Raw genomic sequence first — 71,754 nt, 5'->3', positions numbered from 1 at the left:
CACTCAGCTGCTTCTAGCTCCTCTTGCTCTACTCATACTCACTCACATACTATTGTGTACTTGCCTAATAAACTACTTGATGAGACAAAGTATCCTACCTGGATATTTCGAATGAAATCCTTTCTTAGAGGGCAAAATCTATTTGGATATGTGGATGAAACATTTGTGTGTCCTCCGCAGTTTGTTCTTACCACTGATGGAGTGACTAGTTCTGTATCACTTGACTACATCAACTGGAAGACTCAAGATCAAAGTATCATTAACATGATCGTGCAAACATTGAGCCCTGTGGCAATGACATGTGCTGTGGGAAGCAAATCTGCTAAACAGCTTTGGGAAAACCTAAGAGAGAAGTTTGCTACATCAAACAAGCAAAACATCCTGCAGCTCAAGTCTAACCTTCAAAATCTGAAAAAAGGACATTATGATATTGAAGCTTTTGTTGACAAGATCAAAGTTGCCAGAGATGCTCTTGAAACTGTAGGTGTGATTGTTGATGATGAGGATGTTGTAGTCACTATTCTTAGAGGGCTACCAGCAGAATATGCTGCCATCAAAACTGTAATCAGAGCTCAATATTGCAATGCTTCTCTGGCCACACTTAAAAACTTTGCTTAAGGCTGCTGAGGTTGACATTGACTTGGAGTCTCAGAGTATTTTGCCACTTACTGCCATGATTGCTAAGAACAATTCATCCATTTCCACTAATACTATTGCAACTGCTTCCACTATGCAAGCTAACTTGACTCAGCCTCTTGCAATGTGAACTCCACTTCATCAGACCATATCACCTACACCATCCACATCCATGATCTCTCAGCCTCAGTCCCAAATGCACACTGTTCTGCCAGCTCCTATCACACCACCTGGTTTTAATACTTTGCCAATGTCTACTCAGACTACCTACTCATCCATACTTGCAATCCCATATGGCTTCTCACCATTAAATGCCTACACTATGACTGAACCAATGCTTCCAATCACTGGATTTTATGCTGGCAGAGGTAATGCAAGGTTTAATAATGGTCCAGGAGGAAGAGTGAACAATTTTGGAGCTAGAAATGGAGGTTTTGGCTTTAATAACAATGTCAACTCAGGTTTTAACAGTGGTAACAATGGTGGATTTGACTTCAACAATAATACTACCAATTTAGGCTTCAACAATGGTGGTGGCATGAATAATCCAATCTCTTGTCAACTTTGTGGAAGAAATGGCGATGGTGCAAGAACTTGCAAAACACTATCCTGGCATCAACAATGGTCAGAATTTCAACAACAATGGAGGATGTCAATTCTGTGGCAGGATGAATCATACTGCAGAAAAATGCTATTACATAATTGGTTTCCCAAATCAACAGCAACAACAAAATGAAGATAAAAAAGCCACTGCTACGATTGCTGCAACAACCAATGCACCTCAATTTTGGCTTGCTAACACTAGAGCTACAAATCATATGACAAGCAATGCTCACATGCTCAACAATCTTGTGCCCTATCCTGGGTCTGATTCTGTTCAGATTGGTAATGGTTCTCAGCTCAAAATATCTCACTTTAGTGACACAATGTTGGGATCACTTAAGCTAAACAATGTGCTATTAATTCCTAAACTTGCTGCACATTTACTATCCATCTATCAACTATGAAAACAAAATAATTGCCTAATGTGGTTTGATGAGTTTATGTGTGTGATTCGGGACAAGGTGTTGGGCAAAGTACTTTACAAAGGACTGAGTAAGCAAGGGTTGTACCCCATACCTTTTGATCTGCCACTTCAAATTTCTGCTTCTTCAACACCAGTGACAAGTAAGGTGAAGTCATCTGCATCTACTTTAGAGAATTTACCTGTTAAGCAAACTGCATATGTTGGGAAGCTTGTGAAGCACTCCTTGTGGCATCAGAGGTTTGGACACCCTTCAAATGATTTTGTTAGGCATATGCTCAATAAGTGTAATTTGTTTACTACAATAGGTTCTGAATCCACAGTTTGTGAGCCATGTCTTCTAGGCAAGTTTCAGAAATTACCATTTTCTAGTTCACAGTCTAGATGCTCAGTTCCTTTTGAGCTTATACATTCTGATGTTTGGGGTCCCTCTCCCTATGTGTCAATTGATGGATTCAGATACTTTGTTTTGTTCATAGATAATTGTACTAGATTTACATGGTTGTTTCCCATGAGAAATAAAAATGAAGTGTTCAATTACTTCAAAGCTCTTTGTGCACTTGTTTCTACTCAATTTACTACAAAAATTAAATGCCTTAGAAGTGATGGAGGAGGAGAGTATATGAGCACTCAATTCAGAGATTACTTGTCACACAATGAGATCATTCATCAAGTTTCTTGTCCTTACACTCTAGAACAAAATGGTGTTTTAGAAAGGAAAAATAGACATGTAAGGGAAACTGTTGTGACTTTACTTCATACTGCCTCTCTCCCAGCACATTTTTGGGATCATGCATGTGCTATCTCTACATATTTGATAAATAGGATGCCTACTGCTATTCTCAATTTTGATTCGCCTTTTGAAAAGTTATATAAATCACAGCCTGCGCTGGAGCTACTAAGAGTATTTGGTTGTGCTTGTTATCCTTTACTGACCTCCTATAAGACAAATAAACTCCAACCAAAGACAATGAGATGTATTTTTCTTGGTTTTGCTGCTGGATTCAAGGGGTATGTTTGTTACAGTCTTGTTACTAAGAGATATATTATCTCAAGACATGTGTTCTTTGATGAAACATGCTTTCCATATAGCCCTGTGCATAGCAAGATTACTCAACAGGTGTCCTCTACTTCATTATCTCAACAGCAACCAGCTACCAGTTCATGTCTTTCTCAGTCCAATGTTTAGTGCTCCTTGCTTCCACTTCACACACACAACTCAAGTCAGGTATTTCTCCCTTCTTCTCATGTTATTGATGATACTTCTGATAACTCTAAATTGCCTGATGCTACAAATAATAGCTGCTCTAGCTTGCCTTTTTCTTTTTCTTCTGAAGACAATCAGGAGGGCCATTTTATTGATAATGAACCAGCCATTCACACTACTGAGTCTGCTACTGAGCTTTATCCTGCTTTTAGTCCTCATGCTATCACAGAAATACACTTTGAAGAAACTGATGGTCAACTAAGTGTTAATTCACAAGCTGGAAATGGATTCATATATGTTGTGCTAGAATGCTCTCCTTCTAGAACTCATTGTTAGGTTTCTGATGCAAACATTCTTCATCCTGTGACTGGTCTTACCACCATTGACAATGTACATCCAATGTTAACAAGGAGTAAGAGAGGTGTTTTCAAGAAGAAATGTTTCCTATCCATTATGTATGTCATCAAACAGCACTGAGCCAGTAGCATTTGAACCATGTTCCTACAAAGAAGCCTTGAACATTCCAGTATGGCAACAAGCCATGTAGGAGGAATATGATGCATTGATGAAGCAATAGACTTGGACTCTTGTTCCTCTTTCTCCAGGTAAAAATCTTGTTTCATGTAAATGGCTATTTAATCAAAAGAAATGCATATGGATCTACTGCTAGACATAATGCAGATGGATCTACTGCTAGAGTATGGCATATATTATGAAGAGACTTTCTCTCCAGTAGTTAGGCACACGACGGTTAGGCTTATCCTTGCCTATATATGCTACTCATTTTGGTTGGCAACTTCATCAGATGGATGTGAAGAATGCTTTCCTGCATGGCACACTAAGTGAAGTAGTGTACATGTCTCAACCTGGTGGCTTTGAGACCTCTGTTGCATCCTCACATGTCTGAAAATGAATAAATCATTTTATGGGTTAAAACAGGCACCAAGGGCTTGGAATGAGAGATTCACCAACTATCTTCCATCTATTGGTTTCTCATCTTCATGTGCTGATCCTAGCCTCTTTGTGAAAATCACTGGTACTTCAAAGGTATATCTTCTCCTCTATGTTGACGATATTATAATCACTGGAAATAGTGAACTTCTCATTGCAGATCAAAGTCAAGGAGGCTCTCCAACTTGAGTTTGACATGACAGACCTTGGCAAACTACATTTCTTCCCTAGTCTGGAAGTTAAGTATTTGAAGAATGGTGGTCTCTTTGTGTCACAGCACAAGTATGCAACTGATCTTGTGCACAAGGCTGGCCTTGATAATTGTCACACTCATCTCACACCTTGTCATTCTAGTATAAAGCTCCTCAAGAACAGTGGAAAACCACTTGAGGAAAATATGAATTTTTATTAGGAAAATATGACTTTAGGGGTGGCGCAAAGGTTGACTTTTTATTCGTTGGGATTCTCTAAAAACTTCATTCACGAAAGTTGTAGAGAGCGTCGATATGAGTTCGTGGACATATGGAATGTATCAATCGGAGTTTGTATGAGGAAGTTATGGTCATTTGAAGAAGTTTCCATTTTAGTATAAATAGGGAACTTTCGGAAAATCTTTTATAATTCCATTTTTCTTTTATGGAAACTTTCCTTCTCTCTCTCTCTTCTCTTTCGATTGCACCTTCAGTATCTGAGTTTTTCGACTGACCTGACCCGAACCCGGCTTTTCTGGCAATCTCTGGCGGTCTCTAGTGACGAAACTTTCCAGATCAGTTCGTCGTTGCCATCCGCTCCTCCCTTTGGTGTCCTCTAACGGCGATTCTCGGTGGTGGCGGCAAAGTTTGGTGTATTCGGATCCGATCGGTTCTCCTATCTCCGACGTCAGAGAGGCTTCAAGTCTTCTTAGTTGAGCTCAGAGCAGCCTCCTTGATTGATCCTTAGTGGTTGTTTAGTTCGATTCACGTAAAACTTGGTTCAACTCAGATTGAACAGTAATCCACAGGTTGTGAGGTAGTTTTCGACCCTTTATGCTTTTTTTCTGACTTCGAGCTAGTTATGAAAATTCACAAGCATGCTTAGATGAATAGCTTTGATGTTGGAAGTTTTGTGAAATATTGATTTTTGGCCGGCGGCGGTGCGCCACCGCCTATGGCGGCGTTCCGGTGGTGTTTTGGCCATCTAGGGGACTGTTTCTGGTACTATATATGTTCTACTCGTTGATACGAGCGTTTCAATATATAGAATGCAAATTTTGGAGTTCGTATGAATATGTTATGATTTTTACCGTTTCATATCGGTGAAATTATTCGATCCGTGAGGATCTGAGGGTCCGATTGACTTGTGGTTTGGACACATCGATCATGGAAGTGTTCCAGAGACTTTGGGAGGTCTCGGAAGTGGATTTGCCTCAATTTGGCATCACTTTGGGAATTTTGGTTCGATTTAGAGTTTCGAACGTTATTCCTTGTATTTCATTTACTGAATCAAGACTTTCCTTAGGTACTTGACGAAGTATTCTTGGACGGGTAGTTGGTGGTTAGGCTGTTTTGTTTTGTACTGAAGACGCAGCGGGAATTCGAGGTGAGTAATCTCACAAGGTTCATTTACGAACGGAATTACCTTTATCGTTTTGAGAGTTATTGATTTAACTGCAAACTATAGTTGATATTAGTAGGCATTCCTGAGCGGATGACTATGTATATATATATATTTAAGTGAAATATATATGTTTTGGTGGTTTGTGGATTTATGAAAACAATAGGCATGAATGATGCGTTTTATTGTTTTGGGTTGTGGCTTTTGGAAAACAAATTATTGTGGAAATGTTGATTTCGATTTGTTTTGAAAAGCGTTGAGATTTGGGAAAGCGTTGAGATTTGTGTATGAAAACAATATGCATGGAATGATACTTTTTATTGTTTTGTGTTTTGGCTTTTCGGAAAACAATGATTATGGAAATGTTGATTTCGATTGTTTTCAAAAGCGTTGCGATTTGTGTAACATTTTGGGTCAAGTGTGACTCCTTTAATGTTTTGCTCCAAGGGATTGTGCGGCCTGAGGAACGAAGGTCTATGACCTTGGAAAAAGCGTTGAGATTTGGATATGAAAACAATATGCATGAATTGATGCTCTTTATTGTTTTGTGTTATGGCATTTCGGAAAACAATGATTATGGAAATGTTGATTTCGATTGTTTTCAAAAGCGTTGCGATTTGTGTAATGTTTTTGAGTCCTGTGCGACTGCTTTAATGATTTGCTCCAAGGGACTGTGCGGCCCGAGGAACGAAGGTCTATGACCTTGGGCAGAATATCAGGTAATCACGTCTTTGGCCGAACGAGTGGTTACGTTTCAGTTAGAGCTCTAATCTGTGTGCCAATAGGTAATCATGGGGTAACGGGAACTGGTTATTGATAACTCATGACATTACGTGGTTTTTAAGATAACAAGGTGCAAGTTGTTTTCCTTATTAACGATTTGATAGAAATCAAGGTGTGAGTTGCTTTCTATCGTACGATTATGGTACATTTGATAGAATTCAAGGTGTGAGTTGTTTTCTATGTTTTATTGATAGAAATCAAGGTGTGAGTTGCTTTCTATGGTACAATTATGGTACATTTGATAGAATTCAAGATGTGAGTTGTTTTCTATGTTTTATTGATATAAATCATGGTGTGAGTTGCTTTCTATGGTACGATTTGGGTACATTTGATAGAAATCAAGGAGTGAGTTGCTTTCTATGTTTTATTGATAGAATTCAAGTGTGAGTTGTTTTCTATGTTTTGTTTTAAAAGAAATCAAGGTGTGAGTTGCTTTCTTTTATTTCGATTTGAAACGAAATTAAAGTGTGAGTTGTTCTCCTTTATTTCGTGTTTTTAAGGATCAAAGCGTGATTTGGCTTCTTGATTGAAACGTGCAGGGTTTATCCCGTGATTTTTGTGTGAGTTGTTTTGAGTTACTTATACGGGCTAGGGGTAGTCAATAGGCAGGGCAGGGCCGGGCCAAAACATATTTTTTTTATTTTTCATGCCGGGCAGGGCCGGGCTTCTCTTAAAAATCAAGGCCTAGGGCCTTACAGGCTTTTTATGGCCGGGCCGGGCAAGGCTTTTTTGGGTGGGCAGGGCCGAGCCCATTATATTTATATGTCATATTATTTTGTGAAAAAATTACAAAACCTATGAAAAAATGATGACATGTTAATTATTGAACAAAATAAAATACAAAATTAAAAAAAAACATATGGCCTAATGCAATAATTAGTTCAATATAACTACATAGAAATATATTAATACAAAAATTGAATGGGTTTTCGGGCGGGCTTATAAGGTCGGGCCGGGCGGGCTTTAATGGGCATATAACTGGCCGGGCCTGGGCTTTGAACCCTCCGCCCTAGCCCTGCCTCGTGCCCAATGGGCAGGGCCGAGATGGGCTTTTCTGCGGGCCGGGCTGGGCTTTTGCCCACTGGGCCTGGCGGGCGCCCATGGGCTTTTAGGCCCGCGGGCCAAATGATGACCCCTAATACGAGCTTGCAAAAGCTTACCGGGTTTGTTGTGTAGCAGCCCGGTGCACCATTCCAACGGTGTAGTTAAACTCTGAGAAGCATTTACGTTTTATCTTGTTGTTGACAATTTAATTCGTAAGCTTATGTAATATATGACTCTGTGGAGTGGGTCAATATTGATATAGTAGGTTCAGGGCATCAATATGTGTGTAGTTTAAAGGGAAAAAGTTTCCATGTATTTGTTATTGATGACTGAATGTTCACGCATGTATAATTATGGGATTATATATCGATTTTTATTTGTTTAAAAATCAGGGGCGTGATAGATGCAGACTGGACTAGTGATCCAAACGATCGAAAGTCTACAGATTTGTAATCCTACTTAATTCTGCTCCTACCTCCTGGTGTAGCAAGAAATAAGTTGCTGTGTCTAGATCTTCTACTGAAGCTGAATATCAAAGCATGGCTGATAGTACTTTAGAAATTCAGTGGCTGCTACATTTGATCAAGGACCTACACATTGAACTTGAAGAAGTTCCCACCTTACATTGTGACAACATTTCTTCACTTGCCTTGGCTACAAACCCTGTATATCATTCAAAACTTAAGCACATTGAGGTTGATGTTCATTTCACTAGAGTTCAGGTCAAAGCTGAAACTATCAAGTTACAGTTTGTTACTTCAAAAGAGCAGCTTGCAGATCTCTTTACTAAAGGACTTTGCTCTCTACATCATCAAGGCTTCTGTGCCAGCTTAATGCTTGTATCCAAGCATGAAGCTGAAGGGGTGTTAAGTTGACATGTCATGCAGCTCCATGTTACTTTCTCTCAAGTCACAAACTGTTATAATTAGTCTCGTTATGTTATAATTAGTTAGCTAATTAGGGTTAGTTTGTTAATTAGCATGGTTAGTTACTCAGTGCCCTACAGCTGTAATCCACATGTCTAGTTTCTGTTGATTGTAACCAGTACTATAAATACCTCATCGTCACCTGTAATGACCAAGTCGGTTCTCATTTTTCACAAATACTATTTCAGTTCTAGAGCTTTCTCTCTATTTCTTTAGCTTTCTTTCACCCACCTCCCAAAAAGAAAAAGTAGCTACTTTTTTTTAACCCTTTCATTACTATTGTAACTATTAGTTTGTTTCCTAATAGTGTTTTGCAGCTAGCACTTTGATGAAATCTTGTTCCACAAATCAAAAACAAAAAAGTTCAGGACGAGGATCATATGCATGTGATCGATATTGTACTTCCTCTAAACGTACACCTCCCTCTCCCATAAACTTAAATAAGAATTAACAAGAGTTTCAAATTGTAAGAATAAGTATTCAAATCCAAAAACAAACGAACATTTTTTTTTTTTGGCGAAAACGAAATTACTTGTGCACTTATAACAGTTGTTTACAATTTTCATTGCCAAACTAGACGTATGCAATAATGTACATCATATCCATTACTGCACTCGCTAGATCTTACATTACCATGGTCAAAATTCGCAAATCACAACTTCAAATATTCTAGTCCGGAGACTCCAGCAATCATACCTTTATTATAGTGGTATCCAACATACTCTTTCACACTGGTTGCCCGGTACTTGGCAGGATTTTCTTCTGACGTCAACTCCTTAATTGGCTCATACAGTCTTGGCAAACTTTCGAGTGACATGTGCCTGAGAAAACATGCTACTGAAATTCTTGGACCTACGGTTTTCGTCACTGCTCTGTGATTAACACTTACAAACTTGTCGTTTGAGATTAGCTGTGCCATGAGACAGATTAGACAAAATCATTCAAATGTCATAATACATTTATAAGTTTTTTTTTTTGATATAGAATACATTTATAAGTTGCATGAAGGAATATAACAAAAAAAAACTATATATTCTTGGAGAATTTTGGTGATGTATATGGTTTAAAGGGCTTGCCTGCAAAAGATCTCCAATGTTGACTATTAGAGATCCATCCACGGGAGCAACATCTATCCATTGATTTTCATGCAAAATTTGGAGTCCACCAATATTGTCTTGAAGTAGGATAGTGAGAAAATTAGCATCCGAGTGTTTGTCCGTTCCAATGGTCAATTCTGGTTTAGGACATGGTGGATAGTAATGACCAAGAATAATATATCCGCTCGCACAATCCAAACCTAGAAGGTGGTCTGATTTGAGTCCAAGAGCCTCAGATAACAGCTCAAACAGAGTAAGTCCCAATTTATAAATTTTGTTAGAGTATTCAACAGTTATATCTCTGCAAATCAGAAAAATAAACATAATATTATATTCATTAAATATCAAATTTCAAGAAAATGAATAGAAACTAAACAACGATCTAGACTTAAAACCTACAATACACGGATATGCGAAAATGAGAGCGAATCCCATACCGTCGATACCGATAAAGGATACGGGTGCGATACGCGTTAGTTACACCTGGGTACGCATCTCCAACGAACCCAAGTTTGGATATGCTACGTATCAAACTTGGATAAGTTTCTTTTGTAATTAAATTGAATACGTGGAGGTATATTGGACTTTTTCACCCTTAAAAATATAATTTGTATAAAATAAAAAAGGATAAACCTAATCTCCCTAATCCCATCGTGATTCTCTAGACTTCTTTGATGTCTTTTTTTCTCCTTCTCTTTCCAGTTCTCCCCAATAGAGTGGTTACTTCATCATTGCGCAAATCTCTGTTTCATTTATTTTTATGTTTGTTTTTTTTTCATCTTATGATTATGCTATTTTTGTTTAATCTTTGATTTTTTTTTCTATTTATATAGAAATAATTAAAAAATATATTTATTTGCCATATCCTTCCCGCACCCAAATTCTAAAACATTTGAGATTTGTTATTGTCACGTATCTCACCGTACCATATCCTCATACCCGTATCTGCATCGGTGCTTCTTAGCTTATAACCATATAAACTTTGCCCAAGTACGTTAAAAGTCTAGGAATACTAATCAAGTAAACATGAAAGCTAGTTGTTTAATAAGATATACATATGTCAAGGAACGGGCAATATCCACCGTTACCATGATAACTTGGTTTCTATAGGACTATACCTGCAAAAGCCAAAAGTCAAAAGCTGATAAGAAGCCATACCTGCAAATCGCGGGCAATTCCAGAGGATCAAGAGGCTCGGGAGCCATGTCACACAACAGACTGTCCCTCCAATTAGCAGACCTTGACTCGTACAGATGAAAGCTGCTAACGAACCTGACTTTCCTCATCGGGTCCCTAGTGTAGTAATCAGCCTTCATCTCACTCGGAAGCTCGTGGAACGCGCGTGTTGCCTCCAGCATCTCCTCCAAAATTCTCTTTGGTATCCCATGGTTCACCACCTGGAAGAACCCTACGCTCTCTGCGGCCCGCCGTACTCCGTCGACAACTTCAGCGCGCTTGTGCTCAGTGCCAGTTAGGTCAACAACTGGGATCCTGAACTGGGTTTGATCTGGTTGACTGGAACTGAAACTTGTGTGGTCGTCACCCGAGTGTAAGAAAATCGATGGGATTTTGGTGACTCCGGCGTCGACGATCCCTTTGACGCCAGCTTTGGATTGGTCAAAAGCCTTCAGCTGTTGAAGACGCTCTTCGTTGGTGCTAGAATTCTCGGAGACCATTTTCTTGTGCTTGTTTTTAGTCTCCAAACCTGGAAAGCTTTTGTCTGCGCGCTGCAGGAGCTGTGTTTAGATAATGCCCTTTTATCATGCTTCCCATGATTTCACATATTTAATCATTATTTACATCGATGTCAATCTACAAATATATTTTCATATTTATTTTGAGCTGGACAACTGTACGCTGTTTACCGCTTAACAAAAAAAATGCATTGGATAATTGTTCGGCCACCACCCTCATTTGATTATTCTTAGATCTTCTGCTCACAGCTTGAAAGAGGGCTGCTCACGGGGGCGGTCAACTCATTGGGTGTGGTGTAAGAGCAAGTACAGCGGTTGTGTATTGACCGGGCACCACCTCAGTAATCCTATTTGTTAACTGGGCAAGTGCCCATTTTCCCCTCCACCGGGTCAGTTTTAACCGGGCAAACATTGGCTTTCTTTGACCAAGGGCAAGAAAAATTCTAAGCCCATACCTTTTGTCTTGCCCAGGCTTGGCCGGCTGCCAGCTCGGCCCGCAGCAGAACGTGGCTGATGTCACAGGGGGCCGCGCAGAAGGAGACGCGAAAGAGAAAGGGCGTGAAGAGCACGGACGAATGGGGGAGCGCCACCTGTTGAAGGAACATCTGATTCGGTTTTTTGTCGCGCAGCGACAATTAATGATGATAGTGGGTGCACATGGCTGAGAGCCGTTGGCTGCTTTGGGAATTTGAACCTAACGGTCAACAAATCTGGGCCGACCAAGCCAACAGTAAAAATGGATCTGATGGCTAGGAATTAATATGAATGTAATATAGGTAACGGTAAGAAAACGGGCAGAAAAAAAATATGTAAAAAATTCTAAAAATCATACAAAAAATTTCTCTATAAATACCTACAATTTTTTCTAACATCTCACACCCAAAATACTAGAGTTCATAGTTACACCTTCCTCATCTTCATATAGCTCTCATCATCCATATTTTTCATTATCCACTATGGCCGAACAAAGGGGAAACACACGTCCAGTGGCCGGACAAGAGGGAGATCAAAGTGAAGATACCCAAGATAAAAGGAGATGGACGGATGAGGAAGATGTTCAATTGTGCAAGTCTTTGAAAGTTGTAAGCCAATGTCCGGCTGTGGGCACAAATCAGAAAAAAAAAAACTCGAATTATGGTTGCGCGTGAAGCGACACTTTGACACAAATTGGCCCAAGAGCCGATCAGCCCAATCTTTGCAGGGAAGGTGGAAAATTTTGAAGATTGAACTCTTTGAGTGGCATTGTGCATTAAGGCAAGCGAAAAATTGGTACAAGAGCGGTTCAAATGCGGTTGATGAGGTATGTATTTGTTGATAAATCATTTAATTTGTTGATACATTATAGTAAAATATTACATGATAAATAATGTAGTAATTATAATATCGTTTTAATTGTAATAATTGTTTTTCGTTATAATTAAAATAATTAGTTGATAAATAATGATGTAATTACCCCTCTATTTATATTTGTACTTATTGAGTTTTATTGTAAAACGGTGAGATACATTCTTACTAAAATTATGAACTTTATATTTTTTGATAAATCATTTAATTTGTTGATACATTATAGTAAAATATGTCTTGATAAATAATGTAGTAATTATAATATCGTTTTAATTGTAATAATTTCTTTTCGTTATAATTAAAATAATTAGTTGATAAATAATGATGTAATTACAACGATATTTATATTTGTACTTACTGATTTTTAACTCAAAACGGTGAGATAATTAAATCATTTAAAATTATGACCTGTTGGTAAATTATAATTCCAACATTGTAAAGGTTATGAGTTCGATTCTCACTGACATATGTAAGGGTGGGGTGGGATAAGGGTTTAAAAAAAAAAAAAAAAAGATGACCCTTCATAATAGCGTTTATATTTGTACTAATTGAATTTTTTATTGTTTTTTTTTAATTACGTAGCAAGATGAATCACATAAATTGTGGCATGCCGAGATGGAGAGAAAAACTGGGAAGGCCAAAAGACACAATTTTCAGAGCTTTGATAGTTACGCTGTTGTGGAGGGCTTTGCATAATTTAAAGACATTCCTAGCCATACATCCGGAGGAACATCAAATGTAGGAAGTCAACATACGCACACACAACCAATTGCTGAAAATTCCCCCATCAACTTGGACATGGATGTAGATGAGGTAATTGCACGTAAAACTGCAGATCCTAATGTGAGGCCTCAAGGAAGGAAGGCTGCGAAAGAAACAATACGGAAAGGAAAGAAGGCAGCGAAAGATCAAAGTCCTTTGTCAAGTAGTCTCGAGAGTATAGCGAACAACCAAATAGAGGCAACCAAGGGCAAGAAAAAACTCGATGACAAATTCGCTCTAAGTCTCCAAGAGGAAGAGAAAAGAGCATGTATCCTCTTGCAAATCGAAATACGAAAAGAGTAACTCCTATTTCAAGAAAGGCAAGATCGAATTAAAGAGAGGGAAGAGCGAAATAAAGAGAGGGAAGAGCGTATTATGGAGATTGATACAAGTAAAATGACGCCAAATAAAAAGCGTTATTGGTCAAGAAAACAAAAAAGATAGCGGAGAAAGAAGATCTTGACGAGCAGCCGGCACCTTCTATGGGTGGATACTATCCACAACCGAATTTTGGTGGTGCATTCCCACAACCAAATTTTGGTGGTACATACCCACAACCTCCTTACCCCGGTGCATACCCACAACCACCTTACCCCGATGCATTCCCACAACCTCCCTTAACCGGTGGATTCCCACCACCTCCCTTCACCGGTGGATTCCCACAACCCCCTTACCCCGGTGGATACTATCCGCAACCACCTTACCCCGGGGGATATCCTACACAACCACAATTTTCACCTTTCCCTACGGGTGATTCCACCAACCCTAACCCTAATGATGAGCCTTCAAACACAAATTGAATTTCTAGAGAGGATGAGAATTATGATTTGAATAATTAGGTTATTATGCATGTTTGTAATTGTATTGTACTTATTCCTAGTTTTTCATTTATGTAAACGACAATTTAAGGAAATAAAAGTTGTATTTGGAAATTCCCCTTATTAATGCACACACCTTATATTCAAAATCATAGCACATAATAAACATAATACAACCCAAATTACATTGACATAAAAAACATAGACATTAGGCAAATTAAAAGCACACCAACTTTCCAAAACATAATACAAGCCAAATTCAAAGCACACAAACATAACAAAACATAGATATTAGCCAATTATTCCAAAAAAATTTCATTTATGATCTAGATCTCCATGTTGCCTTGAACGTTCCAGAAATGCTCTATCAGATCTTCTTGAAGGTTTGAGTGATTGTTTGAACTTCTAATGACATCGTATCGATCCATGAATCCATTGAAGTAATAACCATCTCTACCAACAGGATCGAAGTCATCACCAGTCGGTCCTTCCTAAACCTGGGCCAACCTGGGCCTCATATTGTTATCCTCTTCTTCATCGGACTCCAAATCCTCATCGCTGTCATCTGGTCTTTCATCCTCGATTATCATGTTGTGTAATATAATACAAGTCAGCATGATGTATCGAAGGTCTTCTCTTTCCCAGCCACGAGCCGCTCTTCAAACAATACTAAAGCGCGTCTGTAAAATACCGAAACATCTCTCCACATCCTTCCTGTACCCCTCTTGAGCCTGGGAAAACTTCAGATCCTTGGGTCGTGTAGGCCTTGGAATTGATTTCACGAAAGTCTCCCATTGCGGATAGATACCATCATCGAGATAGTACCCTAAATTGTGAATCCTGTTATTCGCTTGAAATTGGATCCGAGGGGCTCGACCAGCAGTGAGCTCATCAAACAATGGGGACTTAGCAAGGACGTTGAGGTCGTTGCATGATCCAGGCATTCCAAAGAAGGCATGATATATCCATGTGTCATAAGAAGCGACTGCTTCGAGGATGATAGCGGGCACACGTTTTCGACCACTGTATTCTCTAGCCCAACTTGTTGGGCAATGCTTCCATTGCCAGTGCATGCAATCGATGCTTCCAATCATCCCAGGAAAGCCCCTTCTCTCAGCTTTGGTGAGAAGTTTTCTGAGGTCGGCTGGATTAGGAGCCCGGAGGTATTCTGCCGAGTACAGATTAACGATTCCTCTTGTAAATAGTTTCAGAGCCTCAATGGAGGTAGATTTCGCCATCCGAGAATACTCAGCACATTGATCTGCCCGGGCACCATAAGCAAGCATTCTTAAGGAACATGTCAGCTTCTGCTAGGGAAGTAGTCCGACTTTGCCTACAGCATTTGATTTCTGGACAAAATACGGGTCATAGCGACAAAGGTCACTGGAGATGCGGTTGAACACATTGTGACTCATCCTGTACCTTGTCTGGAATACCTCTTCGCTGAAAACTAGACGCTCCACAAAGTAATCTTCCGTCAAGTTTTTCCCTTTTTATTCCCTAAATCGCTCCTCATTTGGTGCACGCCCCGGTTGAGAACCCTGTTGTCGTGATCGGGAGAAAGCTTCAGCTTCAGCCACTGCTGCTACCACAAGAGTATTAGTCGTACACAGCTCTTCAAGATCTTCATCTCGAGATTGTCGATACTTAGCCCACAATCTCTTCATTGAAATGAGGGAATGAGAGGAAATGTGTTGGATCTGGAGAATATGAAAATGAATGAGATTTGTGAATATCAGCTTGTGAGGAATGCTGTGTTGCCTCTTGCTCAATTTATTTACAATTTTCACATAAAACGTGATCATATTGCGAGGACACGTGTCCACTCCTGGTTCGACGTAATCTGATCCGAAATTTTAGATAAGATTACATCAACAATAACCGTTAGATTGAACAGTATGCAAATGATCTAGTCCGTTCAAAAATTGTCGGTTGTGTCTTCACTCATTTCAAGGAAATTTTTCCGTTGTGCCTTCACTCATTTCAAGATAAATTGTCGGTGGTTCATAATTTGTCCGTTGTGCTTTCACTCATTTCAAGATAAATTGTCGGTGACTCATAATTTGTCCACCGAAAAATATTTTTGAAAAAAGTAAATTGCATAATTATGACATTAATTATCCATAAATATTCATTATTATCATTAAATATATTTTATCTTTTAGGAAAAAAAAATTTTTAACTTCGATGAACAATAAAAATAAAAAATAAAAAGAACAGTAAATTTAAACAGTGAAATCCACTGGTGAACAGTAAAAAGTGAACAGTGTTGACCGGGCAAGAAAAACAACGGGTGTAAACCCATGTCCAGTGGCAGTGAATAATAACTTGACTGGTCGAATTCTTGACTTCTCGACTTTGCCTTTTCTTGACTACGGGTGAACTTGCTCTAAGGAGGGTTTTGGCTTTTACACAGTAAACAGAGTCAGTTATGGCTATGTGATCATCGATCTATTTTTTTTTTTTGGCAAATATCAACGATCTATTCTATTATGTAAAATATTATTTAGGCTTAATATTATCTACATTAAGTAAATAACAAACTGATTAAACTTATTACAATAAATGAGAAATATATGAATTATCTTCTTAGACACTTAATGGGCTTTGGTATCTCACTCATATGGTTAGGAATCCATTTTGATAAAGATAAATATCTAATTAGTTGATATGATAATTATAGCATCTTTCATAAACAACTCATTGGCTAGAATCAAGGATTCTTTTATGGAAAGACCTATCTAGTTTGTATATATAGGTGCTTGAAGTCCCTATTCACTATGTGACAAAACATTCAGTCCTGCCCCATAGAGAGGAGTTAAACACATAGTTGAGTAGAAGATTTCTTGCGTGTGGCTGCTTGAAGTTTTGGAGCTTGGATTATTTGTGTTGAATAGCTGTGTTGCTGCTACTGCTTTTGAAGGAATGGCTATTGTGTATGAAGCAGGTGATGCATCTTCTCTTGCTGTATTCTAGTTCATATTGTATTGATCATTTGGTTGTGTTTATGCATTTTGTGAAACGATCTTGGTTTGCTCATTAAGTTAACATATTAGAGCAAATGCACCCCAAGAGTCAATAAGTAAAGGCAAAAAGTAAGGTTTTGCCTCCCATTGTGCACTATTCACTAATATTACTTTTGCCTCCTAATTTTGTCATGCACCCCAAATAGGCAAGGTCAATGCCTCTCAATCATTCACTATTTTATCTAATCCAATGGTTCTTATTTTTTTTAGATGTAATCCAATGGTTGGAACAAGAGCAACTGATTCAAATACATATGATCCCACCATGTTTAACTACAAGACAAAAATTATCAACAGCCATATCTTACGTCAGCTTCCATGTGAAGCCCATGTGCCATATTGGTCGACCAAGTCAAAGTCCAAGACTTGCCATTGGGTTTGGTCAGGAAGGCCTCTAGTCATCCAACAAGTTTGGGGTGCATGCAGTTTTATTTTTATTTTTTTTGCCATTTTGCTGGTCTTGGACGTCCAAGACCATTGGGGTGCATTTGCTCTTATAGACCATTTATTCTGATTATTTTCATGAATACAGGATACAGACTAATCAAAAGAGAAGTACGAGTAAATTCGGGTCCATTTTAAGCCATGAACTATGGCCTTTGTCTTGCTAGTTTTTATTGGATTAGAGTCCATCATTCATTACCTTTCATTCCTTCTTGTTCTTTTTTTCTTTTTCCCTTCTCATATTATTAGACTTTTTTTTTATGGGTAAAACAGTTCAATAAATAAATGTAATCAGTCACAAGGTTGGAATAATACTTACACCAATACAAGACATAGGTCTACCACCTACATTGGTATACAAAATTTTCCAAAAAACATTAAAGCACGGGAGCCTAAAAACTAACAAAAGAACTTCTCTTCAAAGAAAAATATAGGCAGTCACTTAACCTATGCCGAGTACACAATTATGGCATACATGTTGAGCAACACTTATAAGAAAACTCATAGAAGATCTTCAGCTAGGCTAGACTAGACCAAGACCAAACCCTAAGAAAGCATACTCTCCTCTCCCTTAGGGTTGGAGTTGTTTCTGTTAAATTAGATGGGTATGGGCTAGTCCAACAGAATCACAGGGTGTCTTGTCACTATCGCTCTCGGTCTAATTTATCTGTAAAATAAACAAAGGTCAAAGGGAAGACCGGGTGTGCCGCCTTCAATGCTCCGATGCCTAAGTCAGTATCATTATAAGATAAAGATAATGGAAAGCGATAGTAAACAGTTACCTCTTTAAGGTGTTGGAGATGACCCATTTGTAAGGGATTTGGGGGAATGCAGTCCCTTTGTTTCCAGTGTGGGACGTTTAGGTTCCCGATATTGCCCTAAGGGATATCGCGACCCTTATCTTTGATATATTTCTATCATCCTTTTGTGGCTAGATGAGCCTTGTGCTTCTGTTATTTGTGCTTGGAAGGTATATATACCAACAGGAGCTCCCAGTCTTACCTACAGGGTTGGAATTCTCATTGGAACCTTCCACAGCAGCAAAGAAGCACCATAGCACTAGACCTAACAACTACCAAGGGCCCAAATCTAAAGCCCAAGCCCTAATAGTAACCAGGGCCTGCAGACTAGCCCATAACATTGTGAGCCTAATCCCAATAGGCCTCCCTGCAAATTTGGGGCACCTGGCATGCTTGGGCCTCTTATAAATGATTGGTTATCCAATTACTCAAGGTACCCAAACTCGTGGCTCCCCAGAACCAGCGCGGACGTCCAAGATAGCGCTGCCACCCTTCTCAGCCAACATATATATATGCGGCCATATTACGATATCCTCGGCCCACCCCAAATGTAGACCCTGTCATGCTCCAAGAATAATTGAAGTTAATTGGCATCCTTCTTGATCTCTATGGGTGTATCAAGTTGAATACCGATGAGGCATGAAAAAGTAGTTCGCAAAAAGCTGGTTATGGTGGGGTCTTTCAGAAAAGGTATGTTCTTTTTGTTCTAACTTGGACATTCCAACCCCCATTGTAGCTGAAGTTATGGTCGTGATCTAAGCTATTAAATTAGCTTGGGTAAGAGAGTTGAAGAATACTTGGTTGAAAATGGATTTGGAGCTAGTTCTTAATTTCATTCACTCTCCTACTTTATTGCTTTGGCAACTAATTGTAGAGTGCAGTAATTGTTTATACCTGATTTCTCACATATATATAGTTTCACACTTCTCATATTTTCCTTGAAGGCAACTGAGTAGCAGATGTACATTTTGGAAAATCAAGAGATAAAGTCATCAGGTTTGACACGGCGGGACTTGCCATATGATTCTGTTCTCTCCTTTTGTAATCATGGTTGGTTGGGGCTTCCCAATTTATGTTTATGTTAGTTTTCTTTGTTAGTTACGATTTGTAGGTTTTATTGTTTGTTACTATGAAATAAGGTCTATGTGCTTCCTGCTTTGGTGTACCCTTTTTTTTTCTCAATAAATTTATTTGGGCTAAATACTGTTTAGTACCCTGTGGTTTGAGTCCAACATCAATTCAGTCCCTCGACTTTTAATTTCATCAAAAGCACCCTTGCATTTATCAAATCTCATCTAATAGGTCCTTCCGTCAATAATCCGTCAATTGGAGCCGTAAACTCGCTGCCGAGGCATGCCATGTCAGATCATGTGGGCCCCACCTATCAGGAAAAATTCCAAAATTGCCCCTGCCTCTTTCCCCGCTCCAGAAGAGCTCTGCTTTGGCTCGAAACTCTGCATCTTCTCTCTGTTTCTGCATAATTATGCCTGCCTCCGCATCGAGCCCCCAATCTCCCCCCTCCACCGCTCCCAACAACAACAACCCCCAAAACCGTAACAGGGTTTCCAAAAACCACACAAAGTTTCCATCTTTGACTCCAATTTCTGCTTTTGATTTCTTGCAGAGATCAGACCTAGACTTATCGAAATAACCACCGCCGCCTCTACCGCCGCAAATTCGATTGCCGCTCGCCGAGAAGCTCACCTCCGACCGTTTTCCTAAGTCCCCATTACTCTTCAGCTCCAATACCTCCAGCCATGCTTTGCCCCCACTCAAGTTCGACGCCGGTCTGCTCGCGCCTCACAGCTTGGTGGCTCCGTCGTGCCTGAGCAGCGACATGGACGTCGACGACGGCGACGAGGAGAGCCTCGATTCTGTCGCCGATGACTATTCCGGTGCTAATTTCTTCGATGAAGAATCGAAAGCGCAGACGGAGTGGTATCAAGAAGAAGAGGAGAGTGTTGGGTATAGTAATAAGGGTAGGTCTGGATTGAATATGGGGTTTTTGAAAGAGGATTTAAGGGTTGAAGTTCCTGGGAATAATTTCAGAAGGTTTACTGAGAGTGAGGTGGGGTTTAAGCAGAGATATCCACCCAAAACTTATACACCTTCAACTGCAAATCAGCTTCTGAAAAGGGTTCATCTTCGAAATGTCAATGTAAGAGTTGGTGCTTTCGTTTCATTTGAGAATTGGTTTTATGGATTGGGAAAGTTTTGTTTGTTATTTTGAATATTGTGTTGGTTTGTAGGAGACTAATTCAATGTTGTGTTGATGCTTTTCTTTCATTATATTATGTTCATTCGTGATTTTGAAAAATCCCAAAAACGGCAACGTATACGGGGTTGTTGTTGTTGGGAGCGGTGGAGGGGGGAGATTGGGGGCTCGATGCGGAGGCAGGCATAATTATGCCGAAACAGAGAGAAGATGCAGAGTTTCGAGCCAAAGCAGAGCTCTTCTGGAGCTGGGAGAGAGGCAGGGGTAATTTTGGAATTTTGCCTGATAGGTGGGGCCCACATGATCTGACATGGCATGCCTCGTCAGCGAGTTAACGGCTCCAATTGACAGATTATTGACGGAAGGACCTATTAGATGAGATTTGATAAATGCAGGGGTGTTTTTGATGAAATTAAAAGTCGAGGGACTGAATTGATGTTGGACTCAAACCACCTGGTACTAAACAGTATTTAGCCCAATTTATTTCAAACCGTTTGGGTTTAAGTCCAAAAAAAAAAAACAACAACAACATAAAGAGATATATAACCCTGTTAAGGACCAAATACCCCTCTATCTAGAGTACTTTTGGGGTGGGCCAAAAAGTCCGAAAACCTGAAAAAGGGGCCTGGATTGGCCAGTTTGGGCCTAGTTGGTTCAGGTTTTAAAAAAAATATATCAGGTTTTTACGGGCCCGGGCCGTTGTTTATAAATTTCAGGCTGGTCTTGGGCCTTGAATTCATTTTAGGTCCCGTTAGGTTTTTATGGTACGATTCCTTTCTGGCTTTCTTAGTTTCTTTCCTCATCTATTATATGTCTTCGAAAGCTTCAAATATGTCACAAAACCAAAAACCCTCATTTCTTCTTCGATTCTCTTAGTTCTTCTTATATTGTCTATACATAATCAATTAATGTCTCAACTAAGAGATTTAATCAACTAAGAGTTTGAGAGATTTGATCAGACTCTCAGACTGAGAGATTAATCGACCAAAGTCATCGGGATTGACCGATGAGCAGATATGGGACATCTTCCAAAGTTGTCAAGCCGGGATTCACTGATGGCGCTTACTGTATCTTTGATCTTTGAGCTGCGATTGTATTCGTTTGTAATTTCCTTCTTTGCATTGTGTTTTGTTTCTGGGGCTAAATGGAGCTGTAAATGCTTTTTTTGGGATTGTTGTGATGATGGTTAGGTTGTTCTGGCCAAGGTTTTGAATTTCTCCAAAACTACTGAAATTTCCATTCAAATTTCCGTAATTTGGAAGTACCGAAATGAAATTCATATGCTATATCATTTCCGTCAGGAGTTTCCCGAAATTTTTCAAAATTTTCCATATATTTCCGCGAAATTCTTAATTTTTGAAATATTTACACACAAAATATATTTAAAAATTCACACCGAAATTTCTCTAAAATTTCTGTGAAATTTATATGTCACTGACAATGAATTTTTTACTCATACTTTTATAGAGAAAATATGTTTTTTTTTTTCAATCAAGTGGAATACAACAAAAAAAAATCTTTTTAATTTGCTTTTATCTGCTACCACATATAATACCCATGTGAAATCATTTTCAAAATTCGTATACTTGTGAGCAATATTGTATGATACTAAATAGAAGCAGTTCAACCATGTGGATCGAACCACATCGTAGGAACTCTTATTATTAATACTTTATATTACTTTTGTTGTACTTGTTCTTTTTCATTCACGGAATTTTGGTATTACGTCCCCTCCCTCCCCGGGTTGTATTTTTCTAATTATTAGTGAAAAATGCATGATGGATAGAAGCAGTTCAACCATGTGGATCGAACCACATCGTAGGAACTCTTATTATTAATACTTTATATTACTTTTGTTGTACTTGTTCTTTTTCATTTACGGAATTTTGGTAATACATCCCCCCCCCCCTTCCCGGGTTGTATTTTTCTAATTATTAGTGAAAAATGTATAATGGCCAAGCCTTCCACTGGGTTCCAGCCCTTAAAAAAAAAAAGGTAAATCACATACACATTATCAATATACAACACATTTATAATTACATATAGATAAAAACACTAGTTTAGCAACCCTAGTGAGACTTTCTCTCAACCCTAGCTAGTCTACGGCCTCCTTGCCTCCACCGTCAACGTTTCTACCCTTCTCTCCCACTTTTCTCACTCCATGGCTTCCATTGATGCAGTCATAGCAAGCTTTGCTGCCTCCCTTGCTCTTGCTGGGGGGGGGGGGGGGGGGTAGCGCCCCTGATCTGGGGAAAATTGGTGGTGGTCCTGTGCGCAGGTCATCCCAATCTTTTCTTCTTGGCAAACCATTGACTCGAAAGCAAGTTGATCCGAAGGCTTTCAAATCTCACTTCCACCAAACTTGGATGGTGGAGAAGGAATTCAAGATCTAGGAGAGGGCGGGGGATCTGTTCCTCTTCTCTTTTGAATCTGTTCGAGATCGTAACAAAGTATTACAACGAGGAGTCTGGTGTTATTATCGCGCTCCTGTGTGTTTTGCAAAGTATGATGGAGTCAAACCATTGCATGAAGTCCAATTCAAGCATCTCCGAGTTTGGGCTAGGGTTTCTGGAATACCACCTCTTTATGAAGAGTCTGAGAATCTCACACTGATTGGGAACCTCCTTGGGGGTTTTTTGGATCATGACAAGAAGGAGTTTAAGAAAGGATTGAATAGTATTTTATTCTCCCATGATGTGTCCAAGCCAATCTTGCTTGAACGCAAAGTCTATTTGGATGTTGGTGTTGAACCGATTCTTCAGTTTCACTTTGAACATCTGCAAGGGAGATGCTCGCAGTGTGGACTTGTCACTCATGCCGAAATTGCTTGTGCGGTACCGTGTATGGCAAACCCTACTCCTAGGGTTTTGCATTTTCCTGGACCATCGTCATCTGGAGGTTCGTTCTCTTTCTCGGCAAAGGACAAGACTGATCTTTTCACTGCCTCTTCTTCCATCCCTTTGAAGAGGAAACCCATTATTCGTCAATTGGAGTGGCCAATTTCCCCTACTTCTCCTACAGTCCCTGCAGGGGAGGTTACTGAGAGTGATGCTCCTTTGGAGCACGAGTTGGAAAAGGATCAGAGTCCCACGGTCGAACCTCCCATAGTGACTATTGATTTGGATGGTTCTGCAGGTATGCAGATGGTTCAAGAAGCTGGTTTGTCTTCTAAGAAACAAAATCGAACCAGTGTGGGTAACCTTTCCCCCAAGAAATTCAAAACTATATTGGGTGGAAAAGTTCCAACCTATAGGCTGATGCATTGGGATTGATTGAAGATGACAGTGATGTTGTTTTGCTAACTTTGAAGAAGAAGACTGGTAGGCCTCTTGGCAGCAAGAATAAGATTCAGCGCACTAGTAAGAAGACTAAGGGTAGTGTTCTGAAGCTCACCTATCCTCCACCTACTGGATCTGCTTCCAGCCCTAGAGATAAGGGCAAAGGAAAACTTTGATTTCATGGTTTTCCTTTTTGCCTAATGCTAGAAGTGGGGTCTTCTATTACTTTCATCTTTGTTTTCTAGTTGTACACCAATTGTGGTCTCTAGGCGACTAGATTACTGCTTCCTGAGAGGTTGGTAGAGAGGGTTTTGTTTCTTGTTTTTAGGCTCAATAAGTGAGCGAATGTGTTTCTAATGAGGGTACCTGTCTTTTGTAGTTTGCTCATATCATTTATGATTTTGGTATGAGACAGCATGTGATATACGTGCCTTCTGGCCAAAGATATATTAATGAAAGTATCTATTTCCTCAAAAAAAAAAAAAAAAAAAAACACTAGTTTAGCAACCTATTACAGTACTAGTTAATTACTCATCCATATTAAATATCATAATTTTAGAGAGGTTACATTGTAAATAGGTTTACTATAGGTTAGTTTAGTCTATGTAAAAGTTTCATTCAAAAATATTATTTTCTAAATGCAATTTGTGTGATTTCTTTATTTTTAACCAAAATCAAAACTTTATTCTAGTCCAGAAACCTCATTGATATGCTTGTCATGTAGTATTCCGCAATATAATCTTTCGCAGTGGTCTCCTGGTAGATTGGGGGATTTTCTTCTGATGTCAATTCCTTAATTGGTCCATACAATCTCCTTGAAGGAGATTCAAATGCAAAATGCATGAAAAAAAATGCCACAGAAATTCTTGGACCTTCGGTTTTGGTAATAACTCTATGGCTGTTGCTTTTGAACTTGTCGTTTGTAATTACCTGTAGAAAGGTACACCTTATTAGAAACAAAGTAAAAGCTTTGTGCACTATCTTTATAATTGTTGGTTTGAAACTTGACTGTATTTGAATATATATATATATATATATATATATATATATATATATATATATATATAGGGTTAAATACTGTTTACTCCTTGAACTTTCAGCGAAAAAACAGTTCAGTCCCTGCCTTTTCAATTTCACACGTTTACTCCCTCATCTCTCAATTTTGGACCAATAGGTCTAATTTGTTATTCTCCGACCAAAAATGTCTATTCTACCCTCAAAATTTTTAATTAATTAAATTTTTTTTTTTGAAAAGGATTTTTTCTCTTTTGTTTTTTTTTTTTCCTTTTTTTGATTGAGCAGATGAAGATAGGGGTCGTCAACGGGCTGGGCTGGGCCTTGCTATATTTTTAAATAATTGCGGGCCGGGCTTTATTAAAAATCAAAGGATCCAAGCCCGTCCGTATAAAGCGGGCCTTGCGGGCTTTTTCGGGCCGGGCCGGGCTTGGCCTTGCGGGCTTTTTTGGGCCGGGCCTTGCGGGCTTTATTTATAAATAAATATTTAAAGACACAAGTATTTTTTTTTTTTTTAATCAAGCTTTGGAAATTCAATGGATAATGATCAAATACAACCAAAGATAACAATCTATATAACTATATTGTACCAAAAAAAATCTATGTTTATATATAGATACTAATTTGTTGATAAATAAATTTTTAAAGACACTAATTTTTTATAAATCTATATTTATGCATCATACACTCCAAAGAGCTACATATAGCAATTCAAAGAAAATGAGAAACCGACCGTTAGATGAGTTTATTACAATAAATTATGAGTGTGGTAAAAAATTTAGCCAATTTCACCATATTTTTGAATCCGATCGGATTGGTCAACCGTAGTCACTTATATGTTTTATTGGTTGACCGATGGCGTGGCAACCACGAAACGTGCTTATTTTTTCACATCACGTTTATATATATTCCATCGATGGATGTGCGTGGACATAAGATAAAAAAAAATTAATTTTAATTACAAACACATTGGACTATACCAATTTTATTCCTAAAGTTATATGACTTATACATTGCATTTAAATTGTTTAGGTTCATTCTAAAGCAACCATGAAGTGGAAAATGAATTCGGAGAAACCAACCGCTTGATGGAGAGATTGTAATGTTTTATGGTGGTTGTAGAAAATCCAGCCAATTTGGTTCACGTTTCGAATTCGATCAACTAGGTCAAACGTAGTTACTCTTATAAACCTATATTTATATATCATACACTCCAAAGAGCAACCCCTATCAATTCAAAGAAAATGGAAAAACCGACCGTTGGATGAATTTATTACAATAAATTATGAGTGTGGTAAAAAATTTAGCCAATTTCACCATATTTTCGAATCTGATCGGATTGGTCAATCGATATGTAGAATATATATATATATGCACATATTTTATATAGAAGTATAATAGTATAAGAACTTCCACACACACACACATATATTAATATATATATATATATATAAACACACACACACACACATATATATATATATATATATCTCTATATATATATATCTATATATATATAAACACACACACACACACACACACACATATATATATATATAAACACACACACACACATATATGATATATTGATATATATATATATAGTCATATATATATATATATATAGTCATATAAACACACACACAAATATATATCTATATGTGTCTATATATATATATTTATAAACACACACACACACACACATATATATATATATATATAATATTTTGCGGGCTTTTACGGGCCGGACCTAGCGGGCTTTTGGCGGGCCTGGCCTATGGGCAGGGCCGGGTTTTTGCGGGCCTCCATCGGCCCACCAAGGCGGGCTTTTGCGGGTTTTTTGACGGGCCGGGCCGGGCCAAAAGCCCTGCGGGCCGGCGGGCCTCCATCGGCCCACTTGATCCGCGGGCTTTTTGATGAGGCCTAGATGAAGAGAGGTTTTGTGTTTCGGATTGATTTGGTCTCTTTAGAAATTTTGATGTTGAAGGAGAAGAGAGGTGGAAGAAGAAGAGATAAACAGAAAAGGAAAAAAAAAATGACAAAAAATAAATTAAGAAAAAGAAAAAAGATGAATTGAGGGTATAAAAGACATTTTAATAGAGTTTTTTGACGGAATGGACCTATTGGTTCAAAATTAAGAGATGAGGGAGTAAACGTGTGAAATTGAAAAAGCAGGGACTAAATTTTTTTTCCCTGAAAGTTCAGGGAGTAAATAGTATTTAATCCATATATATATATATATATGGGGGCTAATTACTGTTTAGTACCCTGTGGTATGGCTCGAACATCAATTCAGTCCCTCGACTTTCAATTTCATTAAAAACACCCCTACACTATCATTTCTCATCCAATAGGTCCGTCCGTTATGATTCAGTCAATTTCAGCCGTTTAGCTGATGACGTGGCGTTCCAAGTCAGCACAGGTGGGGCCCACACGGAAGTGAAATTTCCAAACTGACCCTGACCAACCAAATATGAAAATATCCAAAATAAATTCTAGTCTTTGAGGTTAGAGAGACTCGAACCCACACCAACACGTACACAAATGAAAAGCCCAACCACCAGACCACTTGCATGGTATTGCAATATTACAAACAAAAATAACATATGTATAATAGTTTAAAAAACACTTTATCATCCTCCTTCTCCACCCACCTCTCTCCTCCTCTACTCTTCTTCTTCCTCTGTGCCTTCCACCCACCTTTCTCTGATACACCATGAGGCTAGAAAGATAGTCACGTGACTAAGGAGACCTCAAATTCGGCTATGGGCCATCAATGATAGAAGAAACGTCAACATATCAACCGGTTATAGTTCTAAACTAGTGAACGAATTACATCTGCTTGGGTCAACTCCCCCTCCTAACTTGTGAATACACACAATAGTTTTAGTTAATATACAACATCACTCATCAGTGATATGTTGTAAATGAAACAAGAAACCAACCACGAAGGATCAGACTTTTTTTTTTAACAAAAACATAAAACTAGACAAAATTCAACTAATAGCAAAGACATAATGGAAACAAAAGATGTATAGTGCCAGGCTCGGCCTAAGATGGGCTTGGAACCAAAGCCAAGCCCGAAAAGTTCGGCCTTTAAAACCAAAGCCAAGCCTGAAAAGGTCGGCCTTTAAAACCAAGGCAAGCCTAGCCCAAACCTAACCCCTAAGGCCGCTCCAACCTCTTGTTGCAATCGAGCAAACAATCGCCTCCCCAACCCTTCGCCATCCTGATTCGAATCAAAACAATTCCGATGTTTGTCATCGAAACCGCCACTCTAAATATGCGGCCTCACCATTCAGATGGATTGTTTTTTTGGCAAGGGCACCTACATCAAATTACTCTGTATTATTCTCAATGGCGAAAAATCTAGATTGCCTCTTATTTTAGAATGCATAATTGCATTTCTCACTTTAGAATGTTCATTGCATAAACCACACCATATACATTTCCATATCTAAGTTCAAAGCCTCAAATATTCCAATGCCAAGACCCCATTGAGCTGTTTAGTATAGTAGTGCACAACAAAATCTTTAATGGTGGTCTCTCGATAAATTGGAGGATTCTCGTCTGATGTCAACTCCTTACTTGGTCTACATTTACAATATGGAGGAATTTTCCGGTAGAAGATGTTGTCTAAAAAAACACGCCACGAAAATTCTTAGACCGACATTTTGGGCTAATACTTTGTGATTGACACTTATGAACTTATCATTTGAGATTAACTGCACCATAGCACACATTAATTAATTATAAAATAGTACCAATAAACTATGATCAGCAAATCTACTTGTCAAACGATGTATTAGTAGTTTAACGATTCACTTGCCTATAACATGTCTCCAAGATTTACAACTAGAGCTCCAAGGACTAGGGTAACATCCACCTGCTGATCTTCATGGAGGACTTGGAGGCCACCAATTTGGTCCTGTAGGAGCACTGTGAGGAAGCTACTATCAGAATGTTGAGGAGTGCCCATGGTTAATTCCAGTTTAGCTGTTCAGGGCATGCTGGGTAGTAGGCCTCATCAACGGCCGGGCCGGGCCTTACTATATTTTAAAATAATAACGGGCTAGGTCGAGTCAGGTTTTATTGTAAATCGAAGGATCCAAGTCCGTCCATATAAAGCGGTCCTTGAGGACTTTTTCAGGCTAGGCCTTGCGGGCTTTATTTACAAATAAATATTTTAAAATACTAATTTTTTTATAAACCTATATTTATATATCATACACTCCAAAGAGCAACCTCTATCAATTCAAAGAAAATGAGAAAACTAACTGTTGGATGTGATCATTACAATAAATTATGAGTGTGGTAAAAAATTTAGCCAATTTCACCATATTTTTGAATCCGATCGAATTGGTCAACTGTCGTCATTTCTATGTCTTTTTGGTTAACCGATGGCATGACAACCGCGAAACGTGCTTATTTTTACATTACGTCTATAAATATTCCATCGATGGATATGCGTGGACATACGATAAAAATTTCAATTTTAATTATAAAGACGTTGACCCATACCAATTTGCCTCATAAAGTTGTATGACTTATATATTGCATTTAAATTGTTGAGGTTCACTCTAAAACAACCATGAAGTGGAAAACGAATTTAGGAAAACCAACCGCTCGATATATAGAGAGATTGTAATGTTTTATGGTGGTTGTAAAAAATCTAGCCAATTTGATTCTCGTTTCGAATTCGATCAACTATGTCAAACTTAGTTACTCTTATAAACCTATATTTATATATCATACACTTCAAAGAGCAACCCTTATCCATTCAAAGAAAATGGAAAAACTGACCGTTGGATGGGATTATTACAATAAATTATGAGTGTGGTAAAAAATTTAGCCAATTTCACAATATTTTTGAATTCGATCGAATTGGTCAACCGTCGTCACTTGTATGTTTTCTCGGTTGACCGATGGCTTGATGACCGTGAAACGTGCTTATTTTTTCACATCACGTCTATAAATATCCCATCGATGGATGTACGTGTACATAAGATAAAAATTTCAATTTTAATTACAAAGACGTTGACCTATATCAATTTGCCTCCTAAAGTTGTATGACTTGTACATTGCATTTAAATTGCTGAGGTTCTTTCTAAAGAAACCATGAAGTGGAAAATGAATTTAGAGAAACTAACTACTCGATGGAGAGATTGTAATGTTTTATGGTGGTTGTAAAAAATCCAGCCAATTTGGTTCTTGTTACTAATTTGATCAACTAGGTCAAACTTAGCTACTCTTATAAACCTATATTTATCTATTATACACTCCAAAGAGCAACCCCTATCAATTCAAAGAAAATAGAAAAACCGACCATTGGATGAGATTATTACAATAAATTATGAGTGTGGTAACAAATTTAGCCAATTTCACCATATTTTCGAATTCAATTGAATTGGTCAACCGTCGTCATGATATGTAGAATATATATATATATGCACATATTCTATATAGAAGTATGAGAACTTCCACACACTAACACACATATTCTTATATATATATATATATATATATAACATATATATATATATAACACATATAATAGTTTACGGGTTTTTGAGGGCTTTTTGACTGGCCTGGTCGGGCTTTTGACCCTGCGGGCCGGCGGTACTCCATCGGCCCACTTGATCCCCGGGCTTTTTGATGAGGCCTACTGGGAAGTAATGGCCAAGAAAGAATAGACCCTCTGCGCAACTCAACTCCTCGAGGTGGTTGGGGTTGAGCCCAAGTGCTTCAGACAATAATTCAAATAAGGGAAAATTACTGGTCCCCCCCTATACTTTGGGTGCGTCGACAGTTCAGTCCCTAACATCTTAATTTTAACAAATAACTCCCTAGACATTCAAATATCACACAATTTAGTTCAAAATGACCATTTTACCCCTCACTTCCTCTTTTTTTTTTTTTCCTATCCCCTCTCTCTCTCTCTCTCATTCTGCACATTTCGAACCAAGACATAAACACTCATTCTGCACATGCAAACAACATCGCAATATCGCATAGCCAATCCAATTCCTCATCTTTCAAAGATTAACATCCGATTATCACCAAGTACAAAACTTTGATTCAAGGTTGGGATTATACCTTTGTAAATCTGAAATCAACTTCAATTGACCCAAACTCAGTTCCTAGAACTCAATACCGACTACCGAGACGAGGATGGTGATGAACTGATGATTTTCACATCAACAACTAGACAAAATTCTCGATTGTTGACCTATAAGTGCAGCTGAGCAAGAGACGGAGCCCAGAAAGGCAGGAGTAGTCAAACGTTGAAGAACATGGCGGAGCAGTAGCTACCCAGAAACGTAAACCACCAAAACTTAATCCAATTTGAAAACTAATTACACAGGCTTGAACATTATGACGAGAGGAGTGAGTTTCATACCACATGCAACTTAATCGGTCGCCGGAAAACACCACAGAACCGTCAGAGCAGTCACTGCTTCTTGTCATCGATTCTCTCTCTAAACTTAATGATTTGACGAACTGAGACCGGAGATGTGATGACGACGAAGAGGTAGAGGTATTGGACTCGACAGATTTGGTCGACAAAAAGAAAGGCGTGGAAATGAAGTTTACTGTTTCTGGGTCTTGTCCGGATCTTGGTCAGCATCTTCTTCCTCATCTCCTGGTTTTGTTGTGGTTTGCTCCTCATTATTATTTGCCGCATGAGCTTCATTAGACGAGGATGAGATCGAAGAGGAGTTGGGTGTCGTAGGAGCAGTATTGGCGCTGGAGTTCAAGGCCTCAAAGTTAGTCCCACTCTCCGGCACTGTAGACGACACCAGCGACGCTGACGGAAGTGCTTGTGTTTGATGCTGCTGCCGCCGAGGTGGCATCATCATCGTCATCAACTAGTCAGACGGCATCGTTTGGGTCCCGAAATTAACCACAGGAGCATAGTCCGTGTTGCCGAGCAACTCCATGAAACCTAGAAAACCCCTTTCGGGTTCTGAGTTAAAGATGCTTGAGAGTGAAGGGAAGGTGTTGTTGGGTATCATCGAAATATCGTGATCGGAGAAAAGTGTTGAGTTGGCCATCGGTGCAGAGGAGGAGGAAGGAGGAAGAGTAGTACAATTGGTGGTGGTGGTGTTATTTCTCAGCTCTTGTCTACCATCCATGAGAATTTTAAAATCAACAGCACATATTCTCTCCCATTTAAACTTGTGCAGAATGAGAGAGAGAGAGAGAGAGAGAGAGAGAGAGAGAGAGAGAGAGGAAAAAAAAAAGAGGAAGTGAGGGGTAAAATGGTCATTTTGGACTAAATTGTGAGAGATTTGAATGTCTAGGGAGTTTTTTGTTAAAATTAAGATGTTAGGGACTGAACTGTCGACACACCCAAAGTATAGAGGGGACCAGTAATTTTCCCTTCAAATAAAGTGGCTCCTAAAGCCTTCACTTTTTTGGAGTAATCAGTCATTATATCCCGGCAAAAGTGATCAATATTCAAGGATTCCGAAGATAGCTAGTGATAAATGATGCTATCTGATTTATTGACGCACTAATCAACCAGTGGATCATGATTGTAATGGAAATGATGAAATCCTTTTACAACTGATATGTATGGATAGTATATTAAATTAACTTTGACAAAGAATAACCACCACAGGTGGTCGAGTTGGTAAGAGCCTCTAGGTTTGGAACCCCCACACCTGGGTTCGAAGTCGGTCGACGCTGATTGGAGTTAAATCTCAATCGATTCTTGGTGGCCATGGGGGAGGAAGCGTTCTGACATGATCTCCAGCACGGATTAGTCTATGAGCCTAGGAAGCCTTTGCCTAGTATGGAACCTCCATGTTTAGAGTTTGAATCCCAACTCTCACTAGTTTGTGGCCAGCAGGTTTGAGGGGTCTTCAGGTTCGTGCTCCTGCGACTGGAGATTAGTCTGCCTTTGCTGGGATACTCTCGTGGACTTCGGTCCGAATACTGACTGAGTAGGTGTGCTACTCGCTATCCGATAAAGGAAAAAAAAATTATTTGTAAATCACATTTAGTGGTGGACCAGTGATTTGCATTGTCATTGGGGGTTGGCTATAGTTGCAATGAATGGGAGAAAATAGGATCTAGACATTTTTGAATCAAGTAATAATTTTCTTATAAAAGATAATTAAAAAAATAAAAAAAATTGGCGTGTTAAATTAGGAAGGTATAATGCATCTATATGACGCATAATGCATCCACGAAGAGTCATTGGACCTAATCAAGTGTGTTAGTATAGGAACTTGTATGTTGGCATTCCCTTTATACAAAACTAGAGAGTTCTAGCTTAAGAGTGTGTTTGAGAAGAATGATCTTAATAATTGGAATTAAAGTTCAAGGCATGAAACGCATGACAAGATCCTACTGACTCATATGGAATTTTCAGGTAAGATTCATTCATTGCATTTTGCATAACTAAGTATTGGGATTGATAGCTGTGCGTCAATCCTTTATTAGTCTATATTGAGTCCATGCATGGTACGTTGTCTGTGTGTTCTGTTTTCTAAAAGAAGTTTATTTTAAATGGTTATGTCAGTCATTAAGTCTTTGATGCTTTCTGTTTTTATTTAAGCATATATCTTTTATCTTTATGATAAAATATTCCTTGTTTATCATGCTATCTTTTTGGAAAGGTTGTTTCCTAATTGGTGTCAAACTGTTTAATACAATTGATGATACTCTAAGAGATTTAGGGGGAGAGCTGTTTGATGCATATATAAGCTTTGCAAAACTATTTTCTTGTGGAAGCTTTGCACGATAGAAAAGTTCTTTTGTTTCATAAGGCAAAGCTGTGTCTTGATCATTAATTCATTTGTTCCATGTCAAAGTGAATTAATGAATCAAGAATTCATTCATACATCATCCATATCATTCTTATGTCTTGGAAGTCCTATGAATTCAGTTAGGAGTCAAGCATATTCAAGAATTGAAGATTGACGAGTTGATACATGTGAAGTGCATCTACAGGTAGTGAGCAAATTTGTGTGAAGTAGTTCAACCGGCTTGAATGAGTTTAGCTAGAAACTGCGTTCAGAGTTATCCGAGAGGTTGTAAGTCTACTTTGTAATTTGACTACTATCTTATAGTGTGTGCTCGAGCACTTGGCCTTCAAGAGTTAAGGCCACGTAGTTGTTTACCTCACATTGAGGATTTTTACTGCGCAAACATCTTCTGTGTTTCTTTGGTTCTTATATGTATGTTTGCTTGATACGTTGATTTATGCTTGTTCTATTTCTCATTGTCTTGGGATAGCAATCTTATTACAATCCTTGAGATCAGTTTCGGTTTTGTGAGTACATTCCAGAGCGTTTTCTATTCACCCCCCACCTCTAGGCCATTCTAGTACTTTCATTTGGCATCAGAGTAGGTCACTAGTCTTTCTAGTGAGATCCGTGGGTAGTCTAGGATGGATTGTGATAGGGGGCGTTCGGGGTCTATTAATTGTCCACCCTATTTTGATGGGGAAGATTTCGCTCAATGGAAAACCATGATGCAAGCGTTCTTGCATGCACAGGATGAGCACATCTGGAATATTGTTGAAACCGGGTGGGAACTTCCCATAACGAAAACTAAGCTAGATGCTACTGAGAGTTCTGCCACTATAACAGAACTCAAGCCAAGGGATGAGTGGTCAACAAGTGAGGTGCATGACTATAACAATGATGTTAAAGCACGACACAGCTTCTATACAGCTCTTTTTAAGAAAGAAGGGAAGCGTATTGGGACTTGCAAGACTGCAAAGAAGACATGGGATCTTCTCCAAATGACTTATGAGGGTAATGACAGAGTTAGAGCTCAAAACTTCAAAGACTAACTCTTGAATTTGAAAACATGTTCATGAGAGAGGACGAATCAATTAATGACTTCCACTCTAGGCTAATAAATGTGACAAATGAATGTGAAAGCCTAGGTGATCCTATTGCTGAACATAGAATTGTGAAGAAGTTTCTTAGATCCTTGCCAGCAAGTTTTATGTCCAAACAAACTGCCATTGAAGGAGTTCAAGACTTAGAAACTTATTCTTTAGATGAACTTCTTGGAAATCTTCAAACCTTTGAAATGAAGATTAAGCCAGTTAAAAACAAAAAAGAAAATGACTTCGAGTTTACTTCTAAGGACTTTGCTCTTCTTTCTAAACAATACAAAAAGTTTCTTAGGGTTGGACATTCCTTTCAAGAAGTCAAGAATTCATTAGGATCAAGTTCTAGAAAAAATTCTTTTAGTGAAAATCCTAAATGTTTAGAGTGTCAAGGTTTTGGGCACCTTGCTATTGATTGTGGGAATATGAAGTATAAAGCTCGCACAAGTAAGGCCATGAAATCTACTTGGAGTGATTCTGAGAATGAGGAACAAAACTTTGCTTTGACTGCTACTCTTCATTCTACTTCCTCAAGTGATTCTGACGATGATGAGCATAATAATGAAGAGATGGCTGATAAGTACGAGGAAATGGGCAGAACTTCATCTAAAATGATCAAAATTAATGAAGAACTCAACAAAAAATTGATTCTAGCAGAAAAAGAAAGAAATGGGATTGCTGAGCATCTGCAATCCCATGCAGAAAATTGGGAGATTGAGAAAGCTGCTTATGTTGACCATATCAAGACTTTACAAGAAAGCTTGGATGCTCAAGTTAGTCTTGTGAACTCCCTGTCGTCTGAAAAACTGAGTGTAGAGCATTCCTTGAAAGAGTCACAAGAAATGTTCTCAAAATTTTCTATAGGTTCTGAAAAAGTTTCAAAAATGATTGGGATAGAAAAAACTGAAGGGGACAAAAAGGGGTTGGGAAACTCCTCTTGTATAGCTTCCGAAAAGTCCAAGCCTATTAGGTTTGTGAAGGAAACCATGGTTCCCAAGACTGAAAACTCTTCAAACTTGAGAAGATTCATTCTTGTATGTCATCATTGTGGTACACCTGGTCATATCAGACCCAAGTGTAACAAGTTTAGGAAAAATTTTCAAAAAGTGAGGCCTCCCCAAAGAAGCATGCACAATCAGTTCTTTGAAGCAAAATTGAGAGAGCACTTGAGAGAAGTTAATAGGATTGCAAATTTGGGTAAGGAAGGATGAATATTCATGTACAGGTAATTGAATTCTCTGCCCTTGTGATTGCTAAATTCATGTTTTATTTGCTCTTGCAGTATAGGTGTTTGCTTTTTAGTGTCTTTTTATTTCCTTAGTTTTGATTGCAATTACTGTTTTAATCCCTTATTTTAGTTTTCCTTCTTTATCCTTGGATCAGAAAAAGAAAAGAAAAAAATGGTTTTCCCTTTACATCATTCGTGCATTTTCCTTCTGTTGCTTTGCATTTGCTTAAAGGGAGTTTGGTTGAAAGGATTGTCATTAATTCTCAGATGGTATGTGTTTGCTCTTGGATTTTCTTGACCAAAATATTAGAGAGTGATTGCATTGACTGACTTGATTTGATTTGCCCATTGATTTCATTATTAATCTCTTCCTATGTTTTTGTTTTGCTATACCATACCATGCTTTACGAGTGTTCTTGTTTGAGTATTGAGAGTGCAGGTTTGGAATGCACATAGTCAAAGAAACCTTCCTTGCATTAGAGTCACCAATGATCTTATCTTTGTGGCAATGGCTTGAACTTAAGCGTACATAAAAGCATAATAGATTGAGATTGAGCAAATTTTATTCTTGCTAGTAGCGGTTGCGCTCAAATGATAGAGATGAATTAAATGCTTCATGCCTATTTAAGGAATACCCCAAGGTAAGTTTTCTATCTCTTGTGGTACTCAAGTGTGCTTTAATCTCCTAGAATTAGTTCAACTTTCAGTCCCAATGTGCAATGATATTTGATATTAGTTTGAACTAATTGTCTTGTGCTTTTCTATGCCTATTGAAACTCCTTGATAATTCTTATTTTGAATCACTTGCAATTCCTTATGGATGTGCTTAAAAACTCTAATCTTCTCCCTCAAATATTGAGTTTGTTTGCATCTGCATATACATACTGTGTGATTCTTTCATATAGCATAGGTGCATTGTTAGTTTAGCTGCATTGTTTTCTTTCCAGTCTAGGGATTGCATACATGCCTTCAATCCTTGTGATAGCTGTGTGAAGAAATTGAACTAAGATTGAAGCGTATGATTCATGATTTCGTGCTCTAAGTTAGTACATTGAAAAGTGATCAGATTATGTTAGACTTGCCAGTCTAGGGGTTTGACATGAGCTAAGGTCCACTGCTTGCTCTTGCACCTTGAATTCTTCACATGCACACTTGTATCTCTTGTGGGAATAACACCTTGTTAAGATTGTTTGAGCTTGAGTCTTTACAAGAACTAAGTGCAATTGTGTTTATGTGTGTTACTTTACCTCCTTGAAAAATAAGAAATATTCAATGTAGGAGCATGGCTAGACTATTCCTAAAGTAAACAGGCCTCGGTCATGACAAACGATATGAGGATTGGGAAGAAACAGGAATGGTTTGGTCACCTCGGTGGTAATTACTTCTTGACTCGAGTTGATATGTCCTTTGGAGTGTCCTTGTTACACTTAGTGCCTTAAAACCAACTGGTTTGAGAGACACTAGCGTAAAACTCGCTACATGGGTCACTAAGTTTGTGCGTTATTGATCTAAAAAGAAAAAAAGGAAAGAAAGAAAGGGGGCTATAAGGAAGATGATTCAAGTTTTTTTTTTTTTTAAATGTTATTATGAATCCTTGCATGTGAATACGTTTTTGTGAACTCTGTTTGGCTATTTTGATAGGGTTAAAACCCCACACTAATTCTTGTTCACTTTTCCCCAAAGTCGAGTGAGAACTTATCATTGTTTGCGTCTAAATCTCTAGCTGGCTGGTTGACCATGGTCTTTCCTTATCTTTGTACAAAGCTTTGAGTTGAGTAAATTTCTAAAAAGTTTTCGCTTTTGCATGCTTGGGTTTTGTTCACTATACTCTCACAGGGACCATGACATGTCTCATTGCTTGCTCATCCTATTCATGCATAATTGTATTTTCGTCGAATCATATGTTTAGGTGCAGTTTTGAATTTTTTGTGTCAGGTCCATCGAATGCAAGTGTTTTCAATATGAGGATTGTTAAAGGATGTTTATTACCCTTTGTCATTCCTAGACAAAAAGGGGGAGAGAATGTTATTGTTATTGCCGATGCTAATGAGTTATCAAACTTGTAATAGTTTTAAATTGATTTTAAATCTCTTGTTAAATTGATTTTAAATCTCTTATTCTCTATGCGTTTCACAAGATATATTGTTTTTGAGTATCTCAGGATGGTGAAAGGCAACATGACACAATTTCAAGGATGCTGGTTTTTAGTTCTAGGATATGTCGTTTAGCTTTATAGTTTTGTATAGGAATGCCAAAGGGGGAGATTGTTAGTATAGGAACTTGTATGTTGGCATTCCCTTTATACAAAACTAGAGAGTTCTAGCTTAAGAGTGTATTTGAGAAGAATGATCTTAATAATTGGAATTAAAGTTCAAGGCATGAAACGCATGACAAGATCCTACTGACTCGTATGGAAGTTTTCAGGTAAGATTCATTCATTGCATTTTGCATAACTAAGTATTGGGATTGACAGCTACGTGTCAATCCTTTAGTAGTCTATATTGAGTCCATGCATGGTACGTTGTCTGTGTGTTCTGTTTTCTAAAGGAAGTTTATTTCAAGTGGTTATGTCAATCATTAAGTCTTTGATGCATTATGTTTTTATCTAAGCATATATCTTTTATCTTTATGATAAAATATTCCTTGTTTATCATGCTATGTTTTTAGAAAGGTTGTTTCCTAATTGGTGTCAAATTGTTTAATACAATGGATGATACCCTAAGAGATTTAGGGGGAGAGCTGTTTGACGCATATATAAGCTTTGCAAAACTATTTTCTTGTGGAAGCTTTGCACGATAGAAAAGTTCTTTTGTTTCATAAGGCAAAGCTGTGTCTTGATCATTAATTCATTTGTTCCATGTCAAAGTGAATTAGTGAGTTAAGAATTTATTCATACATCATCCATATCATTCTTATGTCTTGGAAGTCCTACGACTTCAGTTAGGAGTCAAGCATATTCAAGAATTGAATATTGACGAGTTGATACGTGTGAAGTGCATCTACAGGCAGTCAGCAAATTTGTGTGAAGTAGTTCAACCGGCTTGAATGAGTTTAGCTACACTACAAAAAAGAATTCAAATGGCCACAGCGCAACGCCGTCGCGGAAAGTCAAATTGCCGTCGCAAAAGACCTATGGCGACGGCTAGGCGGCGACAATTTTGTCATTGTCGTTGAGGGCGTCGTCATTGCTATTTGCTAAGGCAATTACGCCGTAGCTTGCAGTTTGACTACGGCAACTACGCCATCGCAAAGGTCAATAGCGACGCCACCTACCGCAATGGAATTTTTGCGACGGAAACAATGCCGTCGCAAAATATGAATTATTAATTAAAAAAAAATCTTTTGTTTTTTAACAAAACACATACAATTGACATTCTGTTCAATTACTTAATTATGCAAACAAGATAATCTATAAGTACAGAGCCGACAAAATGGAAAAAGAAAGCTTGGATAGATAATATTTGAGGTATGATTATACAGATACAAAAATGCACTAATATTTAAACCTTAGCTAAAACTAGGCAGCTCGCCCATGCGCAGCCAGTTTCTGTTTGATTTTCTTAAATTTTATACAGAATCTAAATTTACTAAAATTTCATATCATTTTGGTCTTTGTGCCGAAAGGACTTTCGGGATGGTTGATTTCCAGGATATCCTTTCCTTGAGAAAGTTGAAAAATGTAAATCAGATAACAAATTCAACCATATTATAGAAAACTCTATAGCCTCTGAACCAGCATCAGAAAGGAATATTAATTGTAAATTAGAACTCAGCTAAGCTACAATAACAACTTTCCAGATAAAGCAAGATCACACATTCACTCGCAAACAGATAGAAAAAGTAAAGAGTTCATACCAGAGGCGGAGGGAGGCAGGGGCTCAGTGGGTCTCGTGCCCCACTCACATTTTCATTAAAAAGTTAGTGTATATATATACATAATATTAGTATTATATTAATATTAGGTTTTTAATATATAATTTTATATTATTTTTTTGAGCACTTCACGTGCTCTTCTTTGTTTTCATTGTTGGGATTGTTTGAGGAAGAAAACGTGGGCCCCACGTTTGATTTATATTATATTTTTCTTTTCCCAATTTTTTGGACATCAATAATAAAATTTATTACAATTAATTCCTCGTTACCTATAGATTTTTTAAGTCTAATAGAAAAAGGATTAAAAAAAATATTCTATTACATCAATAACATGTATGTATGTATGTATGTGTGTGTGTGTGTGTGTGTGTGTGTGTGTGTGTGTGTGTGTGTGTGTGTGTGTGTGTGTGTATACATCGTCACTTGAGATTCTCAATCAATTTTTTTGTGAAGAGTATTGTTGTAGTCACTTCTTTTGATTCTTACTACTATATTTTTAATTCAAATATATTAAGATACTTTGAGAAGAAATTTCTGGTGCAGAAGAGTTGTCGGGTATAAATACCTCATTAGATTCATCTCCCCAAAAAAAAAAAAAAAAACAAACAAACAAACAAGAATGATAGTAATTTAGAGAAGCCTTGTCCCGAAATTAATGAAAAATATCCTTCTGATCATGGAAATCGTCCTCCAATTTCAACTTATCATCCTAATGTTTAAAATGAAGTACGCAAATATTATCTTCAAAAAGGTCCTTGTCAACCTAGAGCACACGAGTTTCCTGATTATTGCTTGATTGATTTCATATATTAAGAAAGACATTTTTACTAGCATAGATAATGAGACTATCATGCAAGGATTTTAAAATATGAAATCTCATTGAGGGCAATTACCATTGTAATAATATTTTGTATTTTTTTTTGTGCACCAGTGAATCTAAATTCCTGGCTCCGTCACTGGTTCATACCATAAGTGAAGCAAATGATCACAACAGCCTCAGCTGCCCAATAGTAATCAAATGATGTTTCCTAATTGTTTCAGTTGCTAACACCAGGCAAACAAACAATGCAGACTAAGTTTCACATCAAACCCAATTAGCAAAATAAAAAAAAAGGCTCTGTGAGAATGTGGTCGTTTATTTTGATTGGAACTGCATACAATAGTAACAAAAAAAGGAATCATGGTTTCAGGTGTTTTCATTCCAAACCATAAACTTGAACATTCACTACACAATAAAAAAGGTAAGTAGCAGATTAGAAGAGCAACGGTCGTAAGGTGGCACAGTCCCAAAGCAAGTAGGTTTGATGTGAAATTGAACAAAAAAACCATGGATATGAAATTGAGACAATCTATGAAACTATGAAACACAGCATACCCCTTGAATCCTCTTCCCAGTGACATCCTTGTCCTTAAACTTTAAAATAGACACTGTTGGTCTTGTATATCTAATTATCTATGTTTAAACTTTAGAACACTTGTAACTCATACAATTTTAGAACACTTGTAACTCATACAATGATTCTTCATACAAAGGACAAAGAACTAATGTGAAGTGTGGAAATTGACACATTGTTGATCCTATAGACCAAGATAACGTACGTAAGAATATGTATTCTGGACCAAGATTCTTTTGTAGGATATACTTCATCCATAAGGATGTCATGATATCTAGGATTCCTTGAAAATTCTGGTTTCTTAATCCCATTGTCTGCCTCACTGGTTTTCAAAAAGAAAATAAGTTAGTAATTTACAAACCAAAAACTACAAAGAAATTAATAACTCATGTTTGAGTACACTAGCTACTTGGTTCTATTGGCAATACTATTGCATGATCCAATCTAAAGAAGATGTGAATCATTGTGTAAGCAGTTTACATTTTGAAGGCCAAAAGATCCGAAGCTCATTTGATAATTAATGAGAAACGAAAAACCCAAACAACCACTGAATCTCATTTTCAATACCTGACAAAGAACTAAATAAAGCAATTTGATTTCATTTGTATCAGTCTTTGCATATGATCATATTTACAACCATATAAAAACTTTTGAAAACGTGTAGCAAAACAGAAACTGAACAGATATTAGCAACTTCGTTCTAGTTTGAAGACTGGAGAAAGATTACAAACCTAAAATATGTGGCTATCACTTATTTCAATATAATACAGAACCATGCAAATGATTAACAAATATATACGATTCAAGTCTAAATGCAGTACTAGTCCTATTAGCAGTACTTAAAATCACTCAAATAACCCTGACAACAAAAATATCAATTCTGAAGGATCCAATCCTAGAAATAGAGTCAAATTCATGCATATACCAAAACACATGACCAACAAATCATTCTGCAATCAAATTTAAAAAAAAAATTGTAAACTGAGCTGACCTTTAAGTGCGCAGCGGTTTTGTCCTTATCAGTGAACACTCCAGTAGACTCCAACAACAATATCGACACCAAACTGACCCCATGGGATCTCCTCTGGGTTTCTGTAACAAACAAATCCCATAATTGATGTAGTACTTGGATCTACAATCCCATACTTAACAGCAACTACAAAATCCACTCTATGTAAATTGTTAGTATAATATTATTGGCAATTCCAAAACACAAAACTATAATCATGTGAAGCCCAAGAAGAATTGTTTAATCATGATGATTAACTAATTAAATGCAAGTATGGTTCCTATGGTGGTCTTGCTGTCAAGACATAAGATAAGACTACAGTGGTCTTGCATGGATTATTAAAGTATGGGTTCTGTTTTCTAAAGCTATAGAACGAAAAGAGAAGAGAATGTGGGAGACATGCTTTTTAAGCATGAACAACCTTTCTGTTACAAAACAAGGAAAAGCAATTGCATTCTATTTTTTTCTCCTTCATGGAGAACTAGCTGTCCATACACAAAAGGTAGAAGAGGACAACAACGGGTTCCATCTTCTCATGATGAAAAGCTTGCTGTCAAAGAAGAAAGGTCAAGCAACTGTATCAAATTTCAATCTCGTCTTGTTGTTGACTCGATTAAACCACTATGAACTAACATATATTAGCAGGAGTAAACCCCAAAAGAAAAAAAAAACCTAAATCTCTTAAACGAAGTTACAAAGAGAGCTTATAGCTCTTTCGATCATTGATATTTCTCAAGTGTCTTCTCCATGCTGAAATGAAATTAAGCAACCACCATGAAAATGACAAACAAAAGAGAGCAATAAACAAATACTAGAAAGAACATATAATAAACAGGTGGAGATACAACTTGTTTTAATACAATGATGCTTCACGTCTATAAATGCCTAACTAAATTGGTTCAAATCCAACACCAGGTAAATGCTAAACTATGAAAGACAACTAGAGGTGTAGATCTATGCCACACTTACTTACAAAACTGGTTTTCTTTCTTCGGGATTTTGAGAGGAGTCAAATGTCCATTCCTTAAGCTGTGTAATCAACAACAATCCACAAGCCCTGCATCCAAATTAAACAAATCCACAGATTAAACCAATCCATAAGCCCTGCACCCAAATTAAGCCAAAATAGCAACCAAAAAAATAAATGAATTGAACTTTGAAGCAAAATAAGAATGAACTTACTATATAAATTTTATTATCTTGGCATTGATATGCTGAAAGAGAATGAAAAATAGGAAGGAGATTTCAGTTTGAACAATCGCGGATTGAGTCAGGAGAAGAAAATTAGGGAAATCAAGAGTAGGAGAGGGGAGAGTGTAAAAAGTAAGAGCTCCATTACAGACCCATTTGAAAATGGTTTTCAGTAGAAAGATGAGCACAAGCAATGCTAGCCTTCTTCGTCGGCTACTCGATTGGGATTGATAAATTAGATAGCAATCGAACAATCTGGTGAAGGAGCCAATGGAATGACAGAAAAAAAGAACCCAGGTAGAACAATCCTAAAACCCAAGCCAGATTCCTTCTATTTCCCCAAACCAACCTAGATCTTAAACAAGTTTCCACCCCTAACTCAAAAGTTATAGATCTTTACCCCTTTGACATCACCGAGTTCGATCTGCAACTCCACCAAGCACTCTCCTTTTCTCCTTACTGAATACCAATCCATTGAAAACAGTGGAGTGAATGCGAAGGGAACTCAATGTTTCCCAAAAAACCTAAGAAGACATCTAATACGACGGAAAGAAAATATATAAAATAAAAATAAACGACGGCATCAATAACGGTAGCTAAAAGAAGTAAATTTTGGCGACAGAAAGATATTGCCATAGCAATTGAAGGCATATTTATGCGACCATAACGCCATGCCGTCGCAAATAATTTTTCTCTTCGCAACGCCGTATTTGCCATAGCAAAATTTTGATCAATGGCGACGGCATTCTGACGCCGACACTAACTGATGAAGCCAAATGAATTCTTTTTTGTAGTGGCTAGAGGTAACCGCGTTCAGAGTTATCCGAGAGGTTGTAAGTCTACTTTGTAATTTGATCAGGGGCGGATCCAACTGGGTTTCAGTTGGGCTCAAGCCCCACCGAGCATTTTGGGCCGAAAAAAAAAATTAGGTTTATAGGTTTATAATTTTTTTTTTTATGTTTTATCTTTCATCTCAAGCCCCACCGAAGTCGGGGTTGGAGGCTTTGGATCCCTAATTCCCTAAACTGAAACACATCAACCTGCCGTTTCGAGTGACTTTCTCCATCCCCGCCTTTCTCTCGTCTCCGAGCTTCAGGATTCAGGAGTTTAGGTATCTCTCTCTCCCAGTCTCCCTCAGTCCCTCTCTGTCTTCTTGTCCTCCTCTTCCTCTTCTTCGTCTGATAGTCTCTTCTTATCTTCTTCTTCTTAATTGGATTGAATCAATCACCCATTTGAAATTGAAATTGAATTCCCCAGAGTAATGAAATTGTGTGTATGAATGATGCCTAGATTGGAGCTACTTTCATTGCTTGATGCAATGATGCCTAATGCCTTGATTTGCTATTTTGCTTTGGTCAATCTCGAGTTCTCGACCAGACGACCACGGATCACCTGATTCACCTCAATGAAAATTTAAATTGTAAGTTATTTCTTTTTCAGTTTATCTAGAATTCTAGTTGTTGAAATGCTAAATGTTGAATACTTGAGTTGAATTGAAGATGTCTTGATGAGATATATATATATATATATATATATATATATATATATATATAATGTGATATTGCCAATAGAAGTGTTCTCTATGTGATATATGTGGCATAATGGCCGATATAAATGTTATTTATGTGGCAATGAACATTGTTAAACTCAGAAACAAAATGGAAGATGAGTTTCTTGGTGATTGTATGGTCCTTCACATTGAGAAAGAGTATGCTGAATCTATTGACAATGATGAGGTGATTAAAGAGTTTGAAGCTTCATGTACTCGTAGAGTTAGATTTAGTTAGTTTATGCTCTTGTATTATATTGCATTGCACGTTTATTTTATTATTGAGTTTGTTCTTTAATTTTGTATATGCATTAGAGGGGTAAGGCTCATTATGTCCCCCCCTGACTGAGTGTATCATTTTTTCAATTAATAAAATTCTCTCGCACCGTCGAGATTCTCTATTATTTTTTTTCTTTCACTTTGTTAAGAAATCCAAGCCCCACCGAAGGTGGAATCCTGGATCCGCCCCTGAATTTGACTACTATCTTATAGTGTGTGCTTGAGCACTTGGCCTTCAAGAGTTAAGGTCACGCAGTTGTTTACCTCACTTTGAGAATTTTTACTGCACAAACATCTTCTGTGTTTCTTTGGTTCTTATATGTGTGTTTGCTTGATACGTTGATTTATACTTGTTCTATTTCTCATTGTCTTGGGATAGCAATCTTATTACAATCCTTGAGATCAGTTTCGGTTTTGTGCGTACATTTTAGAGCATTGCCTATTCAACCCCCCCCCCCCCCCCCCAAGGCCATTTTAGTACTTTCAAAGTGTTTGGTGGGGGTATTAATCAATGGTCAGATTGCATGCATGCTGCATTAGAATCACGTTGATTTTTTCATATTTAATACTTTTAAGAAAAGATTCCTCATATATCTATTTGATAAAGAAGGACTATGATTTTTGTTTGGGGAGGGAGTTACCAGATTTCGTAAACATGGTCTCCGGGAATTCAATCTACCCAGACCGTCTCCAACAGCTGAAGGCCTTCGACGAATCCAAAGCGGGCTCAAAGGAATTGTCGATGCCGGAATCACCAAAGTCCAACCAATTTTCGTTTGGCTGCAGAAAGACGACAAGATCTACGGCCGACCAACCCAAGCTCATTTCACTATCCCAGTCGTCGACCTCGCTGACAATGCCGGCAGTCATGCTGAGGTGGTCGACGGAGTCCGAAGGGCCGCAGAGAGTGTTGGATTCTTTCAGGCGATGAACCATGGGATACTCAAGAGAGTGTTGAACGAGATGTTGCTGCCGAGGGAGGTAAAGGCCGAGTATTACAGCAGGGATCCGATGAGGAAAGTTAAGTTCTTAGTAGCTTTAATCTGTTCGAGTTAGCTAATTGGAGAGACAGTTTGTATGTTGACATGGCTCCAGAGCCTCTTGATCCTCAAGAACTGCCTATGGTTTGCAGGTATATATAAGACGGTTCTTGTTTCTTCGTAACAACAATCTTCTAACTTTGAGTATTGGTGTTTAAATCGCTTTACAGTGTGCACTGTGATTTTTATCTAGTCCTACTGTCCTAGAGCTTCCAAATCTAGTGACTTAGTTATCATTTTAATGTTGATGTTTAAATAGACCTGAACAGATTTGACCATCCAATCAAATATAAATCCTTGCACTTCTTGATCAAAAAATCCAAATGAAAACATTATCTAGTTATCTTATCTATTAGGGAACATAGGTTTTGTCAGAGGTTAAATTTTGGTTCTTTGTGTTGGTGAACAAATTAATTGGTTTCATGAAGTAATGGTTTCCTAAAATTAATTGATTTGTAGAGATATAACTATGGAGTACTCTCAACATGTTTTCAAACTGAGTGTGACTTTGTTTGAATTGCTATCCGAGGCGCTTAAGCTCAAACTTGACCACCTTATAAACTTGGATTGTGCGAAGGGGCATTCATTGCTTAGCCACTACTATCCACCATGCCCTGAGCCTGAACTCACCATGGGCACCAGCAAACATTTTGAGGCTGCTTTTCGCACCATCCTACTTCAGGACCACATCGGTAAACCCCAGCGACCAAGCACTCCTGCCCCAAAAGCGGAGACCGAACAGCCGCCAGGTTGTCGAGGACACGTCTGAAGAGGAGGCGGGCGCCCTCTAAGTTTACCACCCTACCCACTACTGGACTATGGGGGGCAGGCAGGCGAACGGGAATCGACTGAGAACCCGAACCCCTTCATACTGGAGGGTCGGGGATGGATGGAATCAATCAGAAGTGCAAATCGCGCAAGCGAAGCGACCGCACCGAAACAGGACTCCAAATTCAATACCAAAACAAATGGATTGATGTTCCTCCTATGCCTGAAGCTCTAGTGGTGAACGTTGGGGATTTCTTGCAGGCAAGATCTCTATATCGTATATCTTCAGCACGGTGGTTTACCTCTGATCATTTTATTGTGTTCTATATATAGTTGATTTATATAGGGTGAAATTGCCTCATATATATATATATATATATATATATATATATATATATTGTGATATCCAGCAATTTACTTAGTTTGTTTTGTGACCTTGTTGTTTGCATACCTTATTTATTTTGGTATTGTGAACTATTTTGTTGTTGGATCATATTATATTTTTATGAGACTTTATTTATTATTTTTTTAGTTACACTTAGTTTTAAGGTTAATTAGTTATTTTAGTAAAAAGGAAAATAGGAATTTTAAACAAGTTACAAAGAGGTTGTGTTTACTTAGATCGAAGTCTGAAACTTAATAGATATTTTCTAATAAGTTAACTGAACCTATGAGTTTTGAGAGAGAAGAAAAGTGTTTCAGACGTGTTTAAGGTAGAAAAAAGAAGAGAGAACAATAACTGTGTGCAAGGATAGAGAAAGGAGAAAATAGGTTAGGCTGCGCTGACCACAAAGGCTTGAGACGAAGTATCAAATCTGAGATCAGGTGATTTTGTTACAATTTCGACCAGGTATTTTTATTTAAATGATTATGGTTCTTTTATTATTTAAAATTAGACTTATCAAGGGTTATTTTGGAGTTGATTTCACAAAAAAATATTAAGAATCGAATTTATGGTGATTTTTCAAAGTTGACATAGAGGAAACAAGTTTTCTGCTGACAGAAGTTAGGAACGTGTTATAGTCATTGTTTGAAGAGTCAAATGCTTTGTTTTAGCTGTCATATTTTTCTGAAATGTTTCTCTTTGTGTCTTCTTTCTGGGGTAAATGTTAATGAATTTATCATTCGTAGTTATTTTTATAAAATTCGTTAACCATCTGAACCTAGCTGTTTAGGTGGAGAGGCATATTTTGGGTTCTGTTTTGAAGACAGCTTTTGGGGTTTGGGAAAAACTGATTTTGCTCCTAAATTTTTATCATATGCTAAATATTGAGCCTTAAATAGACTTGTAAAATTTCAACGAGTTTTAATATGAACTGAATCCCATGGAATTTTTGGAAGAGTCATTGTTGGTGAAGGTTCTGTTTCCTGGCAGGAACAGATGTCGGTTTTGGAAAATTATTTGGACAAGTTCTTAGTCTTCTTTTGGCTTAATATTTTTACTGTAGATACTTGAGTATGTCTAGTTTAATCTTATAAATTTTCCAAGGGTTTTTGTTAATGATTGTAGCAAGTGAGATTTTTCCTTTAGACGTAGGTCCTGCCAGATTGCTTTTACCGTAGGTTATAAGGTTCTAGTTCGTGTCTTATTTTGAGTTTTTGTTTGCTTTAGGCCAAGAAACCGCAACTTAGGACGCTGTACCAATTGCTTGTATAGCTTGCGTAGTTGAGGTAAGTAACTTTTGTTTGCTCTGGAACCATGATAAATATATTATTGATGATACATTAGTATATTATATATTATATGCTTATGATTTTGAGTGCACCATTTTTTGTTTTTGTTGTGAATGCTTTGGCTTCTACTAGTACGTATGCATCATGCAAAATTTGATAAGTTTTGAAAGAGATTTCTGCTAGGTATTCTCTTGGCATATCAATACCAGTAGGCTGTCTGGGGAGAAATATGTTCTGTAAGTGCAAATTATGCACTGTTTTGTCTTTGCAGGTTCTGCACTGTATGTTATATGGCCCACATAGTGGGTTCGTCACCAACGGGTGACATTTGTCTCCCACCTCTGATAAATTTGGGTCTCACTGGTATGGTGTGTCTAGAGGGACCTAGAAAGTTCTGTTTGATTTGTTTTGAGTGCACTCAATGTACTATGCATTTTACTATATAGTATAAAAGTGTGGAATGTCTTCCTATTTGTTATACGTGATGTGTTATAGTTACTTACTGAGTTTATATCTCATTAGTAATTTGTTATGGTTCCAGGTATTGAAGAGGAGTTGAATGCTTAGAAGACTTGGTGGCAGGTAGTGGTTGTGTCGGCGTCCCCTAGAATAAAAGTTTTAGTTTCTTGTTTAAGATTGTTCTAAACTTTAGAGTTGAGCTTCCGTTATTTTTTTTTAATTTAAGATTTTATTTTCAAATTAACTAAAGTGTTGTAGAGAATTGGATAATTGTATTGTATTCATCTCACCATGAGGTTTATATAGGGTTACATCATGTATACAAAAGGCAATACATGATAGCCATACTAATCAATCGCACATTACAAGTCTGTCAATTGCATACATTACGAGTCTGTCAATCGCATACATTACAAGTCTGTCAATCGCATACATTAAGTAATACCTATTGCATGAATAGTCATTATCATTTACAAAACTCCCCTTGGATATTCCATGTCAATAGTGTTGCCTCTGCTATGCGCTTCTAAGTTGCCTCGTCAAAAACCTTACCAAGTAATAAAAACCCTGTGGGAAAAAACAACCTTGGTCGAAGGAGAAAAAAAGTACAACGCGCATGAATGTGGAGTAGTCGACATCCTCCCACACTCCCCCTTGTGCTGCACAAACTTGGTGATGACGTTTTGATCGTTGGCTCACTAAAAACCCTGCCAGGTAACAAAAACCCTGTGGGACAAAAATAACCCTGGTTGAAGGGCAAAAAGAGCACAACACGTCCTTCACTGTTCAAGATCGAACATGTAGACATCATACCCCTCCTGATGTCAAGTTCTCCCCCTGATTTCTACAATTATGGGAGTTTGGATAACTTTCTTAATCCGATGCTTTTCACATGTTTCTCGAAGGTGGATTTAGGTAACGACTTGGTAAACAAGTCCGCTACATTATTCTCTGAACGAATTTGATTCACTTCAATATTTAGAAGTGTTTGTTGTTGCTGATTGTAAAAGAACTTAGGCGATATATGCTTGGTGTTGTCGCCCTTAATGAAACCTAACTTTATTTGCTCAATACAAGCTGCATTATCTTCATAAATGCATGTAGGTTCATTTGTGGTAGACTTCAAACCACAAGTTCCTTGAATGTGTCTAACTACAGACCTTAGCCATATGCATTCTCGCACGGCTTCATGTAGGGCGATAATCTCTGCATGATTTGAGGAAGTAGCAACAAGGGTCTGCTTTGTAGACCTCCAAGATATCGTAGTGCTTCCCATGGTAAAGACATAACCCGTTTGGGAGTGACCTTTGTGAGGGTCAGAGAGATACCTTGCATTAGCAAAACTCATCAAGACATCGTTGTCATTTTAATGGAAGGGAGGAGGAGCACGGAAGGTGGCGTTTTGCCTTGTGGAGTCCGATCCCAGACTTTCGTTATTTCTTTTCTCTCTAGGGATAGAACAAGCCTATATCAATCGTACCTCTCAAGTATCGACCGATCATGGGAGTACTCACATGCTTTGCTTTATCTTCATTAAAGCACCTTAATAATTTTTGAGTATATGCTGACTAATGGATCATAATCCCATCACTACGATGCTAGAGTTCTAGTCTGAGGCAAAACCGTGTTTTCCCAAGATCTTTCATCTCAAATTCGGATTTCAAGTACTTAGCAGTATCCTTTAACTCATCTAGAGTTCCAATTAGGTTCATGTCATTGACATAAACTACTACAATTGCAAATCCGGAACTTGTCCTCTTTATAAACACGCATGGGCATATTTTATTATTGACATATCCCTTCCCAATCAAGTAGTCACTTAGACGGTTATACCACATCCGTCCCGATTGTTTCAATCCATATAGTGAGCGTCTCAATCTTATTGAAAGCGCGCTCCATGGTTTAGAGCCACTTGACTTGGGTAATTGAAGTCCATCTGGAACCTTCATATATATCTTTGAATCTAGATCCCCATAGAGATATGCTGTAACCACATCCATAAGCTGCATGTTATGTTTTTCGGAAACTACCAAACTGACAAGGTAGCGGAACGTTATAACCTCCATTACGGGAGAATATGTCTTCTCGTAGTCGATTCCAGGGCGTTGTGAGAAACCTTACACCACAAGGTGAACTTTGTATCTAACAACATCGTTTTTCTCATTACACTTTCTACCAAAGACCCATTTATGGTCAAAAGGCTTTATACTTGGGGGTGTCAGCGTTATAGGCCCAAATACCTGTCTCTTTGTTAGTGAATCCAATTCAACCTGAATCACATCTTTCCATTTAGGCCAGCCTGCTCTTCATTGACATTCCTCAACGGAGCGAGGTCGATATCATTGTGTTCTATAATTCCTTGAGCAATAGAATATGCAAACACATCATCAAGGATAATAGAATCTTGATTCAACATCTCATGTACACTAGTGTAATTCATGGAGATCTCCCTATTCCCTGGAATTGGTTCTAACATTGGAGCGTCCCCCAATGATGTCTTTTGGACATAACCATAATCCGGAATATCTTCATGAGACGGGTTATTTATGTCGATGATTAATAGATCTTTCTGTGCCAAACTCGCTTTCTTTCTCGGGCGAGAATCCATCGAACCTTTGGACCTCCCAAATTTCCATGCTCGGAGCCCAGCCTGAGCCACATTGCCATCACTATTAGTGGTGGAGGTGCCATGCCCAATACCCCTAGGGGTGGCACCATGTCCATGATTTTTAGGGACCTCAATCCTTGCAGGCACGTTTGCAGCAGGTATATGTGATCTTGTCACTTTAGCGATATCAGAAAACGCATCAGGCATAGAGTCTGCTACGTTCTGAAGATCGAGAATTCTCCGCACTTCAATTTTGGACTGTGCGGTTTCGGGGATCAAGATGAGACAAAGTGGGGATAGACTACAACAATTCCTATCGTTCCTGTTGAGCATTATTGTTCCTATCTCCCCTTAACGACAGGAAGACTGTCTCATCAAAGTGACAATCCGCAAATCTAGAGGTAAATAGATCGCTTGTCAAGGGTTCTAAGTAGCGGATAATGGTTGGAGAGTCATATCCAACACAAATGCCTAATCATCTTTGAGGATCCATTTTGGTGCGCTGTGGCGGCGCAATTGGCACATAAATTGTACACCCAAATATGTGTAAGTGTGAGACATCAGGCTCATATCCAGTAACCATCTGAGACACAGAAAAGGGTTGAGTGCAGTAGGCCTCAGACGAATGAGCACAGCTGTATGCAATATTGCATAGGACCAAGCAGAAATAGGTGCACGCTGTGGGCATTCTCTAGGAGGATTGGCGCCTCCACCATGACCCATGTCGCTACCACCACGGCCAGGGTTACCACTACCCCCTCTCCCACGTGTGGCATTGCCACCACGTGTATCCGCACTAAACTTGCAGTTTCCTACCTGGTTAGGGCGGTTATATGGACCCATACGTCCCTCATGTCCCTTATTCTTAGGGTTCCGCTTCTTGCGCCCTCCTTTGGGTGCATTATAATTCGCCTCATGAACGCTTTTAGTTCCAATGGGCCTTGAATTATAATTCCTCACGAGGATGTTATCATGTTTCTCAGCTACAGATATGAGATTGATAAGCTGATGAAACCTCATGATCCATCCAACATTGACTTCAGTTCGGTATTGCTTTGATACCACAATGGCTGAAACGGGGAAAGTGGAGAGAGTTTTCTCAATTAGCTCTTGCTCTGTGACATGTTGTCCACAAAACCTCAACATGGATTGTAGGCGAAGATCTTATGAATTATATTCAGCAACAGACTTGAAATCAGCAAAGCGCATATTGTTCCATTGAACCTTCAAGTCAGGGAGGAGGGAATCTTGGACATTGCCAAAGCGCTCTTCTAGCATTACCCATAGCTCTCTTGCATCCTTGATCGACATATACTCCAATCTGAGTGCCTTGTCCATATGGCGCCGCATCAAGATAACTGCTTGAGCATGCTTTGTAGGTGTTCGCACGAACACATGATCCGGGTTAGGTGCATGGATTATGGGTAATATTCCCTTTGAAGTGAGGTGGTTCTCAACATCGATTACCCAACTACGGTAATCCGAGCCTGTTTAGTCAAGCATGGGAAAGTCGAGTCTAGGTTCATTCGACATCCTGAAAATAAGAAGCGAAGATATATTAGTTTCAGAACTAAACATCCACGAAAACTAAAATAATAAGATTTCTGAGTTATGCTGCCAAGAAAACAATTTCCAAGAATCTCTTTTGGATTAGACCAAAACAATAATGTTCTAATATGGTCACAATTTGATGCTTACGAGCGCTCTTAGTTCGAGCATTATGAACAATCTTAGTTCATACGAACACTCTTAGTCATTAAGCGTGAATCCCCATAATTCTGCTTTATTAAATAATCGAACCCATGTTCGTATATTGAAAATCAAGTAAAAAATAAAGGAATTTAAAAGACAAGAAAGCAGGAACTTTAATCTTTAAAACTTGTTGAAATTCGGAGCAGATTAGCTTCTGAACAGCTCTCACTTCGAATGGTATACAGATCTCAAATTGACTTCAATATGGCTAAAATTTGGAGATCAGATAGAAGAGGCAGAGAAGAACAACTTTGATCAAGGAAGAATTTTGATCTGAGGTCCCGATCAAGATGTTTCGGGGCATGCAAACAGGCTGATCTGCACAGGAACGAGCGTGCTCCTATGCTGCAGGGGCAGCAGGAGTGCGACGATGCTGTAGGGGCAGTAGGAGGCACACGGGTTCTCAAGGGCTGCAGGAGCAGCGCACGATATGGCTAGCAAGGGCTAGGAGCTTGCGGCATTTTTTGGTGAAAGAAATTTCGGGTGTTAGAGTTTTTTTTCTGGTTAAGGCTTGGGTTAGAGTATCGTGCTGATAACGTGTTGTAGAGAATTGGATAATTGTATTGTATTCATCTCACCATGAGGTTTATATAGGGTTACATCTTGTATACAAAACATACATATGTAACCCTATATAAACCTCATGTATTTTGAAGCTTTTCTTTATATCATTTTGACTTAAGAGAAGTATAGTTTTCACCTCCAATTTTTGGGGCGTGACATATATATATATATATATATATATATATAGACACACACACATATGTATATTTAATGAAGCGAGAAGTGGACTAGCTCACTGTCCCCTCGGATATATATCATGTAAATTTCAATTTCGGCATTATTTTGTAATGACTAATGGGTATGTTGATCCAGCTAATATCAAACAACAAGTTCATTAGCGTTAATCACATAGTACGGTCCAAGAAGGAAGGTCCAAGAATTTATGTGGCATGTTTCTTCAGACATATTTCACTAGAGAACTCCTCGAGAATGTATGAGACAATCAAGGAGTTGATATCAGAAGGAAAATCCCCCAATTTACCAGAAAACAAGTGTGAAAGATTATGTTAGCGGTTACTTCAAAAAAGGGGTTATCAATGGGGTGTCAGGACTAGAGTATTTGAAGTTGTGAAAAAGATCTATATATATTGGTGACTTATGAAATAAATAATTTTTTTTAATAGAAATTGATATCATAGAATCAATAATCAATAGTCATTAGCTAGATATGTACTTAAAACAAGATAACTGGTAAGAAAATCCGAAACTCTATCTAAGTAAATGCAATTTATACAAGTTTGTTAAACTCGCTTTGTAGTGAACTTACAAGTAAAGAACAACTTCATGTCTTTTAGGAAAAAAAAAATCATTCACTAGTCTATCATTAGCCTGCACACAATTTTGGTATCAACAGAACTCCACTTCCTAGCAAACGAATAGAAGCAAATCCTTACCCATAAGCCGCTTGAAATTCACCAGTCACATTCAAGATAGTTATGAACTTCCATATAAGTCATGATCTGAATAAATTGGCACTTGAAGACTATAGATCGACCCAAAATGTCCAAGAAGGTCCATCCCTTGGGCCAGGTTAGCCCAGATCACTAAATAATAAGTGAGGGTGGCAAAGTATCTTCCTTGAAAGTCTATAAATTAGGCCAAATCAACCCAAACTAAGATTTAGACCCAAACCCAACTCTAAGTCCAGGTTACTTCTACCATTTTCAATGTCGTCGTTGACCAGGCCACCGTCGACATTATGCTCATCACCTTCGCTACAACTTCCGACGACTGACCCGTCTAGTAAGCCATTGATGAGAGTTCCACACTTTGCACCACCACCAAGACAGCATCTTCACGGTTAAATCTACAGTATTTGCACAATATATCCCACTAAGAAGGAATCGGGAGAAGCCCGATTCCACCACCTCTATTGATTTTGATCTACCCAAATCCATTGTAGTAAATCAATCCTGCGCTTTGTCACCTCCTCGCACCACCAATGTCCTCAGACCAATGCTGCACCCGTAGACCTGTAACTGCCTTGTTGAACTTGTTACCAACAATTCACTGCGATGGCCAAAACCGACTGTCAGCCAAATAGCCACCCTCAAGTATAAGGGGTACAAGTAATAGTATAAGGATTTAAGAAAGGTTATCGAACCCACGAAGATTAGACATTTCACAAGCTAAAGTGTGAACCTAAGAGAGCTAGAATATGCAAATGTACAATAACGAACCTAAAATTACAAGAAAATCTAGGCTCATGGTGAGTATATACAAGATGGAGTAGTGATTTGGTTTTGGTTTTTGAATATAGTTTTGAATTGAAAACAACTAGATGCTCAAATGTAAACTGAATTACTCTAAACTAAACTAGTGATCTAATGGATGGAAGTTATGATTTGGATTATCTACCACTAACCTCCCTTGCAAGTATTGATACAATCAATATGAATGATGCTAAATTAATTAACCAATTTATCTCCTTGCATCCCTCTCGAGTATAACAAAGGACATGCTATTTTTGTGATATCAAGCAACCCTTCTCCGGTGTAGTACTTAACTACTTAAGTCATGGATTTCAATGTGGTTATGTATCTGTTGCATTACCCTAAGTGCATCAAGTTTGGAGATGACGAAATCATGCAAACCAACCAAGCTTATCTCTAAGTGATTGTAATTCACAACCCCTAATGTGCTTTCATGCTTTAACATTCAAAGGTTACCAATCTCTAAACATTATATCATGACATGAAAAACACGCATACTCAAAGTGGCAAAGTCTAAGCATATGTATTCAACTCTAGAACTAGCATCTAGGTATATTAAAGAAAATTGTATAACATCATTTTATAACATCAATCCATACAAGATTGGTTAGGGCTTTCAACCTTAACCCCAACAAAGTAACTACTCACTCATAATCATATAAGTTAGCATCAAATCTATAAAATACATCAAGGTAAATTAATGAGTTAAGAAAAGAATGAACTAGTTGAAGCTTGACAAATTGATGCTAGCTCCTCCTTGATTGCTCCTTGATGGTGGGATGAATGGATTATGAACTTGTTGATAGTGAAGATAAATGGAATGGTTATGAAGATATGATGCTCCTTTGGCTACTCTTGAATAGTAGTAATGGACTTTATGGTGGTGGTGATAGAATTTACATGGTGGAAGATAGTAGTTGTAGTGGTGATGATGGAAGAGATGTAGTATGGGTATTATGGATCGATTTGAATTTTGGGAGGTAGAGATAGAGGTTATGTGGTGGAGGTAGGGAGAGAAAAGAGATGTAATGGGTGATGGTTTGCTTGTAGGGAGATGGGTCCTTAAATAGGGAGAAAGAGTGGTGTGAAAATGGGAGGAGAAGCAAAAGGGAGCAGCTCTAGCCTTGTAAGAAGCAAAGATATGGAGTGTTGGAGTGGGTTTATGAGATAGCCCAAACCCAAAACAGTGAGGTTCTTTTATATTTATATTTGTTTATTTTGGCAGATATAAAACATGAGATATAAAGAATAATAATGTTAATTTTAGGAAATTTGACGCACATTATTAAATTTCATAATAATAAAACAATTGAACAAATTAGACATCAATGATAATTTATTACAAAATATCTAAACTTAAGCAACATTTCTATACTTCTTATTATAAATTGAGTAATTAATACACATTAAGATATAAAACATGAGATATAAAGAATAATAATGTTAATTTTAGGAAATTTGACGCACATTATTAAATTTCATAATAATAAAACAATTGAACAAATTAGACATCAATGATAATTTATTACAAAATATCTAAACTTAAGCAACATTTCTATACTTCTTATTATAAATTGAGTAATTAATACACATTAAGTATTGTTAGTTTTAAATTATTTCTTTATTTTTTTTCTCTACTTCTTGCTGCCATTGATTGAGGGGGGGGGGGGGTGGTCCGGTATTGAACTAAGGCAAGTCTTGTATAGTTTTATGAGGCATATGTAGTTAACTAAGTGAAGATTAGATAAATGGTGGGGGGGGTCGGGACCCCTTCATGATATAAGGTAGTTCCGCCCCTGCTTGTATATTCGACAATATCATTGATAAATATTTCTGGATATTTGGTTCATGAGTTATCTTGTAGGAGCATTGGAGTCATATGTAGTATCATGAGAACTCTCTAGCTAAGCATAGGGTAGTGTTGACATTGTGCAAATTATATATGATGTGCCTATGGTTAATGGCATGATCATCGAGCTTTGAAAGCCAAAGACATAGATAAAGGACATGCAATGGTCGTCCATTATTATTATGGTAATGCATTGGGCTTAGGTAGCCCTAGGCTTGAATAGCCAAGACATAGCTAATGGGTGTGCATTGGCAGCCCATTAATAGTATATTGGGCTTAAGTAGCCCAAGGCTTTGCCATGACATAGCTAACAGGTGTGCAATGCCAGCCCATTTTTATTACATTATATAATTATGTGTTGTTGTCATTGTTTTCGGAAAGATTATCAATCATTGTGTTGATCTTATTTTGTATGGAAGTTACTCGGTAAAGAAATAATTTTACCTTTGTGCTGTTATCCAAAAGAGAATTGTGAAACCATTGTGCTTCATCTATGTTCTGCCAGTAATAATGATTTGGTCCAATTTCAAGATCAGTTCGTTTTAGTTTAGGTCCTAAAACCAAGGGGAAAATGTATGAAAGAGATGAGGTAAAAAAAGGGAAGAAATGATGAGCTATTAAAGAGAGTAGAGTAGAAAAATATGACTAAGGGAGACGGAGAGAGTAGCTAGCTTCCTCGATTGCATGGAAAACAAGCAAAGGAAGAGTGTAGAGATGATTTTGGGTCAGCAAAGTTAAGCGGACAAGCATGAGAGAAATGGTGTGCATGGTGATATCTATTATCCAAAGGATAATAGAATGGATGTAATGATGTTACTCCAACTCCTTGGTCCTCCTTACTCCTCTTTAATTCTGACCGGAAAAGCTATGGTACCACCATAAGCGGTGGTGGGCCGCCATTTGTGGTGGTTCGCCGGAATTCAGAATTCTTTTTGCTTTACATTTGACCATCATTCTTCCTACCTCAAATTCTCAACTTGAAAGCCCCAAAGTTGATGTATTCTTCACTCTTGCAATACTTCAAATCAAATAAGGAAATGATTTAATGAGAGCTAAAATGAGATTGAAAACAAGTTAAATTTCACATTTAGGGAGATATATATATAGATCCTATCCGGAGTGAGACCTCAATCTGAAATTAATCCTATTCAGAGTGAGGCCTCACTCTGAAATTAACATGTGAGGTTGGAGTTTAGGGTCACTTTTCGGTCTCATATCCACATCTCGACCGTTCATTTTTTAGGTACTAATGTATAGATCAGCTCTGCAAAATTTCAGCCAAATTGATGGCCATTAAGGCATTGATAACTGCCTTAAAGTTAGTACGGTTCATGGTGGACAGATTCAGTTCGTCCATTGGTTTAAGTGAGTTAGATACCTTAAAGATCATCAATTTGGTTGAAACTTCGCAGAGATGATTTATATATTAGTACCTAAAAACTGAACGATCGAGATGTGAATATGCGATCGAAAGTAACCATAATCCCTAAAAGCGCACTTTAATTGCAAAGCGAGGTCTCGCTCTGAATAGGATCTATGTGTGTGTGTATAATACACACAAGCCTTCTATGCTAAGGAGGTCCTTAACTTAGCTTAAGGAATGAATTTTCATATTTTTTGACCACTTTTCAATCGTATATTCACATTTTAACCATTCAGTTTTTAGGTATGTATGAGTAGATCACTTCTGCAAATTTTCAGTCAAATTGATGATCATTAAGGCATCCAACTGCAATTTACACGAATGGTTCAGGTTGGACAGATTCGGTTCGTTCTTGTAAATTGCAGTTTTTGATGTCTTAACGATCATCAATTTGACTAAAAATTTGCAGAGATGATCTACTCATATATATCTAAAAACTGAATGGTTAAAATATGAATATGTGATCGAAAAGTAGGTAGTCAAAATATAGAAATCCGTTCCCTTAAGTTAAGGTAAGGACCTCCTTAGTAGAGCAAGATTACACACACAGCGCCGCTTAAGTTTGAAGCCCTCAGAATTTCCTACTCTAACCCTCCAATATATCCTCTTAACCTATTTGTTTTTCTTCATCTTATCTATCACTTATGGAATAAACATCAGTCTCTTGGTTAGAGTTTCTTCGTGAAAATGCTTCAATTAAAAGGGATTCAAATTTGCTCACCACTCAATACAAAACTGTCACGTGTTATAAAACTTAATTATAGTTTATCATGATGTTTTATTAAAAATTTATAGTTTAAGTATTCAATTAATTCTATATGACGTTGTAAGTTTTAATAGAATGATGATATCACCACAAAATAAAAGTTGTGAGCAAATTTCAATCCAATTAAAAGAATCCCAAGGAAAAGCCCAAAGGAGGACCCAAAATAGACCAACAATACAGAAGTCTCTGGGTTAATGTAAACAACATGAGTTCTCTTGCTTAATTGAAATTTTAATTTTGTCGGGGACAGTCAATTTTAAGTATTAACAGTAATTTTTTTTTTTTCAGTCAGAAACTGCTATAAACATAAAATTGAATATGTATATTAAAAGAGTTAGCATTTTGTGAGAAAAAAAAAAATATTTTCCTCACGTAACAATAATTGAGATTTTGAACATCACCGCGATCAAGCAAAAATGTGCCAAATTTCACAATTAAACTAATTTTGCATAAATGAGTTAATCTATTCAGAACAAATTATGTGAGGTAGTACATTCCATCAAGATATTAATGAAACTGCTGCCTCCATCAAGATATTTATCTTATTCAAATCACAACCAAATGTACATTGTGCCAAAATTTTATGTTTTATGCGCAAGAACAAGCCACAAGAGCTTCTATTTGCACCTTCCAATTTTGGCCTCGTTCAAAACTAGCAACAGTGCCCTCGCTTTGCTGCGGGATGAAAATCATAACCATAATGTCTTTTCTTACTCTCAAACTTAAAAGAATGATCTTATCATAGTAGCGTCAAATTTTCTAGAGATTTGCCACCATTACTGCACAAACTTCTTTGGTTGTTTGATGGCTTAGATCTGATTTGATCTAAAGTCTCTTGATCTACCATGCGTTGAGAATCTCCTTTGTTGAAGCTTGATGTATCACCATGTTTTGCTTGATTAATACCATGGTTTTGCACTATTTAAGGAATATATTCAAGAGAGAAATCATTTTGACCCGTAGACTTTCTTGTACTCCAGTGGATGGGTCAACAACCTGTTATTGACAATATTGATATCAGTGATTTGATAACACAGGACAATTGTGACTAATAGATTCAAAATAGAAGGGGGAAAAAAGAAAAAAGGAGCTATTAGGAAAAGTAAGACTACCACACTCTGCAAAAGGTGTTTATAACTGTTCTGTACACTTCTGACTGTACCTCCTCAACATTGACCTCTTCACCATCACTTTCCTTTTTACTAATTAATCCCTCCAAACCCTCTCTTCCCCTCTTGTTTTCAACCCATGAAATCCTGAGTCAAAAAACTTGAAGACAGAACAAATTCAGACCCTTAATGAAGCTCTAAGCTCTCAATTATTTGGCATAAAACCAATTTTCAAACTTTTTCTTACCACAACACATTGTGAAGTATTCTGACAATCAATCCACTCACACACAACAATCAAACCCAAAACAGACCAATTGAATAAAATCCTAACAAACTGTTTCCACAACCAAATGAAAATCAAACTTGGGAAGTTTTGCTCACCTGGGTTTTGGCCAAACCCTAGAAATCTACAGCCTCATGGGGATTTCCACTTTCCCAACTCCTTCCCACTTGAGGAGGCAACAAATACTACAAACCAAACAAAACGAAATTGAAGCTTTTAAACAATTAATCTAAAGTGAAAAACGAATTACCTAAAAACAGAGGAAAAGGGCAAAAATTTTCCCCGGATTTTGCGTCTACTACCAGGAAGAAGAGACGTCACTTCTTGCTCATGGCATCATCGATCTTTGAAGAACACCTGTGAGCATCATGGACAAATTTACTCAAGAAACCAGGAGATCTACATAACTTGAAAATCTAGACAGAAATTGAACACAGCAGCACACAAAATGACCCACAAAACCAAAGTTGTTCATAATTTACCTCTCCATTCATTTCATATGCAAGTAAAACCTCATCTGAATTTGTTGCTTGAATTAATGAAACTGATCAACAGGTTTTGAATCCATTGATGCAAGTGTGGGTCAATGAGCTTTGGGAGAGAGATAGATTCTTGTCATCCTTACGGGCTTCCATTTCTTTAAAATTCAAAAAGTACACCCTCTCTTCTATTGTTCAAAGTAACAGATATCTGACCTCAAAAAATGCATATCAGTCTCTTAATTGCAAAGAAAAATTCAGAAACTGGATGAGTTATATATAGCAAAATAGTAAACGTATAATGTAAGACTTAAATTTCTGCACATGAAAGCATTTACCTCACTACCATTGATAATGAAATACCCACCTTGGTCATAAAGACACTCCCATTGTCCGTCAAGTATTTCTGCGACGATGACTCGAATGGAGCATAACTGAGACCTGATACCAATGCACTACAAATCAGTAAAGCCTCAAATCACTAAGACATTCATGAAAGAAAGTTCAACTTTTTATTTCAAATTTATTTCCTTATGCTTCATATTAATGCAATACCCAGAAACAATGGAGGTTCCATGTGGCCTAGTTACAGCCTATACCATATCTCCATGATCTAATCTTGTTAACTGTTTCCATTAAGGAGTACTGATATCCTAGCTAAATCTATCAAATAGATAGAGATACATGCAAGTATGAATCCATCCCCAAACCAAAATTAGTAGGTACGCAATTAAGCAACTGACCCAATTAACATGGCCAACTTTATAAGATGATGGATCAAGAAGGTGAAGTTGGAATCGCAGCAAGCATGACAATTAAGTCCCCTCCTCTAGGTTCAATCTAGCTATCAATTGCAGTGCTAACTATTACAGGCCATTTGGTCTGGAGTTTGGACCGATGTCATATTGATGGAATTTGAACAACAGGCGAATTTTTAAATCACAAAATTTCAAAGTTATAGTTATTAATTGAATTAATAGTCTACGGTTTCTTTTCTCCCAATACATGAAAACTCAAATTTCTTAATGACTGTTACCTTGTTTCCACTTTTTTGATATAATCTGAGGACGTGTGTCCATATCAAAAACAGCAACCAAAGCTTGATAATTAGATATTCTCTCTCCTTGTCTTTGACTACCTTGATCCTCTGCATCATCATCTCGTAAAAGTCTCATCATCTTTGTTCTTCCAGTTTTTGTTGCCATTACTGTATTCAAAATGAAAAACAAAATGAGATATAAGTTATAGAACTAAGTAAGAAGGTTGGTATCTTATGCATCAGAATGGCTTGTTCGTTTCTTGAAACAGAATGAATTTTATTATCAGCCTTTAAAAATGTTGATGTAAATAAGTACTATCAAAGCTATAAATGATAAAAACTAATAAAATGCTTCCAGTTTAATTCATATTTAGTGTCTTATTTACAAAATCACAGACAAAAATTCACTCTCCTTTGAAAATCCATACCTGGACTGCAACCAGTTGAAAAATTCAATGCCACACCCTGTCTAAAAAACAAAACAGAAATAGTCAGAAAAGTCAACATTACCATAGTTATGCAAATTATAAACTTAACATAATAATTATCCAATGGACTTTAAACTTTCTACCTGAATAACAGTAGTTGATTGAGATACCACTAACTAATCTGTCATAGGGTATTAGGGTACCTGGAGTTCAGATTATACAAATCCGTCGGCATGTACCCTTCAGGCGACACAGAATCTGCAGGGGGTGGTAACCAAATCACAGTGAAACCTAGTGAAGACAATTCAGCAGCTTTATCTTTGAGCTCCATGTACCATCTTCCAGATTTATGAGATTCCCAATTAAAACCTTGGCACAATATTTCAAATCCCGTGCCTGTCCCTGAGGTTATTTTCAGTGCTAATTCTTCAGATTCTGAAATAGCTTCCTCAGTAAATGTGGGAACAGTGCTTCTGAAGATACTATAGGCTTCAGCAGCCAATTTTTCTATTTCTTGAAGAATGCTTTCTTGTGCTTCTTTGGATTTTGTCTTTCGACTCTTCTCAGAGGAAATGCCACTCACCAAGATCCTTATTTCATTTATTATTCCATTGGCATATTCAGTAAAAGAACTTTCATCTATTTCTTCTGCACTTCCCTCATCTACATCAGCACCTTCATATTGATCCTCCTTTGCTGCAGCAGGTGAGTTATTTGCGCTTGAAAGGGGAATGTAGAAGTCATTGCCCTTACATTTCAACCATGTACTTTCACTTAGCTTGAAAACAAAAAGAAATCCTGCAGTTCCTTCTTCTCAAGTAAACAATGCCCAACGTCCATTTGCTCCCTCCTTTTGCTATAGACAGGAACCAAGAAAATAATTTATTAGTTTTGTAAAAAATCTCTTTAAGTAGCCACAATTAACATGTTTTTCAGCTTTTTCTAGACAGCTTCTAATAAAGATGAAAGTAAATGAAGGCTTTCATTAAAGAAATTGTTCCGAGCATGAGGATTCATATAGCCAATACTCAATGCCACTATTCTCTATCACACAATGTATTATAAGTCTTGACACTGAACAAAGTTCTAGTAAAATCTTTACCATGAACCTTTGATCACATGCATGCTCAAAAAAATATTTCCATCCTCTCATTGTCAGATTCCATGACCTTCAGATGACGACGATGAACAATAATCCAAATACAAACCTTTTTCTTTTTTTTGGTAATGAAGTGGAAACCTAAAAAGTGGCACTACCTATGCATGACCAAAGGAGAAAAATATGTACAGAACTCCTTTCCCAGTAATAACTTAATATGTTGTCACGCAGACTTGAGGGAAATTTTCCTTTCCTGAAAAAACAAAAAAAAATTAACCACGGTGTCAGAGCTAGCATATGAGCATATAAAAGAAGTAAACACACACTGTTTATAGGAGAAATAATGGCCAAGTCCAGCCAGCAAAAAAAAAAAAAAGGAATCAAATAAGGGAGGAGAGGTAATAGCAAAGATGATACGATTATACAAACCTGCAATCGGGTTCGCAAAGCCTTATCCTTGAAAACTACTGTTTCTGGCGGATGTGGGGCTGCTGGAATTTCCCATCTTTTAGCATCATCTTTGCAAACTCCCCAGTGAACAACAACAACATGATCAGGTAAATCTGTTTCCAAATATAGAAGATTCTTAGCAGTCTCAGGGCACTTCCTGACAGAAACAGTTACTAAATTCACTACAGCAATTTTTTTTGCGATAGGGAGTTCTTCGTAGAACCCTTCTAGAGATGACGTTTCCTCTTTAGTTCCTCTGGATTCATTACTGCTATTTTTATTTTGGGAGTTTGATGATTCTGCCTTGTAAAATAAGTTGGATAACTTCCCCAAAGCTCCTAGAATGAGAAAGATTTAATGTTTAAACATTGTTGACTAAATAATGATACCAGATTTACATTCCTAAAGACTCTCTAATGGATTCACTAAAATAATTCAATTAATTGAAGACCATAACAAAAAGAATGTTGGAGACAATGTTTCAAAACAGGGTAACGCAACCAATATGAACATGTCTACAATTTTGACCAAAGAGGTGTTCTTGAATATGAACATGTCTATAAACTCGATCAATATTTTTGATAAAAACATGTTACAACTAAACAATCAGTTCACATATGAATTGAAAAAGCAAGAGAATTACCAAGTTGGTCAACTCTGATGACAAAAGTTGATTCAATGGTTCAAGTATAGCTGATAATACAAACAGTAAATTTATCAGTTAGTCATGTATAAACTAAATATAAAAAAAGAAAATCAGCAATGAACTCATTTGGCATGTAATAGTAATAAACTGATAGAGAACACTTTTAGACATATAATAAGTGTGTATGCATTATAACGTCGTTTCAAAATAGGGTTAGAAAAGTAAATAATTGTCCACAACAAATGTACAGATTTCTTCTGACTTTGATAATTAGAAGGATAAATGATGGTTCTTGCCCTTTCTGGAAATGCTAATTTGCATCAACATCTCTGCACCGATATCAGATCTTGCAGACTATCAAGGTTTTAGCCCTCAATAAAAGGTGTTTTTTCTTTTCAGATTTTGTTGTTCACCCAGTGCAGAGACTCAGAGAGAGAGAGAGAGAGAGAGAGAGAGAGAGAGAGGAACGGGGAAGAAGGAGAAGAGAGGGGCAGAGCTCTTAGTCAAACAAAACAATTCTGTTTGGTTTGTAAGTGAAGTCTGCTTGAAAGTTTTATAAAAATTGAATCTTTCAAGGGATCCAACGCCTTTGTTGATATAACAATAGTAGTTAATTAGCAGTGATTAGTTAAAACCATAATGTTCTTCATCCTATAATCTTCAATTTACACTTTTCCACACCCACAGTAACTTAATAACTATGAGCAAGAAGAACAAAACTAAAAAGTTCATAACTTTTTAAACAATAGCATTAATTTCATCAATTGCGCCTACAAATTACCTCCACCCGTAGATTTTTGGCGTCTGCAGCTCCACCATTTTCCCCAATCAACCCAACCAACCGCCTAGAACCTCTATCTGCAATCAATCAATTACAAATTCTTCAGAAGAACCAAACTTTCGAATCAAATACTGGACAGCCAAAACGTAATCAAACCAATCAACCCCCACTCTGTCAATTCAACTCAGAAATGGAAGAAACCAATAAGATTAAACAGACCCAGAACGAAAGTTCAGAGTATTTATGCGAATCTGATCTCAAGCTAAAGCCCCATCAGAACACACACAATTTTCAACTAATCACTTAAAGAAAGAAAAATACAACCAAATACCATACCTGTTCCACTTGTGTTCAACCCAATCTTCTCGTCACAAACTGGACCAATCAAAACGCAAATCACTGAATACAAAACAAAAACGAAGCAAACACCGATTATAACCACTACAAAACTGAAAAACACACATAATGAATTCAAGAAAATCACAACCAATACAAAACAGCAAAGCTCAATACCTCTCTCTTTCTGCCTGCAACGATGAGGGATCAGATCTCTCTCTCTATCTCTAAATCGTTCTAGCACACTTTCAGTCTGAAGCGCTCTCCCTCCCTCCCTCTCTCTCGATGATTCTGGATTCTCGACAAAAAAAAAAACACAAAAACCAAACCATTTCGTAGTTGATATATTAAACAACATTAGGGATTTCACATTTTCACCCACATACCGAACACCTACGTCAATAAAAGCAGGGACAGCTACGTCATTTCCCTCCCCGATCTCAACTCACCACCTCAACTCAGTTTTAATACGCACTCTCCCCAAAAACCCCCCACAGCACTTTTCTGACTCTCCAAAAACACCTGCAGCAATTTTGTGATTCAAACCCAAACCCAAGGACAGCTGGGTCATTTCTCAACGCGGATGAACAATTGAAAATAGTAACCTGAACTCACATTTAGTATATGTATAATTAGTTGGCACCAAGACTCTAATGTAATTTGACTCTATTTTTTCACACCCGTCCCATCTTCCTATCTCCACACCACCCGTTCAGGGAAATCAACTCCTCTAACGAAGTCCTTTTCCTCCTTTGATAATGCCACTTGGCCTCTCCTCAATCGACAAGGTGATTTGTGTCTGTCTGAAATGGTACTATAGGAAGTGGTTTAAGCTCAAGTCTACAAATATAGTTGGAGTTCTAACAATTAACTATTCTTTTTTTTTTTTGGTCGGCAACAATTAACTATTCTAACTATTACAACTAATAACAGAGAAGTAAACAAAATAAATATCTAGTAGCTGAGGGTGATAAGCAGTTGGGGTAGCCAAGCAAGTAAAGCACTCTCCAAAACTGAGTTTTGTGGTTCACGTACACACTCCAATTCGTCTTCAAAATATCAAGGACAGTAATCTCATATATGGTTTCATTATCTAAGTTCAAAGCTTCAAATATTCCAATGCCGAGACACCATTGAGCCCTTTAGTATAGTAGTGCGCAACAAAATCTTTGATGGTGGTCTCTCGGTAAATTGGAGGATTGTTGTCTGACACCAACTCCTTAATTGGCCTATACAACCTGGAAGAATTTTCTGGTGGAAGATGTTGTCTAAAAAAACACGCCACGGAAATTCTTGGACCAACATTTTTGGCCAACACTCTGTGATTGACACTAATGAACTTGTCATTTGAGATTAACTGCACCAAAGCACACACTAATTAATTACAAAATAGTACCCATAAAACTATGATCACCAAATCTAATCGCCAAACGATGTATTAGTAGTTTAACGATTCACTTGCCTGTAACATGTCTCCAAGATTTACAACTAGAGCTCCCCGGACTGGGGTAACATCCACCCACTGATCTTCATGGAGGACGTGGAGGCCACCAATTTGGTCCTGTAGGAGCACTGTGAGGAAGCTACTATCAGAATGATGAGTTGTGCCCATGGTCAATTCTGGTTCAGGGCATGCTGGGTAGTAATGGCCAAGAAAGAATAGGCCCTCTGCGCAGCTCAAGTCCTTCAGGTGGTTGGGATTGAGCCCAAGTGCTTCAGACAATAATTCAAATAAAGTGGCTCCTAAAGCCTTCACTTTTTCCGAGTAATCAAGCATTATATCCCTGCAAAAGTGGTCAATATTCAAGGATTCCAAAGAAAGCTAGTGATAAAATGATAAATGATGCTATCTGATTTATTGACGCACTAATCAACTAGTGGATCATGATTGTAATGGAAATGATGAAATGCTTTTACAATTGATATGTTTGGATAGTATATATATCAAATTAACTTTGAAAAAGACTACTTGTAAATCACATTTAGTGGTGGACCAAAAGAGTGATTTGCATCGACTTTGGGGGTTTGGCTATAGTTGTGAGGAACGGAGGAAATGGACTAGGACTAAGATTATCAATTAACTTAGTGTAATTGTTGAATTATAAATGTGTGGTCAAGGAAGGAAGGGGTTGCAAGTATGCCCTCATAGTCGTCCGGGCCTCAGTAGATTAGTATTTGGGTTTTTAGAAACTCTTTGGGAAATCTCGCTCAATCCGACGCAAAAGGTGTCAAAAAAATCAGGAATTCAAAATTCACCTATTAGATATTGTGTCATATTGCCCATTGATCTTAAGGATGAATCTAAAACTAGAATTTACAGTCTCAGTCAGAACATAACGTACTAATTAAATTATTTCCAAGAGAACATTGAATACCTGCAAACTCTAGGCAACCCTTCAAGACTGGGAGCACGAGGTGCCATAACACATGACAGAGTATCCCTCCAATTAGCTGCAGGCGATTGATAAAGATCAAAATTAGTATTATAATAAACGAGTTTGTTGGTATAGTCCCTTGAATATAATTCCTTCTTCACTTCTTGGTCTTGCTCATGAAATCTCCTTATCCCATCGATCATCTCCTCCAAATCATGGACTGGAATCCCATGGTTGACCACCTGGAAAAACCCCCAACTCTCGCAAGCATGTCGAACTTGTTCGATAACACGAGCACGTACAGCTGGATCTTGGTTGATGCCCTCTAAGCTTATGACTGGGATACTGAAGTTGGAACCATCACAAGGACTGGTTGCTTTGTTGAGCTTCTGTTGTTCATGGATGAAAATCCTTGGTATCTTAGCCAAACCAGCATCTACGAGTCCCTTAACACCAGCTTTTGAGTCGTCTAAAGCCTTCAACTCACTTTTCCTGTCGTAGTTGAATCCATCACTGGAGGTTGTTGTGAGCACCATTTTTGTTTTCTGCAATATTTTTTGTGGGAATGAGAGGGTACTATTTCTTTTGGATAAGATCATGGAAATTAAGCAAAGAGAATTTAGACACGTAGATGATTATTAAACTGTATTGTTCATTAGTGCTTTGCGTTAGACCGTGATGGCGTGATTAGCGCAGGCTGTAATTAAACACAACACCATTCGGGCAACAAGACAGAGGTGGCAAATGGGCCCGATGCGGTCATTTAACTGGACTTCGACATGCTTCGTGCGGTGTTCGGGTCGGTCTATTTATTTTCATGTCGGGTTCGTGCTGAACCATTTAGTTAAACATTAAGTTCAGTTCGGTCCATGATCCAAGCCCATATCATGCCAGGCCGTCCTCGTATCGGGTCATTAAATGGGTCGTGGTCAGGCTTACCCATTATAAAGCACGATTTTAAAATTTTAATTTGAGCAAATAAAAGTTAATTTTATTTAACTATTTAGAAAACTAAAATAAATAAAATTCTACGACATTTTTCTTAATCTTAGCTTTTTAAGATTAATTTTCTAATAATTTTTTATATTCCACTATAAGAAAAAACGAAAGAAAAATAACTCAAAAACATATTGTTTTTAGTATATAATTATGAGATTAATCTTTGATTTTGAAAAAAGATGTCTAATATTCAAATCTCATCATTGTAGTTTTCTAATATTTTTAAAAACAAAATGGCATTTTACGTTTATAACAGGCCGACCAATAATAAGTTGTGCTCGGGCCGTGTCTGGCCCATAACGGGTTCGAGTCGGGTCGGGCGAATTGGCCAATATTCCTAGGCCCAGCCCAACCCACTATTCTAACGTGTTCGGGTCGTGCTGGACCACGAACGGATTTGGATCATACCGGACCTTTACCGTGCTTGTGCTTAGCAGCCTGTTTGCCACCTCTACAAGACACTTTTGCAACATATTGACCTATGTCTATGGACTATTGAATTTTACTTTGGATACATAAATTCTATGAATGGACTCTTGGATACTATAATAAACTAAAGTTGAGTGGTTCCTAATTTTGAATAATATTTAATAATTGTAAGGTTCATTCTTAACTGAACCTTTGATAAATAGTATTTATTTTCTCCTTCTGACACCCAAAAAACAAAAAAAAGGTGTGGATTTCTAAATATTTCTATGGATATATAGCTACTCCTTTGGACCACAAGGCCTGGATGTATGTGTTGTGAACTTGTGGCTAGAGATCTCAATATGTGCTGCAAATTAAGTAGTCCCGTGCGGCCTAGATAAGTTTCAATGTAGTTTTAGGCGGATTAAAAATGTGTTTATGTATTAACTGTTAAAGTAAAATTGAGATTGGAATTGGTCTACTCATTTAATTTCATAGTCCTTTTATATAGAGAGAGAATTACAACAGAAATATCAATTACAATGATGACATTAACTACTGATTGGTCCTTGATCCATGCTGATTGATAGTGATTGCTAATTACTTGATTCTCTCTCCGTCAATCACTTTGATGAAGGCACATAATGTGTTTTTCCTTTAACACTTCCCCTTGTGCCAAGTCAAAGATGAAATGGTGCATGAGTTGTTGCCTCACTAAAAACCTTGCCAAGTAACAATAAAAACCCTGTGGGACAAAAAATACATCTTGGTCGAAGGAAAAGAGCACAACGCATCTTTTACATTTGAGGATGACATGTGTGTGTTAGACTCCCCCTAGCATCTACACCTCCCCCTGATCTTTACATTAATCAAGGGAGCTTGGAAAGTCTTTGCATTCCTATGCTTTTCACATGTTTCTTAAATGTGGCCTTAGGCAATGATTTGATGAACAAATCTGCCACATTCTCCTCAGACCTTACTTGATTCACTTGAATCTTGAGGAGGGTCTGTTGTTGCTGATTGTAGGAAAACTTTGGCGATATGTGTTTTGTATTATCACCCTTGATATATTCTAGCTTCATATGTTTGATGCAAGCTACATTATCTTCATAAATGCAAGTAGGCTCTTCAGTGGTAGAACTCAAACCACTAGTCCCTCGAATATGTGTAATGATAGCTCTTAACCATATACACTCACGAACCGTCTCATGTAGGGCAATGATTTCTGAGTGGTTCGAGGAGGTAGCCACAAGGGTTTGCTTGGTTGATCTCCAAGATATCGATGTGTTCCCAATGGTAAATACATAACCAGTTTGGGAACGACCTTTATGTAGGTCAGAGAGGTACCAGTATCAGCAAAACCGACCAAAACGTCATTTGGCGTTTTAGTGTAGTGAGTGGCACTTTCGCCATCAACATTTCCTTTAGAGATTGCAGTTCCATCTGTGGTCCCTCTTGTCTCTCTGTAGGGAAAGAATAGTCTCAAGTCAATGGTTCCTTTTAGGTATCGAAAATGTTATTGATACCATTCTAGTGACACTGCGTTGGCGCTGAGCTAAATCTAGCTAACAAGTTCACTGAGAATGCAATGTTTGGTCGAGTACATTAGGCTAGGTACAATAATGCGCCTATTGCACTTAGATAGGAAATTTCAGCTCCCAACACCTCTTCG

The 71,754-nt window shown here is 37.7% G+C and overlaps 6 protein-coding genes and 1 long non-coding RNA gene across 7 annotated transcripts; 3 read left to right on the top strand and 4 right to left on the bottom strand.

Annotated features, from left to right (window-relative positions):
- Positions 1 to 8,544: 8,544 nt before the first annotated feature.
- Positions 8,545 to 11,002, bottom strand: LOC112200054 (1-aminocyclopropane-1-carboxylate oxidase homolog 1). The gene is made up of 3 exons (XM_024341055.2): positions 10,420 to 11,002; positions 9,241 to 9,562; positions 8,545 to 9,074 (listed from the first exon to the last, which is right to left on the bottom strand). Exons 1-3 carry the CDS (start codon positions 10,935 to 10,937, stop codon positions 8,817 to 8,819), a joined length of 1,098 nt encoding a protein of 365 aa, XP_024196823.1. The 5' UTR covers positions 10,938 to 11,002; the 3' UTR covers positions 8,545 to 8,816.
- Positions 11,003 to 14,538: 3,536 nt separating this feature from the next.
- Positions 14,539 to 15,165, bottom strand: LOC112198721. The gene has a single exon (XM_024339844.1). The coding sequence runs from the start codon at positions 15,163 to 15,165 to the stop codon at positions 14,539 to 14,541; it is 627 nt and encodes a 208-aa protein (XP_024195612.1).
- An 18,891-nt stretch (positions 15,166 to 34,056) lies between these two features.
- On the top strand, positions 34,057 to 35,720 carry LOC112198720. The gene is made up of 2 exons (XM_024339843.1): positions 34,057 to 34,426; positions 34,561 to 35,720. Exons 1-2 carry the CDS (start codon positions 34,057 to 34,059, stop codon positions 35,718 to 35,720), a joined length of 1,530 nt encoding a protein of 509 aa, XP_024195611.1.
- An 8,475-nt stretch (positions 35,721 to 44,195) lies between these two features.
- Positions 44,196 to 45,112, top strand: LOC121052726. The gene is made up of 3 exons (XR_005810011.1): positions 44,196 to 44,315; positions 44,495 to 44,624; positions 44,856 to 45,112. It is a non-coding gene; the product is annotated as an uncharacterized LOC121052726 (long non-coding RNA).
- Positions 45,113 to 45,687: 575 nt separating this feature from the next.
- Positions 45,688 to 54,468, top strand: LOC112196751 (1-aminocyclopropane-1-carboxylate oxidase homolog 1). The gene is given in 7 exon segments (XM_040518630.1): positions 45,688 to 45,757; positions 45,760 to 46,059; positions 46,062 to 46,164; positions 46,532 to 46,764; positions 47,016 to 47,101; positions 54,210 to 54,359; positions 54,361 to 54,468. Coding segments are annotated over 7 exon segments (1,050 nt in total).
- Positions 54,469 to 60,066: 5,598 nt separating this feature from the next.
- On the bottom strand, positions 60,067 to 66,871 carry LOC121048951 (alpha-amylase 3, chloroplastic-like). Its single transcript, XM_040518629.1, has 12 exons — positions 66,750 to 66,871; positions 66,301 to 66,413; positions 64,517 to 64,875; positions 64,197 to 64,245; positions 63,192 to 63,801; positions 62,989 to 63,029; positions 62,558 to 62,728; positions 61,889 to 61,962; positions 61,525 to 61,732; positions 61,141 to 61,399; positions 60,760 to 60,916; positions 60,067 to 60,643 (listed from the first exon to the last, which is right to left on the bottom strand). The coding sequence occupies exons 1-9, from the start codon at positions 66,869 to 66,871 to the stop codon at positions 61,682 to 61,684; spliced, it is 1,590 nt and encodes a 529-aa protein (XP_040374563.1). The 3' UTR covers positions 60,067 to 60,643; positions 60,760 to 60,916; positions 61,141 to 61,399; positions 61,525 to 61,681.
- LOC112196736 (1-aminocyclopropane-1-carboxylate oxidase homolog 1) lies at positions 64,823 to 69,322 on the bottom strand. The gene is made up of 7 exons (XM_024337148.2): positions 68,676 to 69,322; positions 67,763 to 68,084; positions 66,478 to 67,657; positions 66,301 to 66,363; positions 65,965 to 66,041; positions 65,181 to 65,230; positions 64,823 to 64,875 (listed from the first exon to the last, which is right to left on the bottom strand). The coding sequence occupies exons 1-3, from the start codon at positions 69,272 to 69,274 to the stop codon at positions 67,400 to 67,402; spliced, it is 1,179 nt and encodes a 392-aa protein (XP_024192916.1). The 5' UTR covers positions 69,275 to 69,322; the 3' UTR covers positions 64,823 to 64,875; positions 65,181 to 65,230; positions 65,965 to 66,041; positions 66,301 to 66,363; positions 66,478 to 67,399.
- Between the last annotated feature and the right edge of the window lie 2,432 nt (positions 69,323 to 71,754).

This window comes from Rosa chinensis, chromosome 4 (assembly GCF_002994745.2).
Source record: "Rosa chinensis cultivar Old Blush chromosome 4, RchiOBHm-V2, whole genome shotgun sequence".
NCBI lineage: Eukaryota > Viridiplantae > Streptophyta > Magnoliopsida > Rosales > Rosaceae > Rosa > Rosa chinensis.
This window is presented reverse-complemented; position numbering and strand designations above follow the sequence as displayed.

Excerpts from the sequence above, each read along its gene's own strand:
- LOC112200054 (XM_024341055.2), bottom strand. The coding sequence starts at position 10,937 with ATGGTCTCCGAGAATTCTAGCACCAACGAAGAGCGTCTTCAACAGCTG. Across the intron at positions 9,563-10,419 it reads GAATTGCCCGCGATTTGCAG|AGATATAACTGTTGAATACT; the intron begins GTATGGCTTCTT and ends TCTGATTTGCAG. Across the intron at positions 9,075-9,240 it reads ACATTGGAGATCTTTTGCAG|CTAATCTCAAACGACAAGTT; the intron begins GCAAGCCCTTTA and ends CTCATGGCACAG.
- LOC112198721 (XM_024339844.1), bottom strand. The coding sequence starts at position 15,165 with ATGCTTGCTTATGGTGCCCGGGCAGATCAATGTGCTGAGTATTCTCGG.
- LOC112198720 (XM_024339843.1), top strand. The coding sequence starts at position 34,057 with ATGGATTGTGATAGGGGGCGTTCGGGGTCTATTAATTGTCCACCCTAT. Across the intron at positions 34,427-34,560 it reads TCTCCAAATGACTTATGAGG|GTGATCCTATTGCTGAACAT; the intron begins GTAATGACAGAG and ends GTGAAAGCCTAG.
- LOC121048951 (XM_040518629.1), bottom strand. The coding sequence starts at position 66,871 with ATGACCCAGCTGTCCTTGGGTTTGGGTTTGAATCACAAAATTGCTGCA. Across the intron at positions 64,246-64,516 it reads CTTTGCGAACCCGATTGCAG|GTAGTGCCACTTTTTAGGTT; the intron begins GTTTGTATAATC and ends GGTCATGCATAG. Across the intron at positions 61,733-61,888 it reads GGAGTGTCTTTATGACCAAG|ATATCTGTTACTTTGAACAA; the intron begins GTGGGTATTTCA and ends TTTTGAGGTCAG.
- LOC112196736 (XM_024337148.2), bottom strand. The coding sequence starts at position 69,274 with ATGATCTTATCCAAAAGAAATAGTACCCTCTCATTCCCACAAAAAATA. Across the intron at positions 68,085-68,675 it reads GGGTTGCCTAGAGTTTGCAG|GGATATAATGCTTGATTACT; the intron begins GTATTCAATGTT and ends CCACTTTTGCAG. Across the intron at positions 67,658-67,762 it reads ATCTTGGAGACATGTTACAG|TTAATCTCAAATGACAAGTT; the intron begins GCAAGTGAATCG and ends GCTTTGGTGCAG.